The following is a 71,697-nucleotide window of genomic DNA, read 5'->3' as shown; positions in this document are numbered from 1 at the left end:
CCTCAGGCAGGCCAAGAAGCCACTGATGACCGGCCTGGTCGAGGACTACTGGGAAGTAGTTGGCCATGACGTGCTCATCTCCCGCTGCTGATCGGACGGTGATTTCATAGAGAGTGATCCAGTTCTCTGGATTTTCCTTGCCGTCGTATTTTTTAAGTTTCTCGAGCTTGAAATTGCGGGGCCACACGACCTGACGGAGGTGTGAGGAGAACTGTCTCAGACCCGGGGGACCGTGCGTTGCATCGTACTCGATACGGCGCAGGTTTTCGTGGACTGCTCTCTCCGTAGCGCGCCTATGGATGCGGTCCCGGGCATCTTTGGGAGGGATGTTATAGCGAAGATCCCTGTGCTGGTTCACTTCTTGACCGCGCCTGCGATTCTGCTCGCGGTGACCGTTGGCATCCCGACCACCATCGTCACGCCGTGAATCTTTACGGTGGTTGTCGGGGGAACGGCTGTGGTGATGCCTGCTTGGAGGCGGTGAGGTCCGGCTATGGTTAGTCTGGTCGGAGGTGGCTTCCGTTTAAGAGACGGCTTGGACTCTTTTGAGCAGAGTGACTGTCTGTCCCATTGCGGCGATCAGGTGCGCTCGGACGCTGGTTCGGACTCCCTGGCACTCAGGAGTATCAGGGAGCCGATCTAGATTAGCCATGGCGACAGCCACGTTGGCGCTTGGCGTTTTGTAGACTGGCTGGTCCCCGACCATGTCAAAGGCGTCGCTGAGGTTATGCGGTGGAATTTGTCGTTCCTCATCCGCGCGCCGTCGGGCACGATCGGCGTTACGCTGTTCGCGGAGCTGCCTCTGCTCGTCCGTTTCTCCGTCAACGGCCGGCTCGTCGGCGCTGACGTTGAAAACAATATCTCCTCGCCGGGGGGGAATACCGGGAAACGAGGGAAACCCGGAGGATGTGAAGGCAAATCCAGATCGTAGTCCTCGTCTTCGGAGTTTATAACTTCGGTGGGGACGGAACCGGTGCTCGAATTGGTGCTGGAAGCTTGGCCATCCCGTAGTTCTCGAATCGTCACCATGTTGACGCAGTGACGAGCAGGTCGAACGTTCCTTTTTGGGGGCCAACCCGCCCTGCTGAAAACGGATTGGATATGCCGTGAGTAGAGCGAGGCCGAGTTGTTCAGGCCGCAAGGATAATCTTCCTCCGGGTTGGTCTTGAGCTTGACGGATCGTCCTGAGGGAGTTGAGGTTATCGTCAGAGACGTTCCCAGCTGTTCGTGTGTAACGACACGAGTTGGCCGGCGGGATTTGACAAAATCCGTTGGGGCGGCTTGATCAGGCCGGCGCAGGATTCCATCTACTAGTTGGGAGGCTTCGAGTAGCTTGAAATCGGCGCGATCAAGCGCTTGGAGAAGGTCCGAGCAGTCGATCTTCTTTCCCTTGTAGGGCTGGAACGGTGGTCGGGTGCTTGGTGCCGTCGTCCGAGTGGTCGGAGACGACGTGATCTCAGATTGGATCTGAGTTTCTTCTGGAACCGTGGTCGTGAGGCCGTCGCTGCACGTCGTCCACGTGATCTGGCCGACGGTGAACGTGAGGCCTTCGGGCACGGTCGCGGAAGCTGGGATTGTGACCATCTTGTTCGCCGGAAAAGTTGCACGCACACCCCCTACCTGGCGCGCCACTGTCGACGAAAGCTAGTCGGCAGTCTACCTTGGGTTATACCCACGGTAGTAGTTTATCGGTTGACGGTGCGCAAACTACGAACTCGATGGTGACTCAAGACACAGACAAGCTTTTTATCCAGGTTCGGCCGCCGAGTTGGCGTAATACCTACGTCCTGCGTCTGGTTGTATTGATTTGTGTTGAGAGAATCTGATGTCCTAGGGGGGTCCCTTGCCTCTCCTTATATAGTCCGGAGGGCAGGGTTACAGATCTGGAAACTAATCCTAGTTGGTTACAATTGCCATAGATTGTTCGATATCAATTCCTATTCTAACCGACTAGAATCCTGCTTGATCTCCACGTCTTGTTTCCTTGCGCGAAACTCCGAGCTGTCGGATCAAGCTTTGAACGCGTCTCGTAATGGGCCAAGCCTCCTGGCCCAAGTCTAGCCGTAAGGGTATAGGGGTTTATACCCCCACACGCGGCGACCCGAAGAGCGCAGCGCATGAGCCCCCTCAGGGAAAATCTCCCACATTGCCTCGACATGAGACTCCCTGTTGCTCCCCTCGAACATTGCTTTGAAGTCCTGCTGGCCGCCTTCCGCGCTCTGGGCCAAAGCGAATCCAAGCCGCTGCATGATGAGAATCTCCCCACGCTTGGCCACCGGCACCTTGGACAGCGGGTGCGCAGCGATCCTTCTGCTACGCAGTGGAATCTTTGCAGACGAGTCGAATACCTTCGTCGGCAGGAGGGGCGAGGCTGCCTTCTGGAGAACCTTCGACGCGAACCTCCTCAGGCGCCCGCTGAGCGATCCTGAGACTGTTCCTGAGCTGCTGCCGTCTTGTGGTCTAGTCGGCGTTCGAGCGCCCTCCCCCGGACCCCAGACGGCGCTCTGCGGCGTGGCGAGGGCCTCTCGGCCGCTGCGTGCCATCTCGCGCGCACCCGACCCACCGCTGGCGTCGCGTGGCGTAACGCAGTCGAGTCCGACCCCAAGCCTCGAGTCAAAGGTCCAGGCCCTGGCGGTCCCCACCTCGCCTTCGGCACGCATGGAGGGGCAGTCTGTGCGCGGTGTAGTGGAGGCTTCAGGCGGTGCCGCAAGAGATGGCTGCGGTAAGGAAGAAGGAGACGGGGCCGGGCCACATGCCCCTGCCTCTGGGGAAGCCTTGACAGATGTTGTCGACGGCTCGCCTAGCCTCACTGCTGGTGAGCGCGGCTTGGCGGTCGGAGGGGCCGGGCCGCACAGCTCTGCGCCTGCTGCCTCAAGCCCGGCAGGCGGCCGCGCTACCCCGCCAGCAGGTGGCCCTTTCGCAGATTCAGTCGCTGCTGCCGCGACAGCTTGATTCGGCCTATTGGGCTGGCCCGATCCAACGCTGCACCCAGGCGGAAGGGCTCCCTCGAGAGCAGCGGCCTAGCGCGCGCTCTTGTCCTCCGGGGCCCTTTGCTCCTGAGGCCCGTTGACGCTGGAGCGACGCAACGCGGGTGACCCAAAGCCGGCCTGGACGCTTCTGGGGCAGAAGGCGCCACCGCACCCTGATCCTCCCGACTCCCTCCAACGGATTCAAACTCACGTGGGTGGGGAGGCAGTTTGGCTCTCCAGACCTGGCGGTGTGGCCCCACCCGCCTGGCACCCTTTCCCTTTAGCAGCGGACCAGCGGCAGGGCGGATTTTTCAAGTGTCCCGCCGAACAGCGGGTTTGGCGAAGTGTACTTGCGCAGCAGGGATGCCCACGACTGCCCCCCGGGCGTGGAGCGGTCTGCTGCGAGCGGCCCCACCGAAGCCATAGACCGTGTCCACGGGCGGCACCGAGGTCTGAGTGCGCTGACGCTGAGCGCCCACATGCGACCTGGACCGGCCGGTCGTGTCGCCCGCCGCGCGCCAGCCCCGGCCACCGTCGGCATCCCCATGCGGGATACCACGATCGCAGGCGAAGCTGTGGATCCTTGGCCCGTTCCCCTGGCTGGACAAGCGGTCGAAGCCGTTGTCGCTGTCATCCGAGGAGTCCGCCCCTTTCGGACCTGGGGAAGGCGACTGGGGGTTGAAGTCGGCGACATTCTTGATGTGGATGAGAACCTTGTAGGCGAGATTCTTCTTCTCCCTCAGATACGGCGGCAGAGCAGGGCCACCGGCGAATAGTCGGCAGGGGGCTTCATCTCCCGAGATGCCCAGCCAGCAGAGCAACGAAATGTAAGACGGATGCGCAGTCCAAGCAGTTACCTTGAACGCGGAGAGGTCGTCGCCGGCCCTTGTGCTCGCGTCAATCTCCTGGATCCAACACGAGGGTGTGAGGATCTTCGCGGCGATGTCTTCCCGCCATGCGTGAGACGGAACTCCCTCGAGCACTAGGCTAACGCGGTAGCGCAGCGAGGACGCCTCAGCGTGGTGAAGCTTGGTCCAGGGCCGTAGGACGAGGGCGGTGGAACCGATAGGCAGCGGCGACACCCGGAGGACCTGGTCCTTCACCGCCTGAGACTCGCAGAGGATGATGAAGTTCTCCGGAAAGAAATGGCGGAGAAGCCTAGTTATTTGGACCGAACTGGACCGGCGGTCGGACCGCTAAAAGACCGAACCAGAGCCTAAACCGGTCCGGTTCACTTAAAAGACCGTCTGTGTAATTGAACCGCTAAAAACCGGGTGAACCGGCCGGTTTTTGCCAAAACCGGCGTAGCGGACGATTCCATGCGAACCGGACGGTTCCATGGGAACCGGACGGTTTCTGCTGGTAGTCTGCGTGCCGCACTGCAGCATGCTCTTGATTGGTTGGTGGGTGGCGTGTGTGCATGCATCTGCTGTGGGTAGGCCCCGCCATGCCCCTGCTTGGCTGTTGCCGCCGGTGGTGGTTCACCCTTGCACAGTTGACATGCATGGCGAGCGATACTTAAATTTTGGCTGCATTGACGTCAGCGTCTTTAAAGTTTATTTAAATTTAAAAAACGATATATTTGTCATACCAGCTCCAAATTAGGCAAATAATATATCAATTTTAGTTATCTCAACGAGTTCTTCACAACAGTACAATTTATTTTAGCATTAAAGATTGATTTGCAATGGTGAATATTTGAATTAGTATTTAGGTCCTTTTTGCACCAATTCGTAAGTGCTCCATCATATGTTTTTATATATCTTATAAAACAACTACAGAACACTAAAACATGTGGAGCTTGTACGTTTTGAATTTAAGAACATAACATTATGTATTTACATAACATTTTGTATATATATATTACTCTGTAGCTAGCTACAAAATAACTTATTTTGTAGCCACTTTGAGTTACGATAATTACTATATTAATTTACAAAATTATAGTAATTCCTTACTAAATGGTTTACTATAAAATTACGGTAAATATCTCCATGAGTTATAGTAACTCAACTATCATAAATATATATATATATATATACTATCGTAAATTAGTATATAAAATTATCGTAAATGGAGGTGGCTACAGAATAACATATTTTGTAGCTAGCTACAGAGTATACTATATATATATATATATATATATATAACATATTTTGTAGCTAGCTACAAAGTATACTCTCATATATATATATATATATATATATATATATATATATATATATATATATATATATATATATATATATATAGCAAAACATGCCCGTGCGTTGCAACGGGAGAAAAAAAGCAAAAAATTTTACCACAAATCAAGCATCACATTAAATAAGCTACTATAAAATTTTCATAATAATTAGAGCAGATAACTACAATTTCAATTTTACACTAAAAAGCATAGGCAAACATCTCCAGCAAAAAAAATATACTAAAATTTGTGATATTTTTTATTTACTGCATGGATCTATATATGTGTAGCTGAACAAAATTTATTTTGTAATTTTTAGTTTTTGGTATGAATTACTACGCATTTATAAATTTTCAACTAATCAATTTTACACTAAAAAGCATAGGCAAGCATCTCTAGAAAAAAATATATTAAAATTTGTGATATTTTTGTTTACTGTATGGATCTACATATGTGGAGCTGAACAAAATTTGTTTTATAATTTTTAGATTTTTCTATGAATTACTACGTATTTATCAATTTTTTTAATGGGCTTCGATATGTATAGGAGATTTTGTATTGGAAACCTTATAAAATTTCTAGACAAAGAAAAGTAGGAATACTTTGCACCTAGGCCCTTATACTTTCTTTGTTTTCAATGTGTTTTGATGTGTATAGAAGATTTTTGCATTGGAAACTCTAGAAAAGTTAAGGCCTTATTTAGATATACCCAAAAACCTAAAACTTTACAAGATTCCTCATCACATCGAATCTTGCGGCACATATATAGAACATTAAAAATAGATAAAAAAAAGATAACTAATTGCACAATTTACCTGTAAATTACGAGACGAATCTTTCAAGCCTAGTTACTCTATGATTGAACAATATTTGTTAAATAAAAACGAAAGTGCTACAGTGTCAAAATCCAAAAAAAATTTGATCTAACTAACAAAGGAACCAAACATGTCGCCACGATTCAAAATCCAAGGAACCAAAATAAAAGCGGTGTGCACACAGTATGCACCGATGGCACATGCTACCGCGCATATCGTCTTGGCCTTGTTTAGTTCTCAAAAAATTTTGTAAAATTTTTCAGATTCTCTGTCACATCAAATCTTTAAACGTATGTATGAAATATTAAATATAGATAAAAATAAAAACTAATTATACAGTTTGGTCGGAATTGACGAGACAAATCTTTTGAGCCTAGTTAGTCTATAGATATAGATAGAGAGAGAGCTGCTTCTCTGTAGCTGGCTACAGAGACCCAACGCGCCTGTGTGATCTAGGCCTTGTTTAGTTTTAAATTTTTTTTGCAAAATATAAATAGTATCATTTTCGTTTGTATTTAACAAATATTATCCAAACATGTACTAACTAGACTCAAAAGATTCGTCTCGTCAATTCCGACCAAACTGTGCAATTAGTTTTTATTTTTATTTATATTTAATACTTCATGCATACGTCTAAAGATTTAATGTGACATAGAATCTGAAAAAATTTGCAAAATTTTCTGGAAACTAAACAAGGACCTAGCCCAAAGAGCCATGCGTCCCACCCAACCCAGAAATTAATGACTTTTGACCCAAAGAGGCAACGCATGCACCGAGCACAACCATCACTCGTCGTGCGCCCTCAAATTGCGCCCGTTTCCTATTGACCATTTGGAAATTCCCAATTCCCCGTCGCTGCTTCTTTTCTGCAAGATGTGCCGCACAACCATCACTCGTCGTGCGCCCTCAAATTGCGCCCGTTTCCTATTGACCATTTGGAAATTCCCAATTCCCCGTCGCTGCTTCTTTTCTGCAAGATGTGCCATTGGCCGTTCGCAGCTTTATCCACTGTACTGGCACTCCGTCTGCAGTTCACCGGCGACATCCCCCGGCTCCATCCGCAGTCTGCCGCCCATACGTGGTCCCTGGAGTGCGCGCTCGCCAGGACATGGCCGGCCCTGCTCATGCTCCATGGGGCGTTGACCTCCACTGCGTGAGCGACGTGGACCTCCATTGCGTCAACCTCGCTGGTGGCCCTATGGCGGATGGCGCTCGAGGCGACAGCGTGGCTAGGCCTGTGCCCCACGGCAGCTCCATCTCCAGTGACGGCGGCCGTTCTCTCTCCCAGCAGTGGTGTCGGCATCCACTCCTTCCCTGGCGGCCAATAACGACGCGGCCCAGCCGGCCCCTTCCCTGACCGGCGGCGTGCAGCTTCCCCTCGTGGTCCGGCAGCCGTGCGACTAGCCCCTTGCAGATGGCCCTCACACCGGCGCTCCTTCATCAGGATAGATGCAGCGGCACAACACCGTCACATCTCCGACAGTGATAGTGTCTCGAGGTGAGCCCCTCACAAATCCACATCCCTCGATAAGCATGGAGTCAATTTGCTTTTGATCTGTACTAGTGTCTCGCTGTACAATTTGGTTCATAATTTTCAAGCCTGATTGTTCCAATTGCCGTTCTTTTTTTGTACAATGACATATTCCAGTATATATATTCCATGGCTTGCTACTGCTTGTGTTAGAAAAAAGATCCATATCATATATTTTTATGGTAATTTCATCATTTCATTGTGCTAAAAATATGTTAAATGCATACCATTTATCTAGTGTATTCTACACAACATTATCGTAAATATATCTTTGCATCCATTCAAATTATTGTCGTTATTAGTAATTTTGCTCGTAGGAATGACGTGTGTACTGTTCAAGGGTTACTTTCATGGCTTGCTCACTGCTTGTGTTAGGAAAAAGATCCATATCATATTTTTTTTATAGTAAGTTCATCATGATATTGTGCTAAAATTATGGTAAATGCATACCATTTATCTAGTGTATTCTACATAATATTACCGTAAATATATCTTTGCATCCATACAAATCATTGATGTTATAGTAATTTTGCTCATAGGAATGACATGTGTGCACTGTTCAAGGGTTAGTTTCATTCTGTTAATTGGAAGATGCAAGCTATTTCGCTCATTCTAATTGTGCCTCATTACTAATACAGAATAAAATTACCTCAGGTTTGGTCAAAGCTGCTCTTCTGAATGCATTACAAACCACCGACAAGAAGATCAAGAACCTCTAGGCTGAACCTGCGCCACACACAGCTCGAACCAACTTACCTGATGATCTGTGTTAAAACTATATTTAGAAGCCTAGCTATTGTTCTTCTCCTGTACTTTTGTTTGTGTTTAAATTTGATTGGGTGGACAAATGTATTAGTGTGTTATGTACCAAAAATTGTGCTTCATCTCCTTGTTGAAGATGGCCTATGCTGAAAATGTCACTTGGTAACTGTGGCCTATGCTGAAATTTGGAATAAAGCAGAGATAGGCAAGTAACCAAAATCGTGGTTAACTCTGTAATTCTGGAACCAGGCCTTGTTTAGTTCACCCTGAAAACCAAAAAGTTTTCAAGATTCCCCGTCACATCGAATCTTTCGGCACATGTATGAAGCATTAAATATAGACGAAAATAAAAACTAATTGCACAGTTTAACTGTAAATCGCGAGATAAATCTTTTGATCCTAGTTAGTCTATAATTCGACAATATTTGCCACAAACAAACGAAAGTGCTACAATAGCGAAATCCAAAATCTTTTCGCATCTAAACAAGGCCCATTCGAATTAGAGTAACTACTATTTCATAGTAGATTAGTTTGCTCGGAGAAGCTTGAGGCCCAATTATCGTAACTCATCATATTAATTATCGTCTTGAGCCACTATTTTATTGTAAATTTATCTCCACAATTCGATCAACTATTTTATCGTAAATCTGATCCACTATTTTATCACTTCATATCACAATATACTATTTTATCGTAACTTAGCATGTTATGCTATCCAACTTATGGTAACTATAAAATAGTAAATTAGTCTCCATATAATAATAGTTTCCTCATAGCTGAACCTAAATTGTTGTAACTCGTATTCTCAAAATCCAGTTATCACGTTCCTGAAATCACTCTAAAATCATACGGCTACTAGTAATATCTACCATAATAATAGTGCACAATAATTACCTTGCATGCATGCTGCAGCGTTGGCCGCCTGCATGCACAGCATTCACTAGCAGGCTTGCAGCGCAGACGACGGAATCTGTCAATAATTGTGGTAACCATCGGCAAGGACCGGACCAGATGCGCCGGTTGCGTGAATGCTGGTGCGCCGCATGACCTGGCTGCAGAATATGCTATTGTGTAGCTATATATATATCGGTTTAATGTATTTGTGATCGGTTCGACTTAACTGGTCTAAAACAATTGGACCGGCGGTTCAACCGGTTCTAAACGGTTGGACCAGTGGACCAGTGAACCGACGATCTTGCCAGTTCAATCTCCGGTCCGGTTCTAATAAGTATGCGGAGAAGAAGGTCGTCTGCCTGCACCCTTGCTGCCGCGTCACAGTTAATTTGGTCAAGTTCATCCGCTCATCGGCTTGTTGAGCTGTTATGCGTCACCTAGAAGTAATGTAGCTTTCAGAAAGTGAGGCAAGGACATGGGAAATGCGTGAACTACTTTGGGTTTAGCACCCTCTGTACTCTCATTGTCTTAGTAGTGCAGTAATGCAAATTATTGGATCTTTGCTAGAATAGAATAACATGGAGAGGATATTTGGATCTGCTGCAAATATCAGGTAAGTGCAGTAGTGCAAATTATTTTAGTAGTGCAGTAGTGCAAATTAATTAGTGCAGTAGTAATACATGTTAGATAGTGCAGTAGTGCAAATATCAGGTAAGTAGTGCAGTAGTAATAGACACATCCATGTCCTACAATCCTAACATTGAGTCAGAATGCCAAAAACCTCCATATGTAAGGCTGCCATCATGAGCATAGAAATTCAGAATTATGGTATGGGTATAAATGTTAGATAGGACATTGACTATACACAACGTGAATTTGGTTGGTTATAGCTCTTGAATAGCACCAATGAATCAGCTTGGCAAATCTTGAACATCACCAAACTGAAGTCCAGAAAAGATAACACTGACATCAGTAAGAAAAATTTTATGCAAAATAAGCATTGCTATGTAATAAACTGTGGTTATAAAAACTGCAAGTTGGTATGATTTCCATAAGTCATAGGTTTCAGTTCATACAGTTCTGAACAATCTGATGAGTGGCAAGTTAACAATCTGATGAGTGGCAAGTTACCCACCATCTTAGTACACATTCAGCCATGAGCCCTCACATGAGATATTCAGAAAATAATTTAGAAAGCATTTTAAAGATATTCAGAAAGCCCTATAGGAGGAGAGAATAAAGGAATACAGGGAAGAGAGCTAGATGTCTGTAAAGCATCCTTTATCAATATTCTTGAGGAATCCATATTCTTGATAAAAGGAACGACCTGTGCCACATGGACTATTCATCGAGCCTTGCAGATGTTCTTCCATCTGTGGAATGCTTTAAGAAAATGCTTTGATATTGTTGAATCATTTACATTCAGCTCCTCCCCCTGTTTGTTTGTTGGTGCAGCAAAGGAAAGTCTCCTGTTTTTATTGATGTGGCATATAAATTAACACAGTCATTATTTAATCTGAACTTCATAAGTACCTTGCAAACTTGAATGTGTAGCAAAGCAAACTTGATTAAAGATATCTGCAGTTTTATATTTTTGAAGCACCAATCTAGGTTGGTGAAATTCTTTAGACATGCAGCAACAATTTTACTTATGGTGTAGTTACCTATTTACCTTGCTCCCACATGCTCCTGTTTAAGTTAGCTTTGACCATGGAGATAATGAAAATAGAAGTAGTTAACATATTAGTAAGTTAAAGGTAGTGTGCATCCCCACTGTACAGACCATGTTATGACAATCTCATATGTTAGAAGCATGCAGATACTTTTCGTACTATTATTGATTGAATACTGGTTAAAGGCAATGTGCTTTGTAAATTATTGATTTGGTCCTTTTTAAGCAAAGTTTTGTTGTGTTCTCAGGATCGCTACCGTCAGGGCCTCAACAAGGTCAGCCTACTTTTCATACTATAACTGTAATAACTTGTGAGGCATATACTAACTATTTAGAAACAGTGAATGTCTATGCTGCCATCACTAATGTACTAAAGTTGGTGCAATGATCATTTGTAATGGCATCTTCATCAGTAAGTAATCGCTCTTTTCTGGTTTTGTCTTGAAATATCCAATCATGGAAGACAGATGATCCATCTTCCACTAACTGAAGAACCTAACGATACTGTGACATAAGAGAAAAGCATCCAAATACCCTTAGGAAAGCTTTACCTCCAATAGCAATCCACTAAATTTGAAAGCCAAAATGATATAAATCTAAACTATTAGTTATTAATCTGATTAAGCAAACCTACTAGCTGGACCATCGTCACTGAATGGGAGACCCTGAAGTCATCATTCGCTTGGTGTAGACCAAAGAAAAAAATTGAGGTCCAGTTCTTAGCTAAAGATCCGACTCATGGTGTGAACCGTGGACCATAGATGTCACGTGACTTGTTGAGAACTCAGAGAATTCATGTAGTAGGTTTCTCCTATTTAGGTATAGTAGATATGTATTTACAACTTATTATTTATGTTTGTTTTGTGCACACCAAGACTATGGAAGAAATTTATGATCGACCTATTAGCATATGATGAGAATTCACGGTGTTGCATGATTTTTCTATCCGTACGAGAATATCTTAGCCGCATCACGGGCATAGACAATAAAAAAAATAGTTGTGGAGGATTTATGTATCATGCACTTATTTTGACATTGTTACTAAATTTGACGTTTATTTATTTGAATGTGGCTCGAAACATTATGTTGCTAAGCCAAGTTAAAATTTATTTGTCTTTATTTCGACCAACTATTTTTTGGTACTCTTGTTACGTTGAAAATTTGAGCTCCTAACCTGCTATTTTTTTATTTTTATTATGTTGAATTATGTTAAAAATGAAAAGAATCATGTAGCAACGTACGGACATTTACCTAATATTTCCAATATTAATAATCACAATCAAATAGCAAGGCTAACCATACCAAACACGCAAACACACACACCAAATGACCATTAGCTAGGGTCCAATCCAGAGGCACACTCTAGTACCGTACCACAGTACCAGTGCCACCATTGTAATGCAGCCATCATATGCCAATGCCAATGCCAGTGACACAAGGCAATATGCAGACTGCAGTTTTTCAGTGTATACATGCTGAGTATGTGTTATCTGGACTATTCATATAGCGTATCGAGATATGTGTCATTTAAAACAGTAGGGTTTCACGTTAGGTAGTGTATGTAACACGAATCTCAAAGCAGTTTTGAACGGTACAGATAGCACATGCTGAGTATGTACATGCTATGATACATTATTGCAACGTGCATGGCCCCATAGTCAAAGGCAGTGGCTGAGTGCCGCACAGCCACAGGGACACCCTGCACGCTCTCCACCTCGTGGTGATCACTGGTCAGGGGCCCGTCGAGCCAATGCAGTCTATCTGCTGTACAAGCTCCTCAACCTCTTCGTCGTCCATCTCCGCCCACGGCTCCGCCTCAGTGGCAGCTGTAGCCGCAGCCGCGACGAGCTCCTCAACCTCTTTCTCGTCCATCTCCGCCCATGGCTCCGCCGCCGCCTCAGTGGCAGCCGCGGCCGCGACGAGCTCGTCCACCTCGGCGTCGATCTCCACCTGCTCCTCCCCGAGCAGCTCGTACCACATCATGTCCGTGGCGTTACCGGCGTCAGAAATCTGCGCCGCCGCCTCGACCTCGGCGCCCGCTGCCAGCGCCAGCTCCTCGAAGGCGAGGACGTCCGCTGCGTCCGGCGCGGTCGCGGCCGCGGCAGCGTCGAGCAGCCGCCGCTTCCTGCCGGCGGCCTCTACGTGCGCGCCGCCGCGGCCGCCTTGGCCGCGGCGCGCCAGCAGGCCGTCCAGGAAGGCCGGGCTCCTGACGGCGCGCGCCAGGGAGGCCGTGCACTGCTCCTGCCGCCGCTCCGTGCCCCGCACGCGCCGCTCCATGTCCAGCAGCTGCGCGCGGGCCTCCTCCTGCTCGCGCCGCAGCCGCGTCAGCTCCCGCGCCAGCGCCTCCCGGTCCCGCCGCAGCCTCTTGAGCTCGCTGTTATCACGGTCTCCGCCGCCGCCGGCCCCTGCCGAAGACGGAGTAGACGCTGTGGATCCCGGGCGGCGCCGCTGGATGTTCACGAGGAGGGGCCGCTGCCCCGCGAGGAATTCGGCGTGCGCGAACTCCCACCTGTCAGGGCTCACCTTGCGGAATCCCTGCACGACACGCGCGCGAACAGCAAGCACGTCCACGATAACTTTAAAATTAGCAAAGAGAATCAGCTAGCAAATCGATTAGAGAAGAATAACATTAGTAGTATATTATTCTACTACACTAAGATTGCGATGTTTGTTGTTAATTACGAATTGAGATGTGATTACGGACGTAGGTGTTGAGCTGCCGGAGGAAGGTGGAGAAGTTGCCGTGCTTGAAGCGGCGGGGAAGGTGCCCCGCCGAGAAGGCGTGTGGATCCCAGACCACGAAGCTGTTCCGCGCGGCGCCCCACGAGATCACGCCGTCCGTCGCCGGGTCCTCCACAAGCTCGAACGTCTTCGCCAGGAACGGCGGAACCGCGGACCCCGCCGGCGTCTGCCAAGGCTCCGGCGCCGGCGCCGGCGCCGCGCCGGCGGCTCCCGGCCAGTGCCCGCCAGCAGCGTCGCCGTCGGCGTCTAACACCACTACCACATCGTCGTCGTCCTCCTCCTGCTTAACCGTCACGGCTGGGCGCTCCATCCGGCGGAGCCGCGGAGGGCGCGCAGCAGGTGCTGCGATGAGTTCGTCGCGTTGAGTAGTAGGCTGGTGGGTGGGTTCGGTTGGTGTTTTGGCGGAAGACATGGGTGGTGTTCTGCTATTTATAGGGAGGGGATGGAATGTTCTAGAAAGTACGAGAAGGAAGGGATGGAGGAGCAGCCGAGCAGGATCGGCGTGAGATATTTTCTTTGGAAGCTGCTCACGGGCGCCAGAGCTCGCGGAAACGGCCTAATTTTTTACAATTTAGCTTTTTTTTATTTTTTTACATTTGGCCCCCAGCTTTTTTTTATTTTTTTACATTTGGCCCCCTAAAAAATATATACTCATCTTTGGATTTAGAGGGTCGGCGCCAGAACTTGTGGCTCCGAGATAACACGTTTCGGCGCCATAGATCTTGGTTTCGAGGTGTCTACCCACCTACAGCATGACATTCTAAGTAACACTAACGTGGCCGGTATCTCGGAGCCACAAATCTTGGCGCCGAGTTCGGAACCATAGATCTTGACGCCGAGCTCAGAAGAAGTAGGTGAAAATAATATAGACGAGCGTAGAGGATGACCTTGCAGCAGGTGTAGGTCCTCTCCTCTGCACGCAGCTTTCTCGCAATCTATGATGGCTCACTAGGGCCTTATTTTGTCAAACATTGAATTAGTTATCGTGATTTATAAGTAAACTGTGTAATTAGTTATCTTTTTTATCTATATTTAATGTTTCATGCAAGTGCCGCAAGATTCGTTCATGCAAGTGCCGCAAGATTCGATGTGACAAGAAATCTTGTAAAGTTTTAGTTTTTTGGGTATATCTAAACAAAGCCTAAGGCGTATGCTCAATAGTAGAAGTAGAAAAGCTACTAGTCATGATGTGTGACAGCATACATGGCTACAGTAGGTATAGGCTTCTAAAAAAGTTTGTAAAAAATTTTAGATTCCCAGTAACATCGAATTTTATGATACATGTATAAAATATTTAATAAAAATAAAAATAATAATTAATTATATAATTTGTTTATAATTTACGAGATGAATCTTTTGAGCTCAGTTACTATAATTGAACAATATTTGCTAATGCCTTGTTTAGATGTGAAATTTTTTTGAATTTCGCTACTGTAGCACTTTCGTTTGTTTGTGGTAAATATTATCCAATCATCTCCTATAACTAAAAAGACTAAAAGGAAGACCACCATATGGTGCGACATTTTTTCGTCGCTTCTGTCTCCCCTCCGTGCGATCGTCCCCTCGCTCTGCCGCACGCGAACAAAAGGAAACATCGCCACCGCGCCCGCGTTCCGAAGGAAACCTGCGTTCAAAGAAACTCCATCAATCATGCCGCAGCAGACACCATCCCCAACCCCCAACCCCGCGCCCGCATCCGCTCCTAAGCTTCCCGTCCCTGCGACCATCCGTGAGCTCCCCGTCCCCACTCTCTGCGGCCGCATACGCACCCGCTCCCCGTCCCTGCGGTCGCTGGCTCGCCCGTAGACGTCGCTGCTCCCCATCCCCGCTCGCTTCGGCCGCTTGTAGACACGCCGAGGTCGCCCAGATCCGCCGCGCCGCTGGCATCCAGTGCAAGGCCGTGCAGCAGATCACGGGGAGGATATCAATGGCTTCGACTACGCCTCTATTAGCGTTTCTTAGCGAAACCACTAAAGATAGAGTTTGAGTCCATCCATAATGATAACACTAGAAACATTCTTGGCATATCCTAACCACCATCACTTCAGAATGATAACCCAAGGCTCTTTACGGTGCGGGCCTAGGCAGTGCAGTCTGGTACTGATGATTAGTAATGCCAGATTGGCCTTCCTAACCATCCTTACTTACGATATGCAAAGCTGTGGCCCGGCGTCAGGTGAGTGCACAAGGATTACAATCTTTAAGTAAAGGTACTTAGGTACGCCAATCGATAGCTCAGTATGAAATAAGAATAACTCTGCAAGCACATAGAACTATCATTGTAGCATTTCAACCCGTAAATGGGTGTCGTATTTATAATTCCCGTAGGAAGGCATTTATATCTGACATGGTTATAACATGATTACTTATTAAAATGCATGGTAGGCATAGAGTAAACAGGGGTAAGATATGATATTTGGAGATAGTGGACACACATCTGGGTCATCCTTAAGGATAAAAGATAAAATAAAGAATAAAAGAATATAACTACTGAGCAGGCATGGTTCGTATATAACTATGCTAAAAACTATTAGTAAGTCATCTAACTAGCATGTCTAGAGATAGGATCAGGTTTGAGATGATAGGAAGATCCCCATAGCTGGTCTGCCAGCAAATAAAGACTTTACATGACTCCTACCGAATATCCGAACGTGGGGGAATACGAAGGATGACAGGGCTGTCACCACCCTGCCACCTACCCCTCTGCCCGTGGGATACCCGCATATCCACTGATCTCCGCATACCTGAACACCATGTTCACGTATTTGGAAACAACTCTTAACCTCCACAGGCCCCAACCCTTCGGATTGACAGGCTAGGTTAAGAGCAATCGGAACAGCCCAGTGAACCATCATCTCATCCCTAATTCTACTTGTATTCATATAAGTTAGATGAACGATGAAGAACAGGGATGAATATATCAAGAACATAGCACAAGAACTAAGAACTAGTTCATATACTATGAACATGATATAGACATAACTATACTCTAGTTCATAAGCACAATTATATAAAGATAACAATAACTTGCTCATGGAAGAAGACTGATTATGATTCATACCAAGAGGATCCTTTCTTCCTAGGAGACAAGCTCTCCTTGGTAGCTCTTGCCTTACTCTACTACTAGTCTAATACTAAAGATACAAGTGAGAGGTGTGAGGAAATGTAGACTCCAAATGATGTGTGTTTTACAAATGAGGGGGAGCCATCTATTTATAGCCCAACTAGGACGGTTCGGGGGATCTAAATATGGTAGTAGGTGAAACCGTCCTATGCATGGCGGCATGCAACCGCCAGAGAAAGGTGGGGCCGGTTTGCCGCCACCAAGGTTGCGCCCGCAACCTGGTGGGCCCCACCTGGCCACCGCCTTCGTGTGGCTTGCTCCCTGCTGGACCTCCTTTGCTGCTTCGGTTACGATTGGGTCCAGTTCGATGTTGAAGGTGGGCTTCGTGTTTATTTTTGATTGCGCACTTGTGAATTCATCTTTTTTAAATTGCGCTTTCTTTATTTTATTGTTTTCTTCCACTTGTCACATTATAAATTCTGCAAAACAAAATACCATGGTACAAGTGGAACTATGTCAATAGCAAAAGCATATGTGATTTAAATATGTTTATTCCTCTTCTTTTTAGTCTAAGTTGGCAGTATAAAATCCTCCATAGTGACTGCCAACAGCCTCCATCCTCAGCCAGTGCTGGGGGCTGCTGGTGCGACATGAGCTGCAGCGACTTGTCTCTAGACGAGATGGAGGCCACGGTGCGGAGGACGGAGTTTGTTGTGTTCGATCGGTGCGGCGCGGACGAGGACGGTGAGAAGGGGAAGGATCTCACTGTTTGTGATGATGGTGAACCTGAGCCTCGCCTGGTGTTGAAAGAGAAGCATGGTGCCTTCGGGGACAGCTTGTCGGACTGCAATGGAGCGCACGCCGACATCGATTTCGTCGAGGAGTTGCCATGGTTGAGGTACCACGGATACGAGTATGATGATAGCTTGGATGATGAGATTTTGGAAGAACAGGTTGTTGGAGCAGAGTTTTCTGTGGAGCAAGAAGAGGGACAAGGAACATCTGGTAGATCCTTTGATGAGTACAAAAAGGGTGCTGCTGAAGAACAGGAAGAGAAAGAGAGCGATGAGGAAAACCCAGCGAATTTGGTCCGTGACCAAGAGATCCTTGCAGATCAAGATGAACAAGGAACATCTGCTAGATCCTCTGATGGGTACAATGAGGGTGCTGCTAAAGGACAGGAAGAGGACGATGAGGAAAACACATCGAATTTGGTCCATGACGAAGAGATCCTTGCAGATCAAGGTGTTGCTGCTTGCAGAGTGGAGGCATGTGAGGAGCTAGATGGAAGAGATGATGACAACATTCTGGAGGCATCTGTTGAACAAGGGACGACAGAAGAGAAGCTCTCTGACGATATCTACAAATCTCAAATACCTGATCAAGAAGTAATAGCAAGGGCAGGTGCTATTCTGGAAGATAGCTTCAAAGAGGATGTTTCATCGGACCAAGAGGCAAATGATGATAATGAAGATGAGTGCCATGTGGAATCTGATGGCGAATCAGATGTTCCTGGGGAGCACGATCTGGAGGATCAACAGAGCATGCCAGACGATGGCTCTGAAATGGAAATTTCTGAGGACACTATCTCTTGAGATGGATGCAAAGAGGATTTTTCTGAGAAAGTAACCTCCACAGCTGTGTTAGCAGGTGAAATTTCTTACTTCAGTTCAACTGATTGTCGAGATGTTGATATCAACAAATTAGTAATCGATAACCTTAACCAAAATGATTGTACTGCAGACAATGTGTTTGAACAATATGACAATTCTGTGGATGATGAACCTGAACAAGATAGCAGCCTTGCTAATGCTCAAAATGAATTGGGTAATCCAACAAGCAAAAATGAAGATGCTTTTGAAGAAACTACTATTGTGCAACAAATCGATCAAGACAACAATGCAGATACTCAAAAGGAATTGGAGATTATGACATCCGTTCTGGAAGAATCTGGTATGTGCAGTGCTGGGGGCTGCCGACCGGGTATGTGCAGCTGCCTGTGGGCATCGTCGGGCCGCTCCTACTCGATGGCCAACACCAAGGAATGCCTCATCTGAAAGGTCCAAATGGCTAGAGGGGGGGTGAATAGCCTATTTAAAATTTCTACAAACTTCACTAAGCAAGTGAGTTAGTAAAACAAATGGCGAAGCAATTCTAGCACTAGCTCAACTAAGCTATGCAAGCCACCTAAACAAACTAGTACTAGGCTAAACACTAAAGAACAACAACAAGAGAACTAAGCTAAACAAGCTACACAACTAGCAAGGTATGCACAAAAGTAAAGGAGAGGTGAGTGATTGTTATACCGACGTTGTAGAGTAGAAATATAGCCAATCAAACAATCACCACAATAAGAGAATCCTCGGCAAGAGATGACACAAGATTTTTTACCGAGGTTCACTTGCTTCCCGGCAAGCTAGTCCTCGTTGTGACGATACACCCACTTGATGGATCACGAGCTAATTGGCAATCCAAAGCCAAACCCTCAGCGGGTGCCGCACATCCACTCACAAGATGGGGATCCTCCAAGCCACGAGCAATCCACTAGAGTAGCCAATTGCGATCTCCCGCAGGGAAGGCTCAAGAACCCCTCACAAAACACTTGGTGAGGCTCGAAACAATCTCCAATCACGAGCTCAACACCACCGCTACTCCAAGCCGTCTAGGGCATCGGGAAACACCCAAGAGTAACAAGAAATCCGCAGCAAACTCAAGAATCAAGTGCCACTAAATGCAACTCTCAAAGCAATGCACTTGAATCTCACTCAATCTCACTAGGATTAGCAAACAAGCAAGGAGATGAGTGGAGGGAGTGTTCTCTAGCTCAATGTATGTCTCAACTCTCAAGTAATCAAATGTGCAAGAGCTAAGCTCCCAAAGCCGGCCACCCTCTATTTATAAGCCCCTCAAAGAAACTAGCCGTTGGCCACTTTCACTGGGCTGAAAACGGGAGCACCGGACGCTACTAAGTGATCACCGGACGCTCGACCCCCAGCGTCCGGTGCACTGGAGATGACCACATGTCCGTCCTGAATCTCGCGTGTCAGATCCTAACGGTCACCTGCGGATCACCGGACGCTCTGCAGGTCCACACTGGACGCGTCCGGTGCACACCGCACTCATGCGCAGAGAGTTTGTCAAACTCGCGACCTCACCGGACGCTGGGCACCGGACGGTCCGGTGCTCACCGGACTCGTGCGCAGAGAGGGTTGCAAAAACCCCTCACACCGGACGCTAACCACCGGACGCTCTCAGAGTGCGTCCGGTGCTCAACCCTAGCAGGGTCAAGCACACCGGACTCTGAGGCCAGCGTCCGGTGCCTCCGCACTCAGCGTCCGGTGAGTGTTTCTCAGTGAGAAAACACTCCCGCGACTTCTCCAAATTTCCCACCGGCGCAATAGAAAATATACACTTAATTTTCTCAAAAGCGCCGAATCCCGCCGAGCTTGCGAGGCGGGATTCGGCGCTTTTGAGAAAATTAAGTGTATATTTTCTATTGCGCCGGCGGAAGGGAGAGAGGAACCCACACCCCTCTCAACCCTAGGAAAAACACCTCCTTTGCAAAAGTGCTAACACCAACAAGTGTCCACCACCAAAGTGCAAGTGTGTTAGCTTTTCTCAAACATTTTTCCAAAGGAGTTAAGTTAGCACTTTACTAGATCCTAATGCATATGCTCAAGATGTAGACCTAGTAGCACTTGATTCGAGAGATGACCGTGATTTCCCCTCTTGATAGTCGGCTATCTATCCTAAACCCGGTCAATCACTTCTCTACTCATCTTAGACCAGCAAAAGTAAAACCCTACGTTTATACCTTTGCCTTGATATCTTTGCTCCTCGTCTATCATCATGATCTCCACATCAAGCTTCATCTCTTTGTAGTCATGTGGCCACCTCTCCATGCCACCATGCACCTTCATCACATGTGTTGCTATGCCTAACTCAAATCACTTAAACATAAGGCATTAGCAACTTGGTGTCATTAATTACCAAAACCAAACTTGGGCTTTCACTCATCACCAGCACCAACCAGTCCTCGGGCTCCTCAGCCCTCTCTTCTTTCCTTGTGTGCCCAGTCACCCTCACAACTGCGCACGAGATCCCTAACCAAACCCTAGGCGAGGTTTGGCAGAAAATTTTCGCTTGCTACTGCTGGCCACGACCTTACCCTTGAGAAGATGTGAGATGGAGAGGGGAGGGAAGGTCGGAGGAGCGGATGAATTGGTGCAACTCCCGGGTGAGGTCAAGCATCAACGCCGGTATAGATATTTTACTGAGCTTTCAGCCTTGCGCTTAATCACTAGATAAAGTATCAATATTTGTTCAATTGTTCCACATTGAGTCTCAAAAGTCCCTTTATAAAAAAACAACTGAATTATTAGATTTGATGGAAGAACATCTAGGGTATATACAAAATCTATTTAATGAAAGTACAATATTTAGTTAGCTAAAATCGAATGTTTTACTTTCCTGACTGAAATGTGCTTATGTTGATACTCTGAAACTATTTATGTCTTTATAGGTTCACTACTATGATTGGTACTGGTACTACAGTTAAAGTCATGTATTTTGCTAAGTGAGTATGTCAGCAGTGGCGGAGCTCGTCCATTTTGATGCCTAGGGCCATAGTCAATTGACGAGCTACATCACTGACGATCAAAGCACATATACCACCCGTACCGAGCTAAAATACCACCCGTACCGGGACTAATATCGATAAATAACAAAACAAAGCTCATAGATGCATAAGGTTAAATGATATCTTGATTTCGTATTTAAATCCATAATAAAATTGACATAACATGATAGTGGTTAAAAGAAATACCTAACTAATTATGATCTGGTTCACCCTCGCCTCTCATATCTTCATCAAGAGCTTCATATGAACCTGAGCCTACATATGGATGTGGTGTTTAAGAACATTAGCAGTGCAGTCCATAAACATCCATAAATATAATTGATCACTTGGCAAAAATGATAATAATATATCCAAGCAAGTAAGCAACATACCACTTGCTCTAGTTTGAGACAATGGAGGTAACTTGTTCACCCGAGACTTTAGTTCTTGAAAATGATATAAAATGTCATCATCCTTGATGTTTGCAAAGACATCTCGCTCAATATAACAAACCATCCTATGATTCAACCATTCACCTCCCATCTTATTTCTTAACTCATTCTTCACAAATTTCATAACTGAGAAGGCTCTCTCAACAGTGGCGGTAGCAACTGGCAAAGTCAAGACTAACACAACGAGACGATAAACCAATTTAAAAACGGTGTCTCTCTCAGTTTGAACCATCTTAAAAGCAAGATCTCCAAGGTCGTGACAATCAGCAAAGGTAGAATCATTTCTCACTTCACCAATGAATAAGTCAATTTGATCTCTAAGGCGTAAAAGTTCATATGGGGAGAAGTCATCTTTATAAATCCCAGCTAGCTCTAGTATTTTGGATCTGTCATAGTTGGCAAAAGAATTCCTTGGATCTAGACAAGCAATGCATCTCAATAGTTGAGTAGATCTTTCAGCAAAGCGATTATTCATTTCCACAATAATCTGATCATACACCACATTGAATATTTCATACTTGAAATGGTGATAGTAAGTCACTAATTGCCCTCCTCGTCCCCTTGCACGACCCCTAACAGTTATGGTTTCTTCCATATTTGGTATTGTGATATGATGTGACAGACAAAAGGCCTTTACCTCCTCAAATAGTTCTTCCCAACCATTCTCACGTACCTCACTAACTTGTTCTAGTGTTGTCCCAATCAATCCTATAGCCCGAATAATGTTCTGATCTTTCTTTTGCAAGCATTGTGACAAATCATTAGTTTTTCCTAATAATCGGATCATGAGAAACATAACAAGCACAAATTCAAAGGTCTCCATTTGTTTCAGCAAACCTGAAGCCACGTATCTCTTGTCCCCATTAGTGGTACCTCAGCAATATTCTCTAGTACCTCTAGAATAGCATTCCACATGAGATAAATGCGAGACAAGGTTTTATGATGTGAACCCCATCGAGTATCCCCTGGTCGTGCAAGGTTGGTTTCCTGGTTTTTCCCTCTCCCTGGAAAAATCTCACCTCTCTCCAATTGATTCACAAGTTGCTGCATTTTTATCCTTATTTTTGTACCATTCTAGCATCTCTAAAAAGTTCCCCTTATTGCTTGAGCTAGAGGATTCATCATGTCCACGAAAAGCATGTGCTTGCAATAAAAGGAACCTTATAACTCCCAATATAATAAGCATTCGCCCTTTATATTCCTCCTCCGACTTCTTACTACCACGGTTAATCACATGTGTCACACTTTGTCTTTGGTTTTTGAAGTCCTCATAAGCCCTCCTAGACTTATTGTGATCTATACCATTAGAGTGAGCATCAATCAATTCACGCCCATCCTTCCATCCACGAAACCCATTAACCGTGAAAGCATCAACACCAAAATTTTCAGCTCTAGGTTGTTTGAAGAGATAACAATAAAAACAAAATGCGGCATCTTTTGCAATACTATATTCCAACCATCCATGATTATTGAACCATATATCATGAAATGACCTATTGCGATTGTTTATCTTCCTTTTTGGATAACTATGACCTTTTGGTTGGCATGGACCTTTAGAAATATAAGCTCTTCTAATTGCATCCCTAATGTTTGGATCCATTTGCTCAATTGGTGTCCCAAGCCCAGGATCAGAAACAATGTCATCAGCACTAGCAGCAACAGGGGGATTATTTTGCAAACCATTTGCACTGATAGGTACTTCTTCTGCTATTTCTGGTTCTTCGACAACCTGTGCATCTTCTTCTACTTCTGATTCTGGTTGTGCAAATGCAGATGGTTGTGCTGGTTGTATAATTGGCGTAGGAGCCGGAGTAAAAAAGGATTTTATTGTTCTGCTACTCCCAGTCCCCTGCCTGCTCCTCTTCATTATGCAATTCTAAGTATCTACTCCCAAAGTTCTTTCATTCAATTCCTACTAGATCTGGAACTGAAAGAGTTTAACATCAAATTAAAATTACAACTTCAGAAGCGATGGAAAAAAGGCAGATTATAATTAGAAATTAAAAAAAATTACTGACCGGCAAGTAGTAGATGCAACTTCAGAACTTCAGTCTTTCAGCAGTCCCCTGGTCTTCGATCATCAGGTGCAAGTATGCAACTAGTAGCTACTGGCAGCCAGGGGTGATCCAGCGTGCGGCATGCCTCCGTCTCCGTGGCTCTGTGTCCCTGCTCCACTGCTCACGAACCAGCAAATGGGAACGGACGTGCGGTGAGCCGGCGGCAGCAGATACGAAGAGTCGGAGGGAGAGCAAGAGTCACGACTCGCGAACAGGAAAGGACGTGCAGATACACGGTGCGGCGCTCGCGCTGCCTCCTTTCCCTCTCGGTCTGTCTTCCTCTCTGTTGGGCCAACAATTTCAGCCCAATACCTAGGGCCAGGCCAAGGAACTATTCATATTCTATAAATTTTTTTGGGCTGCGACTAGGGCCGTGGCCCTACTGGCCCTAGCCCAAAATCCGCCCCTGTATGTCAGATTTTCTAATATCGCTCACTTTAAATTTTGAAACACAGTGAATGAACTATTTGCCATCATGTATAGCACTTGCCTGATGTGATGTCATGCTCTCAGTCTTGACCAAGTAATTATTTTTGTTTGTTGTCTTACTAGACAACAAATTTTTAGGGGAAGAAGAGAAACCTGTAGATCTGTTTTAGTTTGTTTTCTAGTAACCTGCAAGAAATTTGCCTCCCTCATTAGTTGTCTTCTTTAAATTTTATTTGGTGGCTTGTCCTTTGGGTTGGAATCCTGTGCATGTTGACTTTTTTTGAACACACTGAGTATTGCCTAATTCTGAAATCTAAAATGTACATTGTCTCATGATCTAGCTGGAATGCTTTATTTTATAAGAACTTATTAAAACTGCATATGTCTCCTTATCATTTAACTGTTGTATGTTGTCAACTTGTCATACATTCAAATGACCAGTTAGAATCTCAGAATTTTGTGGTGTTTGTGTTTTTTAGATCTTATATCCATTGAACTTATTTGTTTATTAATCTGCATGGTAATGAAGGTATCTCAAAAAAATCTACCAAAATAAGAAACAAAAATTGAGATGGTACTTATTTTTATTTGGCCATGGATATATGTTTGGACACAAGAAGGAGCTTTATGGGTACCAACCAAGTTAAATCATGCAGCTTTATCCAGAAGTGCTTGGAGATAGATGCTAATGGTTTTTTTATTTATGTGAGCTTATCTGCCTACCTTTGCATTCTTAGTTGGTCCAATGTCATCTTCATTGACAGAAAATAGGGTTTTTACAGTTTAATCCCAACTCATGTGCAATGCTCTTTTTAGGATATCGCACAGGGACATATATAACACATGGATGGATATCGCACAGGGACAGATATAACACATGGATGGATATTGCTCGGGAGCCAAAATGTGTGATTCAATTTAGATAGATTTACTGATGCTCCTTCTATTATCTGAGGTACTGGATAATATAAAGAGTAATGATTTTATTTAGCTCTGTTATGGAACTGTAGATATCTTTGTTTCTATTCAAGTAAAGTTATTTGCTACATCTTCTCATTTTTATACAGTCTAGCTTCTATACCTTTTAATTTAGCAGTGTATTAGACAATATTGCTCCCATGTGTAATGAAAACTAAAATAAAATATTATGAATAGTTGCTGGTTTATACCCAGGACAATAAATTTAAAATCTTAGTGCACATATCAGCATTGACCAATTCAAATGTAATTTCCTTTTATTTATTACACTGTATGAAATATGATGGCATTCATGAAGGGCTCCATCCAATGAATTGCTATCTTAGATAGGCATGTATTGACAATTGCTCCACCAAGAGGGTCGCGTGATGAGGTGGTGTGCATTAGCATATGCTTTCGGGCTATGAGAAGTTCACACACAGGCAATTGAATTAGACGTTCTTCCATTGGGGGCATCAGGTGAAGTTGCCAAATTGTTTGTGTTCTGAATATTAGTAATTTGTTAGATTTATTTAGAGAATTTTTAGCATTGAACATTCAGAGTAGATATGAGATATCCACCTCCGAGCTCTAAGGTTGGTAACTTTTGATCATTGCCGTGCTTCATGTTTTCTACAACCAGATATACCATTGATGTTTATTTTTGGCTAATTATTATCTTGATAAGTGTTGATCATTTCTGTTCAACTCATTCATGAATTAGTTTTAGCCTATACAATTGATGAAGCTCAAGTGCCATTCTATAACTATGCTTATTAAGACGGAGAACTGAGCGGGAGACGGAGGCTCCTACGATAAAGCCACCGGCAGACGACTCTACCACGACCCCTGCAGCAAAGCTGACAGCTACTTCAGCCTGCGCAGTCAGTTCAGTGATAGGGTGGTAGAGTTCACAGATCTATGTGGTATCACTGGTTGGTGGCACTTGACCCTTTAGTACCACGGCTATTGTGTGCCATCAAGGCATTTGTTGCCAGCTGTAGTTCTATATATTTACACTCCATTTACTAGTAAATTCTCAAATAATTTCTACTCACCTGTGATTGGTGGATAATTCATATGATTCTTTTTACTCCCCCTGTTCTAAATTATAAGTCACTTTTGTTTTTTTCTTACATCCATTTTGCTATGCATATAGATAAATAATATGTTTAAATACATAGCAAAATGAATGAACCAAAAAAAGTCAAAGCGACATATAATTTGGAACGGAGGGATTACTTCTGATATATGCCCACTGATTTATTGGTTTTGATATTGTTGCTAAAAATACATGGAAGTTCAATGATGCTTGATTTTTGGCTATTGCCATGACGATTTGCTTTATTTATATCAGGCTAGAAATTTCAGAGTATTTATCTGTATGGCATAGAGTCACTTTTTGTAGCATTGATTTCTCATCGATGTCAACGTGAAATTCCTATGGTCATAGCATATATTTACATGTTTACTAGAAAATGTCCCCTTCTTTTGCATACAGTGATGAATGAAAAGTCACAAAGTAACTAAATAAGAGTAATCATGATGCATGAACTGCCGCCATTGTGCTAATAATTGTTTCAACTTTTATATGCTCAAAAGCTTTCCTGTTCAGTAGTGATCAATTGCACCAGCTGCAGCTGCAAGCTAATTGTACTACCATCTACATGTTTTTCTTGTGGAAATGTAGGGGTGTATGTTAAGTTATTGGAGTCTGCTGTCTCTTTTGCATTTTTAGCTGATAGCTAAATAATAAAAGCCACTTGTTTTGTACTTGCATTTAGTGCTTCTACTTGGACGAGAGGCGTGGGCTGATTTGCGTGCTGGTGATAGTGGTCATGCTACTTGTTACATACTGTTGTAGCAAAGGTATGGTTTAATGAAAACCTCTAATCTTTTTTTGATTTGGTCATATTGCTCAATGGAAAGTACTCTTCTATTGTTCTTGAAACTGCTCACTAGTCAGTAAATTAATAAAATCAGGTGGCAGATTGCATAGGAACTTCTAGATATCCATACCCATTTGGTCTCTGCCTCCTAGGGGCTCTTGTCGCTGCATCAACACAGGAAAGAATTCAGTGCTGCTCACAAGAAATTTTGCAAGCTTAGGGCCATATGTTCCGCCTCAAGGTAGGTAGGGGCTCGACGCCTATAACTGATTTTAGATGTCTTAATTAATTTTTGGAGAAAGAATGAGGGAGTGTTGATAATGAATCTAAGCTTTGATGAATGTAGCTAGCTGTATCTCCGATGTTCCAGATGCCCTGATTCACTACCTCCTTAGAATTTGCCCCTGGTTAGTCCTGATGCACTATATAGTGTTTTGTATCCATACTATGCAAACTTTCTATGAAAACAAAAGGTATTATGTATGAGTCACTAATATGTGAATATTATGTTGGTCCTGATATTTGCATTTAAACAAATAAATTTCATTCAAGTTTCTTGCTTCAAAAGAATAAATTTCATATGCAGTTACTTGCATATGTTTTTTATTATGGTATATTCACCATCCATTTTAGGCGGATGAGCATTAATAGGGACCAGGGGAACTTGTGTTCCCAAAAAATCATTTCTCGTTCTAATAGATGTTAACCAGTGGGAAACAAAGATAGCATTAATTTTTTTAATTCATTGTAAGTCCATATAGAAGTTATAAAATCTATGGCCTATAACTATAGCATATTGTTTTTTCTTTTCTCGCACAACTATCACGAGTACTTTCAGTGTATCATGACCGACATGATAGATATTGTTGAAGGAAAATCTCATGCGGAAGGTATAACATCCGTTGTAACGCATCGATACGATCCTAGCTATGATATAGCTAGCTAATGTTAGGATATTGCTTTTAGATTAATTTGGTCTAGATATGACACTTTGTTTTTACTAAATGTCACTTTAATGTTAGTATATTTAATTTTTGCAGTATCGTTATCTTATTATGCGATCCTTATGATTTTAGTACAAATTGTTAGTTATCCCGTAGCAACGCACGGACACACTACCTAGTAGATTAACTAAGGTCAATAGATTTGTCTCACGATTTACAGTTAAACTGTATAAATAATTTTTATTTTTATTTATATTTAATGCTTCATGTATATACCACAAAATAAAAATGAGAGTGCTACGGTAGCCATAACTTTATGTCTCAATCTTGGAGGATAACCGAGGTGACAGGCATTGGTCCTCTCCTCTTGCTGGCTCACTGCGCCGCCCACTCCGGCTTGCGGATGACCGGGGCTACAGGTTGCCTGCGTACGAGTCCAAAGCTACTATCGTCAGTGACAGCTAAGGCCTTGTCTAGTCTAAAAAAAATTTGTAAAATTTTTTAATTCTTCGTGATATCAAATCTTTAGATATATACATAAAGTATTAAATATATAAGAAAATAAAAACTAATTGTACAGTTTGATCGGAATTGAAGAGACGAATCTTTTGAGTCTAGTTAGTACATGATTTGATAATATTTGTCAAATATAAACAAAAATGGTACTGTTCTTATTTTGCAAAAATTTTTGAAACTAAACAAGGCCTGAAGGACTGGTTTAGGCCTTGTTTAGTTCACCCCGAAAATTAAAAACTTTTTAAGATTTCTCATTACATCGAATCTTTAAGCATATGCATGAAGCATCAGATAAAGACGAAAACAAAAGCTAATTGTACAGTTTGTCTGTAAATTACGAGATAAATCTTTTGAGCCTAATTAGTTTATAATTAGATAATATTTATCAAATAAAAACAAAAATGATACAGTGCTGAAATCCGAAATCTTTTCGGAACTAAACAAGGCCTTAGTTGGCGATTTTTTTTTTTGACTTTAACTACTTATAGCACTTTTATTTATATTTAATAATTATTATCTAATTATAAATTAACTAAAGTTAAATATATGGCGTAGTCAAATATAACATGATCACCTAAATTACAAGTTCACCATTCATTTATCCTATCCTATAATATATTTTTTTATGATTATCAGGTTTATATTGTAGTAGCAAATATAGTTGGAGCCTATATGTATATTTATTTATCTATTTTAAGTATATTCATTCAAAATTATCAAATATTATAAATCATCTATATATAAATACTTATTTAAAATATTGTCAAGCATTTGAGGATGTCGCATTTTTTATCGTGCTCTCGAGTAGTTTTTTTGTTTGTATTATTATGGCCTTGTTTAGTTCTCGAAAAAATTTGCAAAATTTTTCAGATTACCCGTCACATCGAATCTTTAGACGCATGTATGGAGTATTAAATATAGATAAAAATAAAAACTAATTGCGCAGTTTGGTCGGAATTGATGAGATAAATCTTTTGAACCTAATTAGTCTATAATTGGATAATATTTATCAAATATAAACGAAAATGCTACTAATTTCCAAAATTTTTTTAAAACTAAACAAGACCATATCATAGCTACCTACTATAGCTACTCTATGCTAGCTTTGAGGTCTAGGCTACTGCCAGTGTACTAGCTAGCATGCATGAGCCAGCGCATGCGGCGCGGAGCCAGCATGCCTGCAACAGCACTGAGAGCAGACATGTCTTGTCGTGTTTGTATGGCTGCGAGCTCGGCGTCAAGATGCTACGCTGTAGGTGGATAAATATCTTGGAGTCAAGATTTATAGTGCCGAGACGTGTTATCTTAAAGCCACGAGTTCTGATGTCGACCCTACTAGGTCAAAAGATGAGCCACGAGTTCCTACTAGGTCAAAAGATGAGTATATGTTTTTAAGGGGCTAAATGTATTTTTTTAAAAAAAGACTAAATTGTAAAAAATTAGCCGGGAACGGCTGGGCCGCGAGATACTCGTAGTTTTGCTGCCTTGCTGATGCGTCGCGTGGTCATTGGATTTCAAGTTTTTTATACTTTCTTTTTCTTTGCATGATTTTTTTTAAAAGTACTCCTCTCTGCGTGATTTGATTTAATGGATGTGATGTGATATGAGTGCTAGTTGCCAGAATCATTTGGATCTATTAAAATATCGTTTTAATTTTTTAAATTTCTTGTTTAACTCTTGGCCCTATTTAAACTTTTAGCTTTTTACCTGTGTGTTATTATAAAAGTTTAAAATAATTTATATACTATTGAGGTTTTAAAAAGCTCCTCAATATTCTTGTATGATTTTTTTTCCAGATGCCACTATGGGCCTTGTTTAGTTCATCCCGAAAACCAAAAAGTTTTTAAAATTCTCTGTCATATCAAATCTTTCGACACATACATGAAGCATTAAGTATAAATGAAAATAAAAACTAATTGTACAGTTTATCTGTAAACCGTGAGACGAATCTTTTGATCCTAGTTAATCCATAATTGTACAATAATTGCCACAAACAAACAAAAGGGCTTGGCGAAATCTAAAATCTTTTCACATCTAAACAAGGCCATGGTCAATTTTGCTTGTAACAGCAGGTAATAAACAGGAAAAAAAACGATTTTACCCTCAATTATAAAACGCATCAAAATTTTCATTCTTCCTTTAGGTGTCACTATATTCCTATGATTAAAAAAATCACCCTTTTCTCGATGCCATTATGATAAAATTCATAGCAACAACTATGTGTGCATGTAAAAAACTTTAATAATTGTAATAATAAATTTAAAATTGATCCAAAATAATGGATAATTATGACAACTACAACAAGTATTTAAACTAAATACATTAAGGCATAAACGAGGTCCAAATTTATCATGACGTGCACAGTCAGCTTGCTGTGGTTGTGAAAATCTGATTTCACGTCATGATACATTTGGACCTTGTTTATGTCTAAATGTATTTAGTTTAAATACTTGTTGCGGTTGTTGCAATTATCCATTATTTTGATCGATTTTAAATTTATTATTATAATTATTAATTTTTTCACATGCACTCATAGATGTTGCCATGAATTTTGTCATAATGATAGAGAGAAAAGGGTGATTTTTTTAATCATAGGAATATAGTTGTCGGCGTCTAGACTCGTCGTCTAAACACTAACGAGTGATGAGTCTGCGTGTCCTCCTAAACCCGGATGGTGATGCAAGAGGAACACAGAGAATTATACCGGTTCGGGCTAAGTGTGCCCTACGTCCAGTGTGAGAGTCGGGGTCTCTATTGCCTTGCAACTAAGGGTGCTTGTAGTAGGGGCGTACAAGCTGGTTGCGAGAGAGGGTTAAGTTCCAAGTCTCGGCTTTGCGGGGTGGACAGAGTAGTGCTTGCTACCCTCGAGCGTGTGTGCGTGTTGTCTTGCCTTGTATTTTTGCGTTGTGAGCGTGTTTTGGATGTGTGCTCTGGCTCCTCTTTTATAGCCACAAGGGGTCGCAGGGCTTTTACATGTTTTGACTCGTGATCTACCTCTAGTAAATGGTGAAGTAACAGTTCCGACCCTATGGAGGTTTGCCCATCTCATCCTTGGGGTATGGCTGACAGCATGGTCGCTCCTGTGAAGGGTTGCCGAGCCCTGTTGAGGTCGTGGGGGTTGGGTCGGTGATACTGCAGCGTGTCCTGTAACAGTAGGAAAAGACAGCCACAGTGACGCGGGTTAATGTCTTCCATACCTCTTTTTTACTGTGAGGCGGTACCTCACAGTGAAAGAGGTAAGACTATACAGTGGCTGGGGTGGTTGGAATAGTTGCCGTCGTGCCCTGCCGCAGTATGGGGATCATGGTGGGTGTCACATCGGAGTTACGGTCGTCGTGCGTTGGAAGCCTGGCTCCGAGATGGAAGCTCGGGCGAGGCGGTGCTTGCGTCCAAGCCCAAGAGGGGTCGGGCGAGGCGGAACTTGCGTCCGAGGCCAAGGGGTCGGGCGAGGCGGAGCTTGCGCCCGAGTCTCGGTACTCTCAGGTGCTCGCCTTATCCTTTTTGCGATTTTTATTCCTTTGATTTGGGTATCCTTTTTAGGGTACCCAACAATAGTGGCACCTAAAGAAAAAAATGAAAATTTTGATGCATTTTATAACCGAGGGTAAAATTGTCTTTTCTGCTGGCCGTTACCTGCTGTTACAAGTAAAATTGACCAAAATGGTATCTGGGGAAAGAAAATTTCATACAAGGGTACTGAGGAGCTCTTCAAAACTTCGATGGTACGTGAGTCATTTTGATCTTTTATAATGGAAAAAGTCTACTTACCCCCCTGAAGTATTAAGCTGTGTCTAACTTAGACCCCCAACTATAAAACCGGGTTTCCTACACTCTAAACTTTGTAAAACCAGACATCTAACCCCCTGGGGCGGTTTGGGAGGCTGGTTTTGCCACGCTGGCGGCCAGCGTGTCAGTGGTTTTGCCACCATGGCGCAGGGATGCGATGCAGGGGCTGTTTGGCTCGCTGGCAAGCGGAGCCCACTTGTCAGGCGACACCCCTCAAATTCCCCGAGCTCTTCGAGGTTGTGGCAGGCCCGGAGGTCCAGCACCTGGAGCTGGCGCAGCTTGCCGATGGAGCTTGGCAGGAACTCGATCCTTGAGATGCCCCAGAAGCTGACGTACGTGAGGTTCCTGCAGCTCTCCATGTCGCGGAACCGCTCCACGTCGCTGACCTCGATGTGGCTGTCCATGGGGCTGCCAGCTGGCGATCTGCTGGGCGGTGCTGCCCGAGCTTCAGCACGCGCAGGTCCTTCTTGCCGGCGAACCAGCGCTCGACGTACTTCTGCCCGATGTTGTATATATATGGCTCTCACCACGGCTCTGAACCCGGCCGCCTCCTGCTGCTGTGCCTTGCCGCCGCGCAGGCACGCGCGGTGCGCGAACTCGACGTCGCCAGAGTTGAGCAATAAGCTCGTCGAAGCGGCTCTTGCCCTCGTCGGCGGAGCGGACGAAGCCCTCGGCGACCCACCAGTGGAGAAGCATCCGCTTCTTGATGACGGCGCCCTCAGGGAAAGCGGCGAGGCAGAGAACGCAGCCGCGAAGGCGGGCCTCGAAGCTGCCCACAGCGAGCCTCAGGTGGCTCATCTGCGGGCCATGGCGGATCTCGCCCATCCTGTTGGTCGTCATCACCATCGTCGCACAAGACACCTGTGACCGTGAGGGAGATGCAGTGGAAGGTTCACCTTCACCCCCTGCCCAACCACCATCATCATCGCCGCACTCGCTGCGGATGTTGTAGGACTCTCGAATGGCGGCCTTGATGGAGCCGATGCCGGCGTCGACAACGAGCAGCCTGGCGTGGATTTGCGCTGCGTCGGCCGGTTGCTCGTGCTGGAGCGCGTCGTCGAGGTGCTGCTCGACAGGGTCGAAGCTGTAGCGGATGCGCTTTTCGACGTCATCTATGCGGCGGAAGACGCGCTCTAGCTGCACCATATCCTGGCGAACCTTCTCCAGCAGTGCCCGGCATCGGGCTCGTAGCTTGGCGTCCTCTGCGGCAGAGCTTGCGGGGACCGCCGGAGGCGGCGGCGGCGGCGGTCCTTGGCTGTCAGTGGGACTGGGACCAGAAGGCGATGCGTTCGATTCGAGCAAGGCGCTGATGTTGGCAAGGGAGCAAGGAGCGGGACGAGGATGTCCTCCTCCACGGCGAGAGATGTGGCGTTTCCATGAGCTGGGACAGACATAGCTAGCGGGCCGGGGGTATTTGAGGGGTGTCGCCTGACAAGTGGGCCCCGCCTGCCAGCGAGCCAAAGCAGCCCCTGCATCGCATCCCTGCGCCACAGTGGCAAAACCACTGACACCCTGGCCGCCAGCGTGGCAAAACCAGCCTCCCAAACCGCCCCAGGGGCTTAGATGTCTGGTTTTGCAAAGTTTAGAGTGTAGAAAACCCGGTATTATAGTTGGGGGCCTAGGTTAGACACAGCTTAATACTTCAGAGGGGTAAGTAGACTTTTTCCCTTTTATAATTGCAGACAGGTAAAAAGTTCTTAAAATTTTTATATAAATATTATTTGTTTTATTATGACTTATAAAAGTATTTTAGCAACAATTTATCTATTTATTATTTAAATAAAAGTTAAATAAGATAAATGGCCAAATAAGAAAAAACGAGCCTTCCAATGAAAAGGAGAGTAAATCAGTAGGTGATTTGAACGCGAGTTTGGGTTGGGCTTGCCCGGGAGCTGGCCTGGTCCATGGATTGAAAGGAATTTAATGGGGGCCTATCTTAATGTGGATTTTGATAGACAACGGTTTAACTGATTTCTTTTGCGAGAGTTTAGTTTTCTCTATTAATTACTCTCTCCATTATAAACTATGAGATGTTTAATTTTTTATCTCAACTCTCAAGTTGGACAACTTGTTTTATTCAAAAAAAATGTGTAAACATAGTCAAATTTAAGTCATTCTTGAAGAACTTTTATTAATAAACCAAGCCATGTTAAAAGAAGTAATATTTTGCACAAATTTTTGAATAATATGAGTAGTCAAATTTGGTGTTAAAAAAGTCAAACATCTTATAATTTGGTATGAGTTGAGTATAGAAAATAGATTTGTATATTCTACAACTCTTAAGACTGTCTGATTTACCTTCCTATGCAATTTTGAAAATAATTTTGGCTAATATGGCGACATGTACAACTTTTACGATAGTTCAAAAAAGTCAATTAGACTTTATAAAAAGAATTCTATAAATATTTTTAAAATAAATATCCAAACACTTTTTTCTAGAATAAATATGTATTTTAGAAATAGTAAAACCTTATTCAATATTAGAAAAATTGTTTTAACTTAGAAATATAAAACTAGTTTCATATTTTTTTCTAAAATCATGATGTTCCTTTTATCACGAGGATACAAAAATTTAACTTTTGATTCGGCCACTCAATCAAGCCGTGCCTACACCCTTATTGTTGAGGAGACGCATTGTGGTCTACAGCCAAAGATCAAGTCCGACAGTTTTTCATTATAATTATACAGGTGGTACAAACCTTTCTACAACACTACTCCCTCTGTCCCAAAATAATTGTTGTTTTGAGTTTTTGTGTCGTAAGTTTGAATAGATTTACAGAAAATACATGCAACATTTGTATCTCTAAATAAATTTATTAAAAAACTAGATTTAAAAATCTTTCCGATGATACTAATTATGTACTACAAGTATTAATAATTTTTAATATATGTTTAATCAAAATTATTTCTCGGGAAGCGAGAATGATAATTATTTTGGAACGAGTATATGAGAATCATTCCTCCTCAGCCAAGTAGAAAAAATGTCACATATTCTGGTGGGTATCACATAAGAATCACTTCTCAATTTAGACTAAGCTAAGAGTTAAAAAAAACTCGCTCCAAATTGCTTCCTATTCAATTGAATCACTCCAGAATCACTTCACACTTGGTCCCCATTCCGTTCCTACCAAAATCACTCCATCAAAGAATTAGAGAGTTGTAGCTAAGAATTAGGGAGTGGAACTTGATCCATCAAACATGCTCTAATTGCTCGACTCAACTCAAACCACACTCACAAGAATCTCAGGCCTTGTTTAGTTGCCAAAATTTTTTGGGAAGTGCTACTGTAGCATTTTCGTTTGTATTTGACAAATATTGTCCAACTATAAAGTAACTAGGCTCATAAGATTCGTCTCGCAAATTACAGGTAAACTGTGCAATTAGTTTTTATTTTTATTTATATTTAATGCTCAATGCATGCGCTATAAGATTCGATGTGATGGTACACTGAAATTTATGTGTAATGTATTCTTCCAAAAGCAGATGCCGATGCCATAATTCTTAGCTTGACCAGCTTCTGTGATCATTTTTCTTTGACAACTTGAAAAAAAAAACTTTTGTGCCATCCCCTTTCCCTGCTTGGATCGGAGGAATGTGCTCGACACACCGGGTTCCACTCATGTCTTTGTTTACTGCAAACGTCGCAAGCACTATCAAGGGCAGCGAATGAGCCCTTCAAACATCCTGCAATCCCAGGGGACAAGCTCTGAATCTTGCGGAGAGAAAGAGCACAGCACCTAGGACGAAGAAGCTGGGATCAATGGAGATGGCAGGCGCCGCAGGAACGGCGGAGACATGGTTGCCGTACGTCACCACGGCGGCGTCCTGCGCCGTCGCCGTCTTCTTCCTGCTCTACTTCTACGCGCCACAGTGGGCGGTCAGGGGCGTGCCGGGGCCGCCGGCGTTGCCTGTCGTGGGGCACCTCCCTCTGCTCGCCCGGCACGGGCCTGACATCTTCGGCCTCCTCGCCAAGAAATATGGCCCCATCTTCAGGTGGCAAAAGGCCACAACGATTTCGATCGTGTGCTTGATCTTGCAGAATTAATCGAGTGCTCTTTTTCAGCACTTCTCCTAGATTTCAGTTTGTTTTCATCTGTCTGGAAGTAGCCTTCGTGTGTGCGAATGAGGTTTATCCATGGCTGCTCAGGTTCCATTTGGGGAGGCAGCCTCTGGTGATCGTCGCTGACCCGGAGCTCTGCAGGGAGGTTGGCGTCAGACAGTTCAAGCTCATCCCCAACAGGAGCTTGCCGGCGCCGATCGCCGGCTCCCCTCTCCACCAGAAGGGTCTCTTCTTCACCAGGTGACTCTGACTGTTGCTTCGTCTTCGTCTCGCCACACTTGTATCATCAAATCAAGAATTCAAGACTATATGTATAGCATTGCGATCTCAGCAGGGACGAACGGTGGTCGGCGATGAGGAACACGATCATCTCGCTGTACCAGCCATCGCACCTCGCCGGCCTCGTCCCCACCATGCAGCGCTGCATCGAGCGCGCCGCGGACGCCATACTGGCGCCGGGTGTCCAGCAGAACGGCGACGGCGACGTCGACGTCGACGTCGACTTCTCCGACCTCTCGCTCAAGCTGGCCACGGACATCATCGGGCAGGCGGCGTTCGGCGTGGATTTCGGCCTCACGGCGAGCGGTGATCCCGGCGGCGAGGCCGCGGAGTTCATCAGAGAGCACGTCCACTCCACGACCTCCCTGAAGATGGACCTGTCCGCGCCGCTCTCCGTCGCGCTCGGCCTCGTCGCGCCCGCGCTGCAGGGCCCGGTACGCCGGCTGCTGAGCCGTGTCCCGGGGACGGCCGACTGGAAGGTCGCGCGGACCAACGCGCGGCTCCGCGCGCGGGTGGACGAGGTCGTGGCGGCGCGGGCGCGGGCGCGCGAGCGCCGCCGCCACGGCGAAGCGAGGACGAAGGACTTCCTGTCAGCGGTGCTCGACGCCCGGGACCGCAGCGCCGCGCTCCGGGAGCTGCTCACGCCGGACCACGTCAGCGCGCTCACCTACGAGCACCTCCTCGCCGGGTCGGCCACCACGGCGTTCACGCTCTCGTCCGCAGTGTACCTCGTCGCCGGCCACCCGGAGGTAGAGGCCAAGCTACTGGCTGAGGTCGACGGTTTCGGGCCGCGCGGCGCCGTGCCGACCGCCGACGACCTGCACCACCGGTTCCCCTACCTTGATCAGGCAAGTGACTGACACGACGACGCAGCGTCGTCGTCACGTGTAGGAGTAGGACGACGGACGGGCGCGAACGTAAACTTGCATTCGCATCTTTGCAGGTCATAATGGAGGCCATGAGATTCTACACAGTCTCGCCATTGATCGCCAGGGTGACGTCTCGACGAACAGAGCTCGGAGGCCACGAGCTCCCAAAGGTACGGACGGACACATCTCATCTCACCACCACTACGCGCTGGGCATTGGCATTGGCATGGTGTTGGTCCTGATGTTCACGCATGGTGTTCACCGCGCGCCAGGGCACGTGGCTGTGGATGGCGCCGGGCGTGCTGTCCCGCGACGCCGCCAGCTTCTTCCCGGACCCCGGCGCGTTCCGGCCGGAGCGGTTCGACCCGGCGAGCGAGGAGCAGCGCGGGCGGCACCCGTGCGCGCACATCCCCTTCGGCATCGGCCCGCGGGCGTGCGTGGGGCAGCGGTTCGCGCTGCAGGAGCTGAAGCTGTCCATGGTGCACCTGTACCAGCGCTTCCTCTTCCGGCGGTCGCCGCAGATGGAGTCGCCGCCGGAGCTCCAGTTCGGGATCGTGCTCAACTTCAAGAACGGCGTCAAACTCGTCGCAGTTGAGCGGTGCGCTGCCATGTCGTAGTATCGTGTACGGACGGATGGTAACGGCAAGTCGAGGGTGTAGTAGTGGTCACTTGGACGACTAGTTTCGTGGAAACTGATCTCTCGAAAATAGTTTCGTGGATTAGGTGTAAAGAATGTTCCAGTGCTTGCAGCTAGTTGAAACTCTTTGAAGATAACAAAACTCAAACGTGTGCATCGTCCTTTTGTAACCTAGCTATTTGTAGTTCTCTCAACTCAAGAGTCAGGGCATATTTTCTTGTTGATATATGCAGTGGTTACATGGCACATGAATATTTAATTCGACGAATAGTCACAGCTAAGGCAGACATATACAATTTTGGAGTAATAATCATAGAGATCATAACTGGGACCAAGGTCGACATTTTCAGTTTCAGCTCTCCAACTTCCTAGCTGTCAGGAGTTTGTAGATAGTGTAAGAAATTGTGTCTATTATTTCACAGTTTGTACACAGATGGTGTCCTTTGGATGGACTCATGGACATACAGTAGGTCTCTTTACATTTGATTTTTCATAGTGTCATGCTCTACATGCTAATTCTGCAGGTAATTGACAATTGGAGAAACAGGTTGGGAGGAGCACCATCAGAAACAGAAAATGTCTGTCTTGAAATCGGGCTAGGCTGCATCAAATCTAACCGAGAAGAAAGGCCAACGTCAAGGGAAATTATGGAGAGACTTGACAGATGGGAAACTACAAATTGCAACGTCAAACAATGAGAAAAGGCGACCTGCAGACCAGATATTGACGCATGTGGAAGAGAAGCCATCAGTTAGCACAACAGGTTATGCAGCATAGTTTGTGCAGTGCGGCCCAACATAGGGTGTGGTTGGTTGGAGTTCACACGTGGCCAGGGCTCACTTGGGCCAAAAAAATAGGTATTTGGTTTGTTGAATAAGACTTGGGGTAGGCCAACTTGGGCCAGCCGTATAGAGATAGCCTGACCAGCTTTGAAAGCCCAAATCAGGCTTCCCAACTGAGCTAGGCTCTGGCTCTTGTAGAGGAGGTGGAAGGCACGCCGCCGGTTGAACGGAAGTTCTGGATCATCCGGCGGATGTCTTTAGGGGGCCGTTGCGAAGGAGGAGCGCCGCACGTGGGGTTGGGACGGGGCAGGTTTGTTGGGATCCAGCACGGAGAGGGCGATGTGGGAGACGTGCGGAGACGATCTCTGATGTCCTAGAAGGTCGAGGACGCCGGGTTTCGCGGCACGCCGAGGTTTGGGGAAGAAGAGGAGGATGGGGACTAGGCGGCTTCGTGGTCGTACGTCGGAAGTGGTGGCGGACGAAACGACGGGTAAGAGGAGGAGAAGGCACGGATGGCGGGGAGAATGGTTCTCCTCCGCGCGGTGATGCTATGCAGCGCTATGGTAGCGGGCGGGTGGAGCTGGGGGCTTCGCCTCCGCTTCTTCCTCCTGCTATAGAGTTTTGGTGAAGATGACGAGAGTGTCGACGAGTGGGTCCCAGAGGTGCGGCGAAGTGGACGGGGAGCCCCCGCGCGGCGAGGAGCAGGGATAGGTGTAGCAGAAGGGGAACATATGAATATGCCCACCAGTTATTCTACAAAATGTCTCAAATAGGATAAATTCACCAATTCAAAAGACGTGACTATATACAAACTAAGCCAACCAACCAAACACAAATTTATCCTAGACAGGCTCAGCAACACACATAACCAAACAAACAGGTCTTGACTTGTTAGAGACAGGCTTAAGTTAGCCTGCTGCTGCCTAGTGCCCACCGCGCGCCGAGTGGCCCAGTGCAGCGCGGACTGCATCTTGTTGCACGCTCTTCCTCTCCTCTCTTTCTCGCTCGCTCGCTCGCTCGCGTGGTGTCTCTCTCTCCTTGAGGGCCTTGTTTAGTTCCCTCCAAAAACCCAAAAATTTTCAAGATTTCCCGTCACATCGAATCTTGCAGCACAAACATTAAAAATAAAAACTAATTGCACAATTTGCCTGTAAATTGCGGGATGAATCTTTTGAGCCTAGTTACTCTATGACTAGATAATGTTTGTCCAATAAAACGAAACTGCAACAATATCCCAGCCCAAAAAATTTTGAGAACTAAACAGTTCCGAAAAATTTTGGGAAATCGACACTGTAGCACTTTCGTTTGTATTTGACAAATATTATCCAATTATAGACTAACTAGGCTCAAACGATTCGTCTCGTCAATTTCGACCAAACTGTGCAATTAGTTTTTATTTTCATCTATATTTAATACTTCATGCATGCGTCTAAAGATTTGATGTGACGGGGAATGTGAAAAATTTTGCAAAATTTTCTGGGAACTAAACAAGCCCATATATTGTTTCTGTTTCTCGCTTGCATAGTTGCAGGACTAGTATTGGCAGATAAGGCCTTGTTTAGTTCCAAAATTTTAGCAAAATGTACACTCTAGGGCCTTGTTTACTTTTATTTTTTTTACAAAATAGAAATAGTAGCACTTTCGTTTGTATTTGACAAATATTGTCCAATTATGGACTAACTAGGCTCAAAAGATTCATCTCACAAATTACAGATAAACTGTATAATTAGTTATTTCTTTTATCTATATTTAGTGTTCCGCAAGATTCGATGTGATGGGGAATATGAAAAATTTTGCAAAATATTTTGGGAACTAAACAAGGCCTAGTATTTTCGTTTGTATTTGACAAATATTGTCCAATCATATACTAATTAGGCTGAAAAGATTCATCACGCAAATTACAAACAAACTATGTAATTAATTAATTTTTATCTATATTTAATACTCTATATATGTGCTGCAAGATTCGATGTGACGAGTAATCTGAAAAATATGCAATTTTTTTAGAAACTAATGGCCTAAGGCCTTGTTTAGTTCTAATTTTTTTTGCAAAATAGATACCGTAGCATTTTTGTTTATAGTTGATAAATATTATCCAATTATGACCTAATTAGGTTTAAAAGATTTGTCTATCAAATTATAAATAAACTATATAATTAGTTATTATTTTTATCTATATTTAATGTTTTATGCATACGTCGCAAGATTCGATACCACGGAGAATCTAAAATTTTTTATAAAATTTTTTGAACTAAACAAGACCTAAGAGTGGGAGGAGCCGTGCACTTCACGTCTTCTCGGCGTTCCATCAGAACCCGGTTCTGTCGATCTGTCTGGACCGCTCAGAGAGTTCGGCCTATGCTGCACGGCACCTTCTGATCAGAGCCGGCCGCCGACGTAGCAGCCTCTGAGAGGGGCAAAACCACAATACTAGAATGTTCAGGGGCTAATTTCGATAAACACTTATAGGTATCATGTTATGAGAATTGTTTATGCGGATGAGAATAGAGAGAAATAGTCAAATAGCCACATTTGTGATTTCACATTTCCACAAACATCGGTACTTTTAGTGCTTAAAAACAAGCACCGGCCAATTTGTGGTACCCCAAAACTCAAAATTTTTCAAGATTTCCCGTCATATCGAATCTTTAGACGCATGTATGGAGTATTAAATATAGACGAAAATAAAAACTAATTACACAGTTTGGTTAGAATTTACGAGATAAATCTTTTGAGCCTAGTTAGTCCATGGTTGGACAATAATTACCACAAACAAACGAGGGTGCTACAGTGTTGCAAAATTTTTTCCTTCAGCAACTAAACACGGCCTTACACATCCTTGTAGGCCTGTTTAGATTGGAGATAAAAAAATTTTGGGTGTCACATCGTATATGTCGGAAGGATGTCGAGAGGGGTTTTTAGAAACTAATAAAAAAATAAATTACATAGCTCGCCAGGAAACTGCAAGACAAATCTATTAACTATAATTAATCTGTCATTAGCACATGTGGGTTACTGTAGCACTTAAGGCTAATTATGGACTAACTAGGTTTAAAAGATTCGTCTCGCGATTTTCAACCAAACTGTGTAATTAGTTTATTTTTTTATCTATATTTAATGTTCCATGCATGTGTTGAAAGGTTCGATGGGATGGATGAATTTTTTTTTATAAGGAACTAAACAGGGCCTAAAATGTACAGCGTGATTGACTGGATCTGCTTGGGACTGGCTTCAATCCCATGATGGCTTATGACGAAGCGAGTAACTGCCCTCACACCACATGGAATGTACACTTAGTCGGGTTAAGTTTCCATCAAAATTTGTACAAATTTTCAAAGTCTCAGTCAGGTTTTCAAACAAGGTCTCGGGACTTTGGGTATTGATAATCACGTTGTCCACGCAAGCTTCTACATTGCGCCCAATCTAGGAACTCAAGCAATCTTGGATAGCACGCTGGTAAGTAGAGCCATCGTTCTTCAACCCAAAAGACATGGTGGTATCACAATAATAAGCCCCTATAAATGAAGTCTTTGATTGATCTTCTTCCTTAAGGGCAATCCGATGATAAACCGAGTAACAATCCAGAAAAAGACAGTAAAGTACAACTCAACAACCATTTTTTTGTTAAGCATGATAACATGCTCCATGGTCAGTAAACCTGACAATGGTTTGGGTTAAAACCGAGTTTTTTTTGTTTGGTTTTACTTTTAGGCTATATTGGTTTGGATTGAAACAGGCTGAAAAGGTTGTTGGGCCAGTTTGGTTTGGGCCCTATTAAAATAGGCTGAACTGGTTTGGCTGTAAATAATAGAGTTTACAATGAATTTTTATTCTATCTATTTATTTTTTGCTTTTGTTTATGGCTAAATATAAACAATAGCATGAGGTGCCGGTGATATGGTGGGTTGGAAATGTATTTTAATGGGTCTAGCGCATAAGTGGTATGGTTTGGTGTGGATGATTGAAGTCATGGTCTAATTTGGTTTGGATTTGACTTTCACATATATATGTTTTGGATTGGTGTGAGTTTGGTTTGGATCTCAGCCTACTATCAGGTTTAATGGTCAGGATAGAAGAAGAGGCAAGAAAGTCAAGCAAGAGAGGCTAATTGTCAAATTTTTGAAGAAATATATTCATATGCGAAGAATCTTATTCAACTGAAGCTTACTGATGAGGCAATCTTTTCCAATCCTGCATACAGAGAAATACAAAGTTGGTAGAGATATTATTTTTCTATTGTGCATTAACATACCATGCTTCCCTCACCAAGGTGGGGGGCAATCTTTTCCAATCCTACGTACAGAAAAGTTGGCAGAGATATTATTTTTCTATTGTGCATTAACATACCATGCTTCCCTCACCAAGGTGGCGGGGGTGCTTTCTTCGTCTTCAGTCCACTTTTGTATTTCAATGTTTCTATTTTTTTCTTATGGTGCACATTTGTTGATCTATTTGTCTTTGCTACCAATGACATTAAAAATATCTTCAGCTTTTTATTAACTATGCCTATGCAATTTTACTGATTTAGGGTGGGATATTGGACAGACAAATTACTGTATGATCTCTTGAAGCTTTTCTCTGGATGATTTTTTTGAAGTCTTCTCATCAACAAAATAATGTCAAATTTTGCACTGCCACTAGAAGAACTGTATGCAACACAATTAGTGAAGCTCGAAGAAATGGGTTTCTTTGACATTAGAGAACATATGAGCCTTGGCCGCTACGAGGAAAATGTTCATGCTGCAGCAGAGCTACTTTTTAGAAACATGGGGCCATTATAATGTGATGATGATCATAACTATGAGATCATATCTGGTTCATTGCTTGATTAAGAGGCGACATCTAGATTATGTGTTTAAGAATGAATAAAGAGTATAGCGACGGAACCTTTTGTATGCATGTGGTCTGGTGTCATGGTTAAAATTGTTGTTGCTAGTACATTGGGTTGTTGTACATACATATTGATCTTTTGCAATCTTATTTGCAATGTACAAGGACAATGTCTTCTCTACAAGCAGGTGGGGAAGGAAATATATAGTGCAAAGCATGAGAACTCATAAAAAAAATTGTATTTCCATTGCTAAAAAAATATGAGATTGCATTCATATCCCAAAGGTGTCTTTTATTTTAATAGTTGGAATTCCCTCAACTTAAAAAAATGAGAATAATAAATTTAGTGATGTTTTCATTTTATATGAATTTTTATAAAACCAGATTGAATTTCAACTTTTGTGACAAAAAGTGGATCTATTCCTTTTGAACGCGCGTTCTTTAATTCTTTGGAGCTACAAAAATATGTTTTTGATTAAATCTTAATGAGATATTTTAAATTTGACAAAATTGATTTTGAACTTAATATAACCGTAGTGTTAGCACATACAAATATACTAGTTTGAAATGAAGTGTTCCAAAGATAAGTGTATTTCTAGAACTTTGATACTAAAATTAATGTTAATAATAAATTACATACATTTATTTTGGAAAGGGAGAAAGTAGAAAAAGAGCATTGGCCTTATTTAGTTCCAAATTTTTTTGCAAAATAAACACTGTAGTACTTTTGTTTGTACTCCCTCCATCCCAAATTATAAGTCATTTCAAGAATCTTGGAGAGTCAAAATTTTTTAAGTTTGACCAAATTTATATGATAAAATAATTATTATTATTATACCAACTAAGTATCATTAGATTATTCCTTAATTATATTTTTATAATATACTCACTTTACGTTACAAATCTTAGTATTTTTCTCTATAAATTTGGTTAAACATGAAAATGTTTTGACTCCAAGATTCTTGGAATGACTTACAATTTGAGATGGAGAGTATATTTGACAAATATTGTCCAATCATATATTAATTAGGTTCAAAAAATTTGTCTTACAAATTACAGATAAATTGTATAATTAGTTTTTTTATTTATATTTAATGTTTTATACATGTGCCGTAAAATTCGATGTGACAAAGATATGAATTTGTTTTTAAAAATTCTTTGGAAAGGGCTAAAGTTATGTCTAGCCGTTCGTCGGAGAGCATGGCAGACTACGAAATTCATGTCCCTATCATCGTGTGACGCGTGTGAATGCAAAGGGTGCACTTTTTCTAGACAGTGTCATTTCGTCGGGCATTGTTTGGTTTTAAAAAAAAATTAAGATTCTCCGTCACATCGAATTTTACGGTACATGCATAGAGTATTAAATTTAGACGAAAATAAAAACTAATTATACAGTTTGTCTGTAAATCACAAGATGAATCTTTTGATTCTAAGTAGTTTATGATTGGATAATATTTATCAGAAACAAAAAAAATACTTAAAATTTTTGCCAACTAAATAAAGGAGGCACGATGACGCTGAGTCACATAAGATGGCCGCAAGTCGCAAGCTGGCGGGGCGGGTGGCGGCCTGAAAGCGAGACGTGTTGGTACGTGACGTGCCGTTGCGTGCGGCATAGCCTCACACGCAGACTTCAAAATCTGCTGGGGGGCCTGGGGGGGACGAAAGGTAGCTGACCAGGGACGGGGACGAGGAGAAGCAACTAGCAAGAAAGCAGCGTGCCGTACGGGTTGCCGGTCATGATTCTTGTAACTGAGTTGAGACGACTCAAGCTGTTTATTCGCCGGCTATTTAGTAATGTTTTTTCATAATAAATTAATAAGACCTTATTTAGTTATAATTTTTTTTTTAAATTTTGATACTATAGCATTCGTTTGTTTTTAATAATTATTATCTAATTATAAACTAAGTAGACTCAAAAGATTCATCTTGTAAATATAAACTGTGTAATTAATTTTTATTTTTATTTTTATTTAGTGTTTTTATGTATGTACTGTAAAATTTGATGTGCCGAAGAATTTTATTTTTTTAAAAATTTTAGGATTATTTAAACAAGGTCTAAATAATATTTTCAGCTATGACTCTTTACAGATTAATTAGTTTTAAATTGTACTAATAATATTATAAACATGTTTGAAACGAAGGAAGGAGAAAACATTAGCTTCTGCAACTTGTGCTAGCGTTTTCACCAGACGTTTGCTGTCCACGTTGATATATTTGTTTAGGCCTTGTTCAGTTGAGAAAAATTTTGGTTTTGACTACTGTAGCATTTTCGTTTGTTTATGACAAATATTATCCAATTATGGACTAACTAGACTCAAAAGATTCAGCTCGCGAATTACAGGCAAACTGTGTAATCAGTATTTGGTTTTGTCTACATTTAATACTCCATGCATATGCCACAAGATTCGATGTGACGGGGAATCTTGAAATTTTTTGGAACTAAACAAGGCCTAGTTGATCATAACTTATGATAAAAAGTATTGTTTATTTGTTTTTTTCGTCCGAGATCAGGGCAGATTAGAAAATCCATATCCCTGGGACCCGTGTCAATGCAACAGGGAGCACTTTTTCTAGACGGGTATGGTACGGTGTCAGTGAAGAGGGGCGTGGGCGATGACTCTGGTCGATCCGCGCGTAAGGCCATTGGATATGAAAATTTTTTTATGTCACATCGAATGTGTCGGAAGGATGTCGGAAGAGATTTTTAAAAACTAATAAAAAAACAAATTACATAGCTCATCAGGAAACTACAAGACAAATCTATAAAACATAATTAATCTATCATTAGCATATGTGAATTACTGTAGCACTTAAGGCTAATTATGGAGTAACTAGGTTTAAAAGATTCGTCTCATATTTTTCAATAAAACTGTGTAATTAGTTTATTTTTTTATGTACATTTAATGTTCCATGCATGTGTCCAAAGATTCGATGGGATGGACGAAAAAATTTTGGGTGGGAAAATAAACAGGGCCTAAGGTGGCAGCTTGAAAGCGAAACGTGTCGGTAAGTGGACGGCCTTGTGGCAGCGCACTTAAGCCTGGCGGCCCTCTCCTCTGCTGTGCTGGGGGAGACGAAGCTAGGCGCCGATCAAGAGAGGGGAAGAAGCAAAGCAAGCAGCAAGCAGGGTGCGGGTTGTCGGACAATACGCCGCCGGCGATGGTGGAGCTGACACCGCGTGGCAATGGTTGTTGCCCGCGTGTGCTCTCGGTTTCTCTGCTCCTCCTCCTCCTTGCTGCCCTGCTGCCGTCGACGCACGTCTCGTCGGCGGCGGCGGCGGCGGCGATTACCAGGGGTGATTTCCCGGAGGGCTTCGTCTTCGGCGCCGGCGCATCGGCTTACCAGGTAGGAGTAGTAGGAGTACTGCTCTATCTTTGTTTGTTCCTGCCAATGGGAAGTGAGTGATGGCAGAGGTGGTGTTGAAATGGAAATCAATCTTCTTGTTTCTGCAGGTTGAAGGCGCATGGGCAGAGGACGGGAAGAAGCCCAGCATCTGGGACACATACACGCACAGTGGTTAGCTACCATTCATCTAGCTACTTGTGTATGAATTGGCTCTCAACCTGCTCCCAACTTCGTTCCGTTTTTTGTGCTTCCACTGTGTAGGCTATTCGATTGACCATGCGACTGGAGATGTGGCTGCGGATCAGTATCACCATTACAAGGCCTGTCATCTAGCATCTTCTTTCCTTTTTAATTAATTTCCGTTTCCAGGATCAACCCTGATGACACAGCAAACTGAATCTGATGCATATGCATATTTGCAATTTCAGGAAGATGTGAAGCTAATGCATGACATGGGGTTGGACGCGTACAGGTTCTCAATTGCCTGGTCAAGGCTTATTCCAGGTACCAAGTAGTGCTAGACTGCTAGTGCTAGACACAGGACAGGATCATATTTTCTGTTTGTCACTGTACTTAGCCATGTCTGATGATGGTACGTTGTAGATGGGCGTGGAGCTGTGAACCCAAAGGGGTTGGAGTACTACAACAGCCTCATAAACGAACTCCTCAGATATGGTCATTTTGCTACCTCGTTGCATCATCATCGATCTACTAGGCTCTCCATTTCGTTCATTCATATACATACAGAGTCTTCATTTCCTGCACTCCTTTGTCAGTAACGCCACACAGCACCTGATATTCTGAATACACGTATCGCTTTCATCGCAGGAATACAGCCTCACGTGACCATCTATCACTTCGATCTTCCCCAAGCTCTTCAAGATGAATACAACGGCCTGCTCAGTCCTAGAATCATGTAAGTACTTGCTCCATTTCCCACTACTGACGAATTGAACCGCTGTTAGCTATAGCTGCATTATTTGCAGAGGTATATGTAGCCTGAGACCGACCTGACCGTGTGAAGCAATGAACAAAAAAAAAATGCAGCGATGATTTCACGGCATACGCAGACGTGTGCTTCAGGAGCTTTGGCGACAGGGTGAAGCACTGGATCACGGTGAACGAGCCCAACATCGAGCCCCTCGGCGGCTACGACCAGGGCTACCTCCCGCCGCGCCGCTGCTCCGCCCCATTCGGACTCGCCGGCGTCCCCTGCACCCACGGCAACTCCACGACGGAGCCGTACGTCGTCGCCCACCACCTCCTGCTCGCCCACGCGTCGGCTGTCTCCCTCTACAGACGCAAGTACCAGGGTGAGCAAGGAGGACGGATTGGGCTCACATTGCTGGCCTATTGGTATGAGCCGGCCACGCACAAGCCTGAGGACGTACAAGCAGCTGCAAGAGCAAATGACTTCACACTTGGATGGTGAATTAATTTTGTATATATACTACGAGTATTTCTGAAGCTAATTATATTCTAACTTCTAAATCAGTGATGTATACAGATACACTAGCAGTAGCTGACAAGCTGAATTTGATAGCTTGCACTGCAAATGATCACAAAACAACTGATTACCCCTAGGCCGGTGGTGTTGTTGTTTTAAGGTTCATGCATCCCTTGGTGCACGGCGACTATCCACCGGTGATGAGGAGGAACGCGGGGTCAAGGCTGCCGGTGTTGACGGCGCAAGAGTCGGCCATGGTGCGCGGGTCGTTCGACTTCGTCGGGATCAACCAGTACGGCGCACTCTTGGTTGAAGCAGACCTCGGCCAGCTCAAACGGGAGCTCAGAGACTATTACGGCGACACTGCTGTCAACTTCATCACACGTACGTAATTACTAATTAATTAACAACTCAAGCATTTGTTGTTAGTTGTGTTCATGCTTTCTTCATGCCAAAAATCGACGACGACTTCAGTTGTCTCTTTCGTTCTTACTCATAATTGTACAACAACTACATTTTTGCAGTACCGTTCGAGAGCACAGTAAGGAACCAGGTGAGTTCACACAAAAACCACTACTAAAACTCTTGCCCAGATCGACAGACATATCGCTGTGGCTTGTGCGCGCGGGCAGCTGAAAAAAAAACACATTTCAATTTCTTGTGGTGTGCTTGCAAACAATGCAATCAGGAGCCTCAACTTGGGCTGCGGAACAAAGAGGCGCCATGGGCTCTGAACAAAGTGCTGGAACACCTGCAGATTCAGTACGGGAACCCTCCGGTGATGATCCACGAGAACGGTGAGCTGAGGCCAAAATGCCAGACTCTCTCTTCCCATAATTTCATAGTCTGATGATGATTATTTCGCCTGACCTGATGATTCTCCAATGGCCACCAACCGCCGCCCATTTCAGGAGCTGGGCACGAGCCGGACCCGTCGGGCGCGTTCCTGTACGACGACGAGTTCAGGGCACATTTCCTGCAGGTGTACATCCGGGCGGCGCTGGGTTCCGTCAAGAACGGCTCGGACGTGCGCGGCTACTTCGTGTGGTCGTTCATGGACGTGTTCGAGTATCTCTTCGCCTACAGGTTCCGCTTCGGCCTCTACGGCGTCGACTTCGCCGCCGACGACCGGACCAGGTACGCTCGGAGCTCCGCGCGATGGTACGCCGGCTTCCTCCGCCGCGGCGGCGGCGACCTCACGCCGCCGGCGCCGCCTCTGGGACACGGACACGGCTCCACCTATTCGGAGTGAAAATCGGCGGTACGTGTGTGCGTGCGTGCCACACGGAACATCCGGAGTCGTAATACCCCGTACAATATATACATAGATTCGTCGCCGGAAAAGAAGCACAGGAAGGATGGATGTTTCTTCACTGATCATCGTCATCCGTGTCGTCCTGTGCGGCCTTCGCCATCGGTTCTGTACTTCTTTGCATTGGAGGAATAAAAATTCAGTTTTGTTGCACGTAAATAAGCAGGAGGCTGTGATCACCTCAGCTAGATATTAGTGGCAAGTTTAAACGAGCCTGCTAGATTTTGCACGTGACAGTGCACACTTACTTTTTTTTCCACATGATGTCTAAGAGAGTATATAACCCAATTGATTGTGTGGAAAGTGCATTCGTGTACTCAGCCATGTAGGTTTTGCTTGTCTGGAAAGTGTATTCGTGTACTCAGCCAGCTTGCTGGTTCGATTTTTCCAGGTGTTCTTATTGAAAACCATCTCAAAATCGAACAAATTTCTTGAGGGGCGAAAATGAACCCTAAAAATGTAGCATTGTTTTGAGGGTGTATGAAACCACTAAGATATTATTTATTCTTGAATGCTAAGGTAAACACTTTTCTGGCAATTTCAATTTTTTTTGTGTTAGTCCAAACTAGCGAGATAAACAATTTCCTTGAGAGGCAAACAAAAATATAACATTATTTAAATTTAGGGTGTATGAAACCTCTAAGAAAATGCATATTATTGCATAATAAGTCAAACCCATGGTAATTTCATATACTTTTTTAGTGCTAGTCCAAACTGTAAAGATAAACAATTTCTTTGAGAGGCAAAAACGAACCCCAAAAATATATCATTATTTAGGGTGTATGAAACCTCTAATAAAACACATACTCCCTCTATCCTAAATTATATCATTTCATTTTTTTAGAGTCAAAACATCATCTCAAGTATGAAAGATCTAAGAAAACACATACCCCCTCCTTCCTGTCCTCTTTTTAATTTCTCACGTATTCTATTTTTCAATAAAGAGCCGTAGAAGCAACTGTTATTTGGTCCTTAATATGTAATCTGTGGTTTGGAAAATGAATTTCTATGCTCAAGGATAAATATGGTTTATGGGAATGTGTTCGGATCAATGTAATCTATGCTACTATATCTCTATGTATAAAATCTATATCGTTACCAAATTTTATACAACACCCACAACTAACCGACGCACCCCTTGTACAAGGGGTTGTTTAGTTTGGGGTAATAAATTTTATCAGACACTATAGCATTTTTGTTTTATTTGATAATTAATATTTAATTATAGACTAATTAGTCTTAAAAGATCGTCTCATAAATTATTCTCTAACTGTTGTTTTAATTTTGTATATATTTAATACGGTGTTCAAACATTTGATATAATGAGTGATAAAAAAAAAAGGGAACCAAACAGGGCGTCTCCTTTACATTCAAAATCGTCGGAGTGCAGAAGCACCGATCAGTGGTCATTTGAGCAGGGTAGATGTCTCTGTCGTCGTGCTGGACCGAGTGGTGCCGGTGCCGGTGCTGCTGCTGCTTGTGCCTGTTCCAACCGAAGACGTGTAGTAGAAAGCATCAGACGGCGGCATGTAGGTCGCCACCGGCATCCTCGCAGGCAGGCTCGGCAGCGGCGCCTCTAGCCGCAGCACGTTGATGGCCTGCCTGATGGACGGCCTCAGGCTCCGGTCAGGGTGGCCGCACCAGAGCCCGACGACCATCACCGTCTCCATCTCACGGGCGTCGAACTCACCCTTGAGCCGTGCGTCAGCGGCGTCGAGGATGCCTCCTCCTCCTCCTCCTCCTCTGCTGTAGTACTCCCACGCCCATTGCACGATGTGGATCACGTCGTCTTCGCCGCCGTGGCGAGGCACCAGGGGCCGTCGGCCACAGGCGATCTCCAAGAGGACGACGCCGAAGCTGTAGACGTCCGACTCGGCGTTGGCTCTGCCGGTGATCATGCACTCCGGGTCCATGTACCCCATGGTCCCGGCGAGCACCGTGGTGTGAGAGCCCCGGCCGTGGTCGACGAGTCTTGCGAGCCCGAAGTCGCCGAGCTTGGCGTGGAACGACGCGTCCAGCATCACATTGCTCGGCTTGATGTCCCTGTGCACCACGCACTGCTCCCACTCCTCGTGCAGGTAGAGCAGCGCCGACCCCAGGCCCAGCACGATCTCGTGCCGGAGCTGCCATGGCAGCAGCGTGTCCTCCGTGTCGCCGTCGCCGCCGGCAGTGTAAAGGTGCTTGTCGAGGCTGCCGTTGGGCATCAGCTCGTAGACGAGGAGGAGCTCGGTGCCGCCATGGCACCAGCCGATGAGCTGCACCAGGTTTCGGTGCCTGAGTCGGCTGATGATCCTCACCTCCGAGGCGTACTCTTTCGGTCTTTCCTCCCCTGCTTCGAGCCCTTGGACACTCTCTTGATGGCGACGTGAAGATCTATCTCCTTGAGGAATCCTCTATACACTGATCCGAAACCCCCTTCCCCGAGCTTCCGTGTGTCTGAGAAGTTGTCGGTGGCAATGGAGAGCTCGCCGTAGCGAAACCGCTTTGGCCCGGTCCCTCTCTCGAACTCGTCCTCCATCTCCGGCTCTTCGTCAAAGAACCCTCCTCCCAGCTCTTGCTCCCTCGCTTCCTCGAGGATTCTGGCCTGTCTCCTCCGTCGCCGCCGGCGAAGGAAGCATATGGAGAAGATTATTCCCAGTATGATCAAGATCGAGACGGAGCCGACAGACGCGCCAATCACGATCCCTGTCTTTGATGATTCTGTGGGGAGATGCAAAAACGTTTTAACATTGCATCAATCGATGACGATAAAGGAAGGCGCAGCCTGGAAGAAGATGTTTACCTGGAGTTGGCGGCGAAGACGTAGGTGGTTCCGGCGCCGGCGCCGGCGCCGGCGGCAGAGTGATGTGTATCGGGGCCACCAGGTAGCGCAGGTAGCAGCTGTAGCCCTTGATGGAGCCTCCCGTGTTATCGGGAAACAGATCCCCCAGCCTGTTGGCGTAGCCGGAGATGCAGGTCGAGCACTGGCTGCCGTTGAGGTCCCTGGTGCACTGCGCCAGGCCGTACATCTCCTGCGAGCCCGTGCCGGAGTAGGGCGTGCTGCTGTTGAAAATCCGCGACGGCTCGGAGGCGACGCCGCCCGAGAGGCTGCTCATCAGCGGCACCCAGGCCTTTGCCACAGCTTCTGAGGTCACAGGCACGCCGGCGATGGTCTCGTACACGGCGAACACGGCGTTGAGGTCCGCGGTGGCGGGGATCGGCGCGGACGAGTACCGGAGCACGCACGCGTCGTACAGCGCGTTCGCGTTCCGGCTGCCCGGGCACGCCGTCGTGATCCCGGCCGACGACGTGGAGAGGCACTCGAGGCACTGCGTCTCGTTGCGGTCCGCGAAGCACATGATGAGGCCGAACACCTCGTCGGCCCCGGACCCGGCGCTGCCCTTGTAGAACCAGCCGTTGTCGCCGGCCGCCGCGGGGAGCGTGGCCAGGAGCTGGTCCAGGTTCTTCTTGTATTGGCTGCCGTCGGAGTAGTTGCCCGTCGTTGAGCACTGCCCTGCTGCCGCTACGAAGAGCAAGGACAAGGTGGCGAGGAGGAGAAGGCGGGGGGCCATTACCGGCCGGGAGCTCTCAGTCTCAGGCTCTCTCAGCCGCCTTGGGACGCCCGACGCCGTTGCCAACTTCTCTTGTAATTGTCTCAAAAAGAGGCCTTTCGCACCCAAATATTGGTAATAAAGCATCTAGACGTTCAGAGTCAACAAGGAGGACCTAGTCTCTCTCCCTCTCTCAAAAGAAAATGCCATGCCAACTTCTTGTAAATTTACTTATTAAAAAACTTCTTGTAAATTTGATGAATGTTTTCCTTTTGGTTGAGAAGAAAAATTTTCCCCTTGTGTGTGACGAAGTTTCAGGAAGATTCATTTAGAAGTTTCACTAGAGTGGCCAGAAAGCTTTGTAGTATAGGTTAGAACTGTAGTATACTGATCTGCTTTGAATGAAATAATGAATATGTTAGGTGTGAAGTAAGTACGAAAGTCTAGCTGATACTCCAGTCTAGATGTTGCATTGACCATGTCAAACTTCATTAGGATATTCTGCAGTTGCTGGCCTGCTTTTTGCTTGGATCAAATCTATTGTCAAAATCTGCTCCTGTCGCTGTTGCTTTAATACATTTCTTTGCCCCGCCATGCAGAATCCCAAATGCTGACAGTTTTGGTTTTGTCAAAGTTCAGGCAGATGCAAGATAAAACTAATAAAGCTAGTCGACACTATGAACTTGGGTTCTTCTACCAGTCCACCTGCCACTGACATATTAATATATTATGTGCTTAAGACGACACTGCTTGTTTTACCGTCAAAGCATCTGTCTCCAGGATGAACCGGCCAATTCCCAGATTAATCGCAGCTTGACCGCCCTGCAGGCAGACGATCGTTTCAGCCTGGAAAGCATTCAGTAAGTGATTGACGCGTCCCCATCCGCTTAGCACAACGTCACTATGTAACTTTTATAAAGCAAAATTTCACTATCTATATTTCTCTTGATATGTAATGCGTCAACTTCAGCAGTCCACTATATCAACCTCAGTATCTATTTCTCTTAAAATACAAAGCGTCCACTTCAGCAGTCCACTATCAATCTCAGTATCTATTTCTCTTAAAATACAAAGCGTCCACCTCAGCAGTCCACTATCATTTGCCACTATCAATTTCTCCTGACATGCAAGGTGTCCACCTCAGCAATCTACTATCATTTGTATTAAAGTTAACTAGCACAAGAATTATGACATCCACATCAGCGAGACACATCGTCCACTATAGATACAATTTTCATGATTATGCTAATAAAAAAGATATATTTATATTCCTCCTTCGTACCTGCGACAACGCGTGGGGAATCCTAGTTATCCCTGATCAAGAAGGCCCATCCTCCACACTTCCCTTATCACAGTTTAATTTTAAGTATCCCTCTGGTGGCCTCAACCAGCGCTGCACCCACCTTTACCTGTGCACTTTGCTGTATATGTGTTGATTCACCCATCTCACCAGCATGTATTTAGATAGCTCTTACAATGCTCTCTGCTGATCGCCCACCTCACGTATAGAGTCTCTCTCAGTCACAGGAACCACAGTGTTATGAGCATAAGGTGCCGTCTGTCCTCCTTGTCCTTCATCATTTGATCAACTAACTCATGCACAAGTGGCAAAATCACACAATTTTACACATTCTCGCTCTAGCTTTAGCCCATGCCTTGCTTACTTGGCTAGTTTGCATTCAGGAAAAAGGTGACCTCCATCTTCATCTAGAGCTGATAACATACTGGGCATCTGGTATCAATTTTCATTCCCCTTCTTGCCAGATTTCTCCTCAAAGAGTGGTTGTTTTGTGCAAAACGCCATAGGAAATGTTTCACCTTGTTTGGGCATTTGGTTTTCCAAATCTTATCCCAAATGGGATCGGCCACTTGACTGCTCCCTCCCTAGGCGCTTCCACTCCTGCGCAGCATATCATCTATATTTTGTAGGCACTCTTGACGCTGAAAAGCCCATGGTATTCATAGTGCCACGCTAGAACATTATCTCTCTCTTATGCACCGACAAGGCTAATATTATCCACTACTAGCTCCCGCTGCTTTGCCGAGTGCCTGAGGCACTCGGCAAAGTCTCTATTACACTCAGTAAAGGTTTTGCCCACTCGGAACACTCGACAAAGAACCTATCGGCAAAGGATTCTTTGCCGAGTGCCACATATCGAGCACTTGGCAAAGCCTTTGCCAAGTGCTAGGTCAGCACTCGGCAAAAAAATCCGCTGTTAATAGTGACAGCCTCTTTGCTGAGTGTTGGATGTGTGCCACTCGGCAAAGAATTTTCTAGAATATTGCACTCTGCAAAGACATATTATTTTTATTTTTTTAAATAACTCTTTGTCGAGTGCCGAAGTGCTGCAATCGGTGAAGAAAACTTTTATATTCTTTTTAAAATATTTTTTTGCCGAGTGTCGTGGTCCTGACACTCGACAAAGCTAGATTCTGCGTTGCATGAACTGCCAGCTTTGCGGAGTGATGGCACTCGACAAAGGCCTCTTTGCCGAGTGCCACACTCGGCAAAGCTGGCATATTTTTTATTTTTTTTTGTTTTTTCCTTTCCAGTGACACAAACTAATAAATCACATATATATCATTATAAACAGCTCATGATATATCACATACACATCCATCATTCATAATCCATCACATACACATTTATTGTCTGTCGCACCCGATTTTCCAAAGAAGACCAAGCGCTAACTATATTTGTGTCCAGGATATCCACACGACACATATATCGACAAATATGGAGAATATCAAGAACAATACTTTATTACATATCGGAACATAGTTACAACAAGGCTTACATCTATTAAAAAGCATGATAGAAACTATACTATATCTTCTCTTCGGGTCTCCATACTCTACAGGGACGGTTGACTGGGGGTACACTCGCCTAGTACTCCTGGAATGCCTCAGGGAACTCTGCCTTTGTATCATCATCTGGTACCCATCTAGGATTTTTGATTGTTGAATATAAAGCAAGTGTGAGCGCATCATACTCAACAAGTATAACATGAGGCGATGAAAGGCTCAAAAGGCTTGACTTGGTTTAACTGTGATAAGCACTTTTATTTGGTCATATTTTATTATTAAACTTATGTTGCTAGGTTATGCTTAAGCTCCCAAGGTGAGAATTATAATTAACATCAACATTTCTCATCACTCAAACCATCCATAGAACCATCTATCTCGAAAAGGATCTAGGCCGCTCGTGTCCGTGAACACGGCTGATATATCAGTTTTAAAACACTTTGCAGAGCTTGTACACTTTCACCATGAGTCATCGTGTTACCCATATGCCCGAGGTGATCAGCCTCTTGACCCACTTCCAAGATAAGTCGGTAGGGTTCACTATGAAGCCTTTCGAAAGTCCCCCTAACAAGTTAGTATCCGCAAGGTTTCAATGGCAAGTGTGGATAGGTGTCCTCCTTCAAGAGGCACATGTGGTCGTGGCACTGTACACACCAAGGTAGGAAAACAACTATACACCACGAGGCACCCCCTCTTGCGCCTTTCGGTAACCACTAACAAGTTAGAGAAGTTCAGTTTACTGAGCTAAAGCCAGAGCCATGTAGCTCTCATGGTTGTACGGTAAATCCTAGATGGCCGCTTTAAGATTCAGTCCTTATGGAGGACAGACTAGAGCACCCAAAAGAACCAATGCTCTAGCTCCCTTTTGTCCATGTTGCTAAAAAGCATCATTTTGTCATTGATTACATAATCCATTAGTCAAGATTAACATTATATAGTTTGGTGATTGCAGACTAAGCAAAACTACCCATATTCATAACCCAAGGAACAAGGGATCCAGGATAACAAAGGTTCTAGGTAAAGTCCTTAGGGGTTTATCATATTAGACACATGCACATGAAGAGGTGATTAAATAGTTATTAGGTAACAAAGGAACTCATGTTACACTTGCCTTCCACTGTTCCTCAAACTTATTCACACTACTACAGAATGAGGCATTGGTCGATGCCCAAAATGGCCAAAAACCTCGGCCTTTTTGCGGCCCGGGGTTAAAGACCCCTTTAGCACCGGCCAGAGCCACGGGCCGAGGCAAACCCTTTAGCACCGGTTTGTGTTACAAACCGGTGCTAAAAGGTAACCCTTTAGCACCGGTTTTTGCCCTGAACCGGTGCTAAAGGTCCGGTTTATAGGCCGGCTCCCTCCTCCCCTCTGCCCATTTGAAACCGAGAGCACCATTGTTGTTCTTGGAGCTTCTTCTTGCTTGTTCTTCATTTGTTCTTCATCTCCAACGCCCATCGTTGATCTTCTTCGACTCCGTCATCGTCTCTTCGTGCTTGGAGGTGACTAACTTCAGCCTTTCTTGTCTTTTTCATGTTGTTTTTGGCTTGTGATGTTCCCATCATTTTTTAGCTCAAATCCACTTTGTTATTTTGAATCATTCACATGAATTAGTATCCATATATATATATATATATATCATATTTCATGTTGACCTAGTTTTAATGTATTTTGCAAGAATGAATTATAGTATATTTTTATGATCATAGAAAGTAGGATAGTTCAAATTAATTGGTTTGTTAATATCACTTGATTTATTTTTATTACTACATATAATGTCCATTGTATCATACATGTTTACTAGTAAATGTGGAATTTATAATTGTTTAAAAATTGAGTATGGATAGTAGATGGCAACCGTGACCGGGTCTTCAGTCTCTCAACGGGTTCAAAAGCGATACCGTCCGGAACTCCCTCTCATTACTTGTGGCAAGTGTAGGCAGAAGATTTTGATGGAGTACAAAGTGTCGAAAGAGGGAGTAAACAAGGGTCGTATATTCTACAAGTGTCCAGATCGTAATGTGAGTTATTTCCAGACATTTGCTTATATATGTGCATATTTTTTTAAATGATATTAATTAAACTTTTGATTCTCTCTTTTAATTTCAGTGGGACGGTAGCGGCGGATGTACAGGTTGGTACTGGAGGAAGAATACATTGAACACATTAAGAAATCTTTTGCACAGGTAGTTGAGGCTGAAGGTGGTGAGGCAGTGAGCCGACGAAAGGAGTTCAATGATGTTGATCAAGCGAATGATCTATCTATTATAGTTGGGATCGGACGCGAACTAATTACGTTGCTTAAGTGCATTTTAGTTTTGTTTTTTTTAATGCTAGTTGCGATTGTATTTGTTGTAGCCAAGCTTTCCTAAATTAATCAACTATGTATCTTAGACATGTTGTGCAATAAGATGAGAAACTATATGTGTGCATGGTTTTCATAATATATATGTTATCTTTAATGCAGATGGTAACACGTAATTGGATGTATAATGCCGATCGGCGCTCCGAAGAGTTCATTAATGGCGTGCACTATTTCTTAAGTGTGGCCGAGTCAAGTAAGAGGGACGGTTTCATGTGCTGTCCATGTGCCGTGTGCAAGAATTTGACGGAATATTCTAACTCAAGAACTCTTCATTCACACTTATTAAAGTCTGGTTTCGTACCAAACTATATTTGTTGGACCAAACATGGAGAAAGCGGGATTATAATGGATGAAGGTGAAGAAGAAGAAGAAGAAGAATTGGACCATGCCAATATTATTGCTCAGTACGGTGGCTTCAATGATGTTGCAATGGGGGGAGATAATGAAGAAGAGGTGGCGGCAGAAGATGATCGGGGCGATGATGCTTTTGGTGATGCCATCCGTGATGCACAAAGAGAATGTGAAAGTGATAAAGAGAAAGCCAAGTTCGAGCGCATGCTAGAGGACCACAGGAAATCGCTATATCCCACCGCTGAAGAGGGGCAAAAAAAGCTGGGTACCACACTAGAATTGCTGCAATGGAAGGCAAAGAATGGTACATCTGACAAGGCATTTGGGCAGTTATTGAAGATCATAAAAAAGATGCTTCCGAAAGGCAACGAATTGCCCACCACTACGTATGAAGCAAAACAGGTTGTCTGCCCTTTGGGATTAGAAATCCAGAAGATACACGCATGTCCTAATGACTGCATCCTCTACCGTGGGGAGGAATACGAGAATTTGGATGCATGTCCAGTATGTAAGGCATCACGGTATAAGATTAGACGAGATGATCCTGGCGATGTTGAGGGTGAAGAACGTCATAGGAAGAAAATTTCAGCCAAGGTTATGTGGTATGCTCCTATAATACCACGATTAAAACGTCTGTTCAGAAATAAGGACAATGCAAAGTTGTTGCGGTGGCATAAAGAAGACCGTAAGATAGACAATATGCTGAGACACCCTGCCGATGGATCCCAGTGGAGAGCGATAGACAGAGAATTCCCAGATTTTGCAAATGATGCTAGAAACTTGCGGTTCGCCTTAAGTACAGATGGGAATCCTTTCGGTGAGCAGAGCAGTAGTCACAGCACTTGGCCAGTTACTCTATGTATCTACAACCTTCCTCCATGGCTATGCATGAAGCGGAAGTTTATTATGATGTCGGTGCTTATCCAAGGACTGAAGCAACCTGGCAATGACATAGATGTCTACCTAAGGCCATTAGTTGAGGAACTTCAACTTTTATGGAGCAAACCAGGAGTTCGCATGTGGGATGAGTACAAACAAGAGCACTTTGACCTGCGAGCATTGCTGTTTGTAACAATCAATGATTGGCCAGCTCTGAGTAATCTTTCAGGCCAGTCAAACAAGGGATATAATGCATGCACACATTGTTATGAAGACCTTGACTGTGTATTTTTGAAAAAATGTCGAAAGGTCGTGTACCTTGGCCACCGTCGGTTTCTTCCTGTGAACCACCCAGTACGAAAGAAAGGCAAGCATTTTAAAGGCAAGGCAGACCATCGGACCAAACCTCTCAATCGAACCGGGGATGATGTACTCGAAATGGTCAAGGATATAAAAGTGGTATTTGGAAAGGGACGAGGCAGCGAACCTATTCCCAAGGATGCTAAGGGACATGTACCCATGTGGAAGAAGAAATCCATATTTTGGGAGCTACCTTACTGGAATGTCCTAGAGGTCCGCAACGCGATCGACGTGATGCACGTGACAAAGAATCTTTGTGTGAACTTGCTCGGATTCATGGGTGTCTACGGGAAGTCTAAGGATTCACTTGAAGCACGACAAGACTTGCAGCGCATGAAAGAACGAGACAACCTGCATCCAGAAAATACAGATGATGGACGTCATTACTTAAGCCCTGCTAGCTACACTCTGAGCAAAGAAGAGAAGGAAAGCATGTTTGAATGTCTTAGCAGCATCAAGGTCCCATCTGGATTCTCCTCCAATATCAAGGGAATAATTAATGTGCCAGAGAAGAAATTCCTGAACTTGAAGTCCCATGACTGTCACGTTCTAATGACGCAATTGCTGCCGGTCGTTTTAAGAGGAATTCTACCTCCACACGTACGTCTAGCCACCGTAAAGCTATGTGCATTCCTCAATGCAATTTCTCAGAAGGCAATCAATCCAGAGCAACTAGCTACTCTGCAGAATGATGTCGTTCAATGTCTCGTCAGCTTTGAGTTGGTGCTCCCTCCATCCTTCTTCGATATCATGACACACCTCCTAGTTCATCTAGTCAAAGAGATTCGTATTCTCGGTCCTGTGTTCCTACACAACATGTTCCCCTTCGAGAGATTCATGGGTGTCCTAAAGAAATATGTCCATAGTCGTTCCCGGCCAGAAGGAAGCATTGCCAAGGGCTACGGAACAGAGGAGGTCATAGAGTTCTGTGTTGACTTTATTCCAGACCTTGACCCAATTGGCATTCCTAAATCTCGACACGAGGGCAGACTCAGCGGAAAGGGAACACTTGGGAAGAAAACATATATTGGTACGGGAAACGATTACTTCAATAAAGCACACTACACAGTTCTCCAGAACTCCTCATTGGTGGAACCATATGTTGAGGTACACAAAGATTTCCTACGGTCCCAGTGGCCCGGGAAGAATGAAGCTTGGATAATGCGTCAGCACATGGAAACTTTTGGCGATTGGTTGCGCAAAAAATGTCAAGGTGATGAAAACATTGATGAGCAGCTTTATTTGTTGGCCAGGCAACCATCATGGCATGTCCTCACATACAAAGGGTACGAGATAAATGGTAACACATTTTACACAGTTGGCCAAGATAAAAGGAGCACCAACCAAAATAGTGGTGTACGCGTGGATGCCACGGATCCAAATGGGAACAGACAAACATATTATGGACGCATAGAAGACATATGAGAACTAGTCTATGCAGCTAATTTTAAAGTTCCTTTGTTCCGGTGCCAATGGGTGAAGATGACCGGAGGTGGGGTAACAGTCGACAAGGAGTATGGGATGACAACCGTGGACCTTAACAATAGTGGGTTCAAAGACGAACCATTCGTCCTTGCTGCAGACGTGAGTCAGGTGTTCTATGTCAAAGATATGTCTACGAAACCAAAGAGAGGAAAAAATGATGACCACTCAATCATCAATGAGCCAAAGCGCCACATTGTCCTTTCTGGGAAAAGAAACATTGTCGGAATTGAGGACAAGTCAGACATGTCAGGCGATTACGAAAGAGATGATCGAATTCCGCCCTTCATAGTCAACAAAGACCCAAGCATTCTGTTAAACAATGAGGATACTCCATGGTTACGGCAGGATCATAACCAAGGGTCATACGTCAAGAAGAAGTTCACTGTTGTGTCGGCTTGACTTTGTATGAAACTATATTTGAATCTCACACAAACTATATGAAACTATATGTGTCAATTGTGGATTTTCAACTACACCTTCCCAAAACTTTGTCAAATGCAAAAATGGTCTATATATGAAATGTAGATTTTGATGATTGGAACAATATTTGTATTCATGACTTTTCCATTCGAGACCATCTAGGGTTCCGAAACCGCTGCGTGGCTATGAGTTCTATGAAAATTCAAAATTCAGTGGTTCAAACTTTTCCAAATGAAAAGTTGACCATTAGACAACATGTAGAACTTGATGAGTGTAGCAAACTTTGTATTCATGACTTTTCCATTTGGGACAATCTAGGGTTCGGTCAAAGGGTGTGTTTGTAAAAACCAATGCTTTGACTTTGGTCAAACTTGGTCAAATAGCCCATTTGATGACTTCAAATGAAAAAAGTTTGAATACAAAGTTGTTAGAGATCATCAAGATCTATATTTTATATATTGTCCATTTTTCCATTTGGATAATTTTGAGCCAATCCTAATTACATTTCTATAAAATCCAAGACGGGTTTTGGTCAAACTTGGTCAAACTTGGTCAAATAACAAACTAAATTACTTCAAATGAAAATATTTTGAATACCAAGTTGTTAGATATCTTCAAGATCTAAACTTTTTATATACACAACTTTTCCATTTGAGAAAGTCTAAGTTAACAATACCTACCAATTCTTGAATCTCACACAAACTATATGAAACTATCTATGTCAATTGTGGATTTTCAACTACACCTTCCCAAAACTTTGTCAAATGCAAAAATCGTCTATATATGAAATGTAGATTTTGATGAGTGGAACAATATTTGTATTCATGACTTTTCCATTTGAGACCATCTAGGGTTCCGAAACCGCTGCGTGGCTATGAGTTCTATGAAAATTCAAAATTCAGTGGTTCAAACTTTTCCAAATGAAAAGTTGACCATTAGACAACATGTAGAACTTGATGAGTGTAGCAAACTTTGTATTCATGACTTTTCCATTTGGGACAATCTAGGGTTCGGTCAAAGGGTGTGTTTGTAAAAACCAATGCTTTGACTTTGGTCAAACTTGGTCAAATAGCCCATTTGATGATTTCAAATGAAAAAAGTTTGAATACAAAGTTGTTAGAGATCATCAAGATCTATATTTTATATATTGTCCATTTTTCCATTTGGATAATTTTGAGCCAATCCTAATTACATTTCTATAAAATCCAAGACGGGTTTTGGTCAAACTTGGTCAAATAACAAACTAAATTACTTCAAATGAAAATATTTTGAATACCAAGTTGTTAGATATCTTCAAAATCTAAACTTTTTATATACACAACTTTTCCATTTGAGAAAGTCTAAGTTAACAATACCCACCAATTCTTGAATCTCACACAAACTATATGAAACTATATGTTTCAATTGTGGATTTTCAACTACACCTCCCCAAAACTTTGTCAAATGCAAAAATGGTCTATATATGAAATGTAGATTTTGATGAGTGGAACAATATTTGAATTCATGACTTTTCCATTCGAGACCATCTAAGGTTCCGAAACCGCTGCGTGGCTATGAGTTCTATGAAAATTCAAAATTCAGTGGTTCAAACTTTTCCAAATGAAAAGTTGACCATTAGACAACATGTAGAACTTGATGAGTGTAGCAAACTTTGTATTCATGACTTTTCCATTTGGGACAATCTAGGGTTCGGTCAAAGGGTGTGTTCATCAAGATATATATTTTTATATGATTTTTTATTTGATGAAAATTATACCCAACTAGCATTCCTAGTAATAAATAACAAAAATAAAAAGTTTTACGTCAATATGATGTGAAAATAAATTTCCCGTTCATTGGATATAGTTTTTGTAAATTTATTGGAATAATATATTTTTGCATTAACAAAATACTAAACATTTCTTACAAAATCATTGCAAATTTTAAAAATACAATAAGATATTTAAGTTTAAAAATTTTCATGTGTACATTAAAACAAATTACAATATATGTCACTGTTTAAAAAACATTATGCAAAATATTTAATTTACTATACAATTTCTAATATAAACTGTATATATAAAACAATTGAAAAACCCTAAACTAAAAAAATGGGCCTTTAGCACCGGCCCATAGTGGGAACCGGTGCTAAAGGGTCCTGAAAATTTCAGGAGCCCGCCCTAGCGCGCGCTGGACCCTTTAGCACCGGTCCGTGGCTGGAACCGGTGCTAAAGGGTCCGCCCCTATATATGTGCGCAGGAGCCCTGGATCCGGCAGTTCATCGTCTTCGTCTTCGTTCCAGCGCCGCCGGGTTCATCTTCGCCGCCGTCGTTTCGACTCCCTCGCCGCCGCGACCACCGTCTCCACCAGCGCCGCCGCGGCTCTCCACCAGCGCCGCCGCGGCCCTCCGCCAACGCCGCCGCGGGCCACGACCAGATCGAGCGCGCGGGCCACTGCACACATCATCTTCCCCACACGCGATCTTCTCCGGCCGGCTGTGTGCTAAGTATAGATCGAGAGCGCCGCCATTGATTAATTACGTATTTATATACACTATACCAGAGAAATATATATATATATATACACAAAAAATATTACATATATATACATAAAAATATATACAAAAAATAATACTACAAATCAAAACACCATATATACATATATATATATATGTATATATGGTGTTTTGATTTGTAGTATTATTTTTTGTATATATTTTTATGTATATATATGTAATATTTTTTTGTATATATGTATATTATTTTTTGTACATATATACACACATATATATAGTTTGTATGTATGAATTATAATTGTTTGTATGTATGTATGTATTATTTTTTTAATATATTATTCTAGTATATATATATAGTATGTATGTATGTTTTATTTTTTGTATATATGTATTATTTTTTGTATGTATGTATATTATTTTTTGTACATATACACACACATATATATAGTTTTTATGTATGAATTATAATTGTTTGTATGTATGTATGTATGTATGTATGTATTATTTTTTTAATATATTATTCTAGTATATATATAGTATGTATGTATGTTTTATTTTTTGTATATATGTATTATTTTTTGTATGTATGTATATTATTTTTGTACATATACACACACACATATATAGTTTGTATGTATGAATTATAATTGTTTGTATGTATGTATGTATTATTTTTTTAATATATTATTCTAGTATATATATATAGTATGTATGTATGTTTTATTTTTTGTATATATGTATTATTTTTTGTATGTATGTATATTATTTTTTGTACATATACACACACACATATATAGTTTGTATGTATGAATTATAATTGTTTGTATGTATGTATGTATTATTTTTTTAATATATTATTCTAGTATATATATATAGTATGTATGTATGTTTTATTTTTTGTATATATGTATTATTTTTTGTATGTATGTATATTATTTTTTGTACATATACACACACATATATATAGTTTGTATGTATGAATTATAATTGTTTGTATGTATGTATGTATGTATTATTTTTTAATATATTATTCTAGTATATATATAGTATGTATGTATGTATGTTTTATTTTTTGTATATATGTATTATTTTTTGTATGTATGTATATTATTTTTTGTACATATACACACACATATATATAGTTTTTATGTATGAATTATAATTGTTTGTATGTATGTATGTATTATTCTAGTATTGTTTTTTATTCTAATGTATTACTTGGCTTAAAAGATCCTAGTATTATTTTTAGAGCACTCCAACACTTTCATTTGTAGTAGTATTAGTGTACTTCTTATCTTATATAGAATATATATATATATATATATATATATATATATATATATATATATATATATATATATATATATATATATATGGTTGCAGACATAGAAATGGCTGACCGTCCTCATGATGATCCTGATTATATGGAAGCTGCCATTCAAAATATAATCGACGACGGTAGTCAGTACTTTGTTGATTACCACGACATCATGCAAGGCAATCCTACTGAGCAACAAGAGGGCAATGCCCCTGAGCAACAACTTGTCGTGCAACAAGAAGAAAATACTGGCGAGGTATGTAAATGTAAACATATATAAATAATGCATCTCTTACATTAGGTTTTAGACTTATTACTTGGTTATTAATTTAGTATTTTTGTTTCTATATGTACGTGTAGCCTTCTGGATCGATCTCTACGGGGAGAAGCGTACCTCCACGAGGGCCAAAGAAGCCGTTGGAGGGCCGCTATGTAATCTCTGAGTTTGAGATAGCTACAAGCAGACCACTTGGTGAGCATGCAAATAAATATGTTAGTCATTGTGGATATCTTGTGAGAGATCAAATACCGATCAGTTGTCGTGAATGGAGAGAGAAGCGAGGTGCTCCTGAGATCAGTTTTGTCTCTGATCGTGACAAGGAGTTAGTTTGGAAAGCCGTCACAGACGTTTTCACCTTCGACACCAACGATGAAGAGTTGAAGGTGCGAATTTATGACTGGATTATGAAGAAGATGGCAGTACTCTTCCAGAATTGGAAGAAGTCTTTGTACAATAAATATGTCAAGAAAAACGAGACTCCAGATTTCTGGGATGTAAAGCTGAGGGCCTTCTGGGATGACTTTGTGCAGTACAAAACATCAGAAGAGGGCGAGAAACGAGCCAATAGAAACAAAGAGAATGCCAGTAAAAAGACATACCACCATCATATGGGATCAGGTGGTTATAAGAGTGTTGTTCCCAAGTGGGACCAAATGGAACAGGAGATGCTTGCTAGGGGGGTCACATCCGAGACAATAGCAAAGAATTGGAGCGAGCGCTCCAAGCATTGGTTCTACGGTCATGGGGAAAGCGTGGACCCAGACACCGGGGCGCTAGTTTGGGGCCAAGAAATCTCTAGAGCAGCAGAGAGACTAGTCCGTGCACGAGAGGCGGTTCAGTCTGGTGAGTTCAGGCCTAACAGGGAGAAGGATGAACTCACCTATGCGCTTGAAAATCCTGAGCACGGTGGACGTACGAGAGGCTATGGGGCAGTTCCGTGGCTGCAATCATTCCAAGCCGATCAAGATACCTACAGAAGCCGCCAGAGAAAGAAGGATGAGGAGGCAGAGCGGATCCGCCGCCTGGAAGCTTTTGTTCTGCAGTCACAAGAGCGTGAGAAAGCTCGTGAAGAATGGATGCAGGCAGAGATTCAAAGGCAAGTGCAAGCAGCACTTAGTCAAATGACGAAAGGGCAAGGTACATCACAGCCTGAGGTCAATGTTAGCCCCCCAGGCCAGTTGAAAAGCAGCTACGTATCCACAGAAGTACCAACCATTCAGGATGACACGAAGCTACACTTCCCCGTGGATGATGTCACAGAGGCTTTTACTACCTGTGAGCTGCATGTACCAGATGGGAATGCCACCAAAAAGGTGTCTATCGCTGTTGTCAACCCTATCGACCGAACGAGAACTCCAAGAATCCATAATCGACCAGTACCTGGTGGATATGCTAGCGTCTCGGTTGATAGGGTTGAGAAAGGTTGTGGCAATGTGCCACTAGACATAGAACGGGGAGACGGAGAGAAGACCTTAGGTGAAGCTGAGAAGACATTTATTTGTTGGCGCAAGCGCTTCATAATTATTCCTCAGCATAGGTTTGTGTGTGATTTTACTTCTTATATTATTTATTATGTATTGAAATTAAAAAAAAGTTTACTCACAAAACTTTTAATTGTTTTCTTTGCAGGGACTCCTCCAACCTAAGTCCAGTTCTCTCCCCAGCGCATCATAGTGCTGCGGGCGGTGACAATGCTGGATCTCCTCCAACACCTGCGGCGGCCACACCGACCCCGCCACCGCCTCCACCACGGTCTCCACCTCCTCCACCGAGGTCTCCAACTCCTCCACCGCGTTCTCCAACTCCTCCACCGCGTTCTCCAACGCCAAAAAGATCGGCCCCACCCCCTCCACCGCCTGCACCGCCCTCTCCAAAGAGTGCACGGTCGGTCCCCTCGCCTCCAAAGCGAGGTAGTAAGAAGCGGTCCGCCCAAGAAGGACCGAAGTCATCGGTCCCACCTCCAAAGAAGGCTGCCTCAGCAAAGAGAGCTAAGACGCCAGAAAAATTACCTTACGAAAAGAGTGAAGAGGAGGTAATTGCTACATCCAAAGCTGAGGTCCAACAATTTTTTGATAAAATAAAGGAGGATAGGAAAAAACGGCTTAACCCAGAAAAGCCGTACTTTTATGTGAAGCCATCGGACTGAGGCAGAAGGTGGCGGACCATCAAAAGAAGCAACGCGAAGCTCAGAAAAAGCCAGCACTTTCGGACTATGAGCGGTCTCTGGTCAAGTCTTCACAGCCTACTAAGAAGAGAGTAGGAAAGGGGGTCCCACAGCTCGGAGAAGTATCAAAACTGGTGCCCTCTTTGATTGTGCCAAATCAATACGGCTCAAATGAAGACTTGATGCCAAAGAAATCCTTAGCGTTGTCTGAGCTAGACTCGCTTGAGCGTTACTTTGGACAGAGCGGTTTAAATATGGAAGAAATTGCCGCCATTCTTGGATGCCAAACATTTGAAAAAGTTGAGGTAGTTGATCAATGGAGGGCAAGATATGAACCGGGCAGGAGTCTATTCGACCCTAAGCGTTTACACGAGCTCGGCACACAAATGTTTGCAATAAACAAATGATGCATTGAGGCGTCTAAAAGGGGAGATAATTGGATTTCTGTTCGTATTAGACAACATCACTACTTTCGTGGAGATGACCTCATATACGTGCAGTTCGAAGAATTGCACCAATTATGCCACCTCGACGCTTTTGACAAATCTCTTGTCAGCTGCTTTTGTCTGTAAGTATTTTTTTTCTTTTTATTATACTTCTAACTTCTTTAATTACATGTATATAATACTTACACACTTAGGATTTATATGTATATATGCAGGCACCAAATGAGAGAGCTCAGAATGAAAAATGACAATAGTATTGGGTTCGTTGACCCTTATATTGTTTTCAAGGCTCCGCAGGCAGTGTGGACAGCAGATCATGAGACAGAAGTGTGCACCAATCTTATGAGGTTCTTTGTGAACCAAAAAGAAAAACAAAAAATACTCTTCCCCTTCAACTTCGAGTGAGTTATATAGTTATTAAGTGCATGCATATTTTTTTTACATTATAGGACTGACTATATATATGTGTGTGTAAACAGCTTTCAATGGATACTCATGGTCATTGAAATTCCCAAGAACCGGTTGATAATCTTTGACTCAATGAGAAAACCACAAGAAAATTATCAACAAATGGTAAACATTATTCAAAGGTACGTAATGTCGATCTCAGCTACAAAAATATCATAATATGACTCTGTAATTATTAGTTCACGATCCACAATGGTTGTGTATAGGGTTTGGGAAAGATTCATTGACCGTGAACATCTCAGTGGATGTAAAGCGCCGCTTAACATAATACATCCACAAGTAAGTTCTACTAGCTAACAAACTTTCGCTAACTTTTAGCCTTCTTATTGTCGTGGTCGTGAATATTTATATATATATATATATCGTACAGTGGTGTTTAAGACAAGAAGGGGGGAACAATCTATGTGCATATTACGTGTGCAAATTCATGATGGCACAAGTCAATCAAACACCCATAGAGACGCTCAGAGTACGTTACATGTCTCTTTTCATTATCTCCTGAATTATATTGAATAACTTAGATAACTAATACCTTTTTTATTTATTTCAAATTAAAGACGGAATGACTGAGGGAAAAGGTCCTACAACAAGACCGAATCAAAGCTATCCAAGAGACGATAGCAGGATTTCTCCGCGACCAAGTGATCAATCGAAACGGCGAGTTTCACTTCAACGGCAACGAAACTCTTATTCCAAACAACGATGATCATTTGTATCGTTTGTAGACATTGGGAGAAAAAACTCTATGTATATATGTGTTACGAATTTTGTACATATAAAACTATATATATATAAAGCTTTTTACATATCTATTTAATTTTTGATGTGGTCTATTCATTTTATTATAGGCAAAGCTTAATTATTAAGCTAAGCCTATAATTTTCATTTATATATGCTTAATATGCGTGTAATATAAATATATTATTGTATCAGCAAAACATGTATTGAAAAACCTATTATTATATATTATATATAAACAATAAACAGAACCGAAGAAGTGAACCAAAAAAAAAAGAAAAAGAAACCCTTTAACACCGGTTGGTAATACCAACCAGTGTTAAAGGGTCCTGCAACGTGGCAGCCCTGGCAGGACCCTTTAACACCGGTTGGTGTTACCAACCGGTGTTAAAGGGGGGGCTTCAGCCCCGGTTGCCCGAACCGGGACTAAAGGGTGGGCCTTTAGTCCCGGAAGGACAGCACCGGCTCGGGAACCGGGGCAACAGGCCCTTCCCGACCGGTGCTAATGCCCGAACGTGTGGCAGTGTCAACTTCCCTTTCGGATCATCCTCGCATATCTACTCTTCTATAGATCGCAATAACCAGCACAAGCACCATAAAAGAAACGTAAAAACAATACATCGAGCATTGTAAAACAAGTCTTAAAGGTTTTAAACGCGCAAGGCTTGCAACTATGAGCGTTTGAGCGCATAAACAACTAAACGAAGCTATGGTTTAAAAGATGTGAAAGATCAAAGGTCGAAGCTAGATGGTTTAGTAAATGACCAGAATGGGATTAACATGATCGATAAGTGCTAACTTGAAGGATTGACAAAGCAAATGGATATATAAATGTTTAGAGACTTGTACATAAGATGGACATGTCATTGAAAAGAATGAGGTGAACATAAGCAGATCTAAGGGCTAGATCACACTTGAGAGGATGAAGGTGCTAGGCTTTGTGTAATAGAGCATATACATGTTGATGACTGGACAAGAGTAAGATCATGTTGTTGTGACATAACGAGTTTGCCATTTGTCGACCCGCCAGCGGTTGCTAATGGAAGACATGGATCATGAGGTCAGAACTATGATAATATTTAGGAAAGAGGATCACTCTCCCACTATAGAACGTGATGACATAGGGACATTTGTGGTTGTTGGTATGGATGGAACTTGCCCAAGATTGAGCAGGGAAAGAAACAATGCTAGCAAGAGCACTGAATATATGACACGAGTTTTGCTTGTTCCTTTAGGATATGAGAGAGTGTTTTTTGGATACGTGGATGATCATTTGGATTTGTGGATGGGACACTCAGAACATATTTCACAAGTTGCTGCAATAAGTGAATGCTAGATCAAAGAAAAACATGATTATGATGATTTGCACACCGGTTGCGTAAACTTAGTGGTGGACAGCGGTGGTTATGATCACAGGGAACATGGTCATAAAAGCACCAAACTGAGATAAATTTTGTGAGCCTGTTACGGACTCTATGGAGTATGTTATGACAAAAGGATATGATGTTTTGACTATCGATTAGCTAGGGAACGAGATTGCAAGATTGTACTGCGTTGCTGTGGGTATGGCAGGAGCCGCAACATGGTGATGCCTATATTTTGAATATTGTGGTTCATATGACCAAGAAAACTTGTGGAGATGTGTGTAAGTATATGATACACATTGTGGTCAAAGGGATTGGCCACTGGAACAGCGAATCAACAGGAACATGCTTGCCAACGGGCCTCAACACCGCTGTGGGGAAGCAGGG

General features: G+C 43.4%; 4 protein-coding genes and 2 pseudogenes across 5 annotated transcripts; 2 read left to right on the top strand and 4 right to left on the bottom strand.

Moving 5' to 3' along the window:
* Positions 12,348 to 14,270, bottom strand: LOC8061989 (putative heat stress transcription factor A-6a). Its single transcript, XM_002437126.2, has 2 exons — positions 13,533 to 14,270; positions 12,348 to 13,363 (listed from the first exon to the last, which is right to left on the bottom strand). Exons 1-2 carry the CDS (start codon positions 13,980 to 13,982, stop codon positions 12,560 to 12,562), a joined length of 1,254 nt encoding a protein of 417 aa, XP_002437171.2. The 5' UTR covers positions 13,983 to 14,270; the 3' UTR covers positions 12,348 to 12,559.
* On the bottom strand, positions 17,199 to 23,571 carry LOC110431168 (annotated as a pseudogene).
* On the bottom strand, positions 28,356 to 33,662 carry LOC8076732. The gene is made up of 3 exons (XM_002437125.2): positions 32,810 to 33,662; positions 32,493 to 32,727; positions 28,356 to 28,404 (listed from the first exon to the last, which is right to left on the bottom strand). The coding sequence occupies exons 1-3, from the start codon at positions 33,426 to 33,428 to the stop codon at positions 28,356 to 28,358; spliced, it is 903 nt and encodes a 300-aa protein (XP_002437170.2). The 5' UTR covers positions 33,429 to 33,662.
* On the top strand, positions 35,823 to 38,408 carry LOC8061987 (cytochrome P450 711A1). Of its 2 annotated transcripts, none has more exons than XM_002438541.2 (5): positions 35,823 to 36,275; positions 36,430 to 36,582; positions 36,674 to 37,469; positions 37,565 to 37,660; positions 37,763 to 38,408. In XM_002438541.2, exons 1-5 carry the CDS (start codon positions 36,043 to 36,045, stop codon positions 38,105 to 38,107), a joined length of 1,623 nt encoding a protein of 540 aa, XP_002438586.1. In that variant the 5' UTR covers positions 35,823 to 36,042; the 3' UTR covers positions 38,108 to 38,408. The 2 variants fall into 2 exon arrangements, with proteins under 2 accessions (XP_002438586.1, XP_021304651.1); XM_021448976.1 differs by having other exon boundaries at positions 35,824 to 36,275; positions 36,677 to 37,469.
* Positions 46,772 to 50,166, top strand: LOC8076731 (beta-glucosidase 31). Its single transcript, XM_002438540.2, has 11 exons — positions 46,772 to 47,087; positions 47,195 to 47,258; positions 47,349 to 47,407; positions 47,516 to 47,591; positions 47,691 to 47,762; positions 47,916 to 48,003; positions 48,135 to 48,515; positions 48,695 to 48,918; positions 49,059 to 49,087; positions 49,223 to 49,331; positions 49,446 to 50,166. The coding sequence occupies exons 1-11, from the start codon at positions 46,902 to 46,904 to the stop codon at positions 49,784 to 49,786; spliced, it is 1,629 nt and encodes a 542-aa protein (XP_002438585.1). The 5' UTR covers positions 46,772 to 46,901; the 3' UTR covers positions 49,787 to 50,166.
* LOC8076730 lies at positions 51,030 to 53,490 on the bottom strand (annotated as a pseudogene).

Source organism: Sorghum bicolor, chromosome 10 (assembly GCF_000003195.3).
Source record: "Sorghum bicolor cultivar BTx623 chromosome 10, Sorghum_bicolor_NCBIv3, whole genome shotgun sequence".
NCBI classification, from domain to species: domain Eukaryota; kingdom Viridiplantae; phylum Streptophyta; class Magnoliopsida; order Poales; family Poaceae; genus Sorghum; species Sorghum bicolor.
The sequence above is the reverse complement of the archived record's forward strand: the minus strand, read 5'-3'. Positions and strand labels throughout refer to the sequence as shown.

Excerpts from the sequence above, each read along its gene's own strand:
- LOC8061989 (XM_002437126.2), bottom strand. The coding sequence starts at position 13,982 with ATGTCTTCCGCCAAAACACCAACCGAACCCACCCACCAGCCTACTACT. Across the intron at positions 13,364-13,532 it reads TCCGGCAGCTCAACACCTAC|GGATTCCGCAAGGTGAGCCC; the intron begins GTCCGTAATCAC and ends CGTGTCGTGCAG.
- LOC8076732 (XM_002437125.2), bottom strand. The coding sequence starts at position 33,428 with ATGGTGCAGCTAGAGCGCGTCTTCCGCCGCATAGATGACGTCGAAAAG. Across the intron at positions 32,728-32,809 it reads CGGCCGGGTTCAGAGCCGTG|CTCGGGCAGCACCGCCCAGC; the intron begins GTGAGAGCCATA and ends CGCGTGCTGAAG. Across the intron at positions 28,405-32,492 it reads GAGCTCGGGGAATTTGAGGG|GCAACCTGTAGCCCCGGTCA; the intron begins GTGTCGCCTGAC and ends ACTCGTACGCAG.
- LOC8061987 (XM_002438541.2), top strand. The coding sequence starts at position 36,043 with ATGGAGATGGCAGGCGCCGCAGGAACGGCGGAGACATGGTTGCCGTAC. Across the intron at positions 36,276-36,429 it reads AAATATGGCCCCATCTTCAG|GTTCCATTTGGGGAGGCAGC; the intron begins GTGGCAAAAGGC and ends ATGGCTGCTCAG. Across the intron at positions 36,583-36,673 it reads AAGGGTCTCTTCTTCACCAG|CAGGGACGAACGGTGGTCGG; the intron begins GTGACTCTGACT and ends TTGCGATCTCAG.
- LOC8076731 (XM_002438540.2), top strand. The coding sequence starts at position 46,902 with ATGGTGGAGCTGACACCGCGTGGCAATGGTTGTTGCCCGCGTGTGCTC. Across the intron at positions 48,004-48,134 it reads CTGCTCAGTCCTAGAATCAT|CGATGATTTCACGGCATACG; the intron begins GTAAGTACTTGC and ends AAAAAAATGCAG. Across the intron at positions 48,516-48,694 it reads AATGACTTCACACTTGGATG|GTTCATGCATCCCTTGGTGC; the intron begins GTGAATTAATTT and ends TGTTGTTTTAAG.